At 45.0% G+C, this 71,786-nt stretch overlaps 4 protein-coding genes and 1 long non-coding RNA gene across 8 annotated transcripts; 1 reads left to right on the forward strand and 4 right to left on the reverse strand.

Moving 5' to 3' along the window:
- Positions 1-4,135: 4,135 nt before the first annotated feature.
- On the reverse strand, positions 4,136-7,533 carry LOC109746306 (MLO-like protein 1). Its single transcript, XM_020305428.4, has 13 exons — positions 7,308-7,533; positions 6,934-7,212; positions 6,650-6,766; positions 6,489-6,540; positions 6,288-6,379; positions 6,117-6,191; positions 5,904-5,992; positions 5,732-5,781; positions 5,539-5,579; positions 5,139-5,348; positions 4,910-4,977; positions 4,772-4,832; positions 4,136-4,562 (listed from the first exon to the last, which is right to left on the reverse strand). Exons 1-13 carry the CDS (start codon positions 7,431-7,433, stop codon positions 4,359-4,361), a joined length of 1,464 nt encoding a protein of 487 aa, XP_020161017.1. The 5' UTR covers positions 7,434-7,533; the 3' UTR covers positions 4,136-4,358.
- A 7,432-nt stretch (positions 7,534-14,965) lies between these two features.
- Positions 14,966-16,814, reverse strand: LOC109746310 (uncharacterized). Its single transcript, XM_073506821.1, has 3 exons — positions 16,310-16,814; positions 15,712-16,200; positions 14,966-15,000 (listed from the first exon to the last, which is right to left on the reverse strand). Exons 1-3 carry the CDS (start codon positions 16,812-16,814, stop codon positions 14,966-14,968), a joined length of 1,029 nt encoding a protein of 342 aa, XP_073362922.1.
- A 9,391-nt stretch (positions 16,815-26,205) lies between these two features.
- On the reverse strand, positions 26,206-26,883 carry LOC141040703 (uncharacterized). The gene has a single exon (XM_073506822.1). It carries the CDS (start codon positions 26,881-26,883, stop codon positions 26,206-26,208), a length of 678 nt encoding a protein of 225 aa, XP_073362923.1.
- An 11,351-nt stretch (positions 26,884-38,234) lies between these two features.
- LOC109746304 (uncharacterized) lies at positions 38,235-43,764 on the forward strand. Of its 4 annotated transcripts, XM_073507814.1 has the most exons (8): positions 38,354-38,902; positions 39,090-39,141; positions 39,427-39,532; positions 41,078-41,151; positions 42,328-42,386; positions 42,466-42,621; positions 42,708-43,159; positions 43,252-43,764. In XM_073507814.1, the coding sequence occupies exons 1-5, from the start codon at positions 38,686-38,688 to the stop codon at positions 42,329-42,331; spliced, it is 453 nt and encodes a 150-aa protein (XP_073363915.1). In that variant the 5' UTR covers positions 38,354-38,685; the 3' UTR covers positions 42,332-42,386; positions 42,466-42,621; positions 42,708-43,159; positions 43,252-43,764. The 4 variants fall into 4 exon arrangements, with proteins under 4 accessions (XP_073363914.1, XP_073363913.1, XP_073363915.1 ...); XM_073507813.1 differs by having other exon boundaries at positions 38,235-38,902; positions 41,078-42,386; XM_020305424.4 differs by having other exon boundaries at positions 42,708-43,764.
- Positions 43,765-54,362: 10,598 nt separating this feature from the next.
- On the reverse strand, positions 54,363-56,181 carry LOC120974910 (uncharacterized). Its single transcript, XR_005770425.3, has 3 exons — positions 56,046-56,181; positions 55,202-55,933; positions 54,363-54,568 (listed from the first exon to the last, which is right to left on the reverse strand). It is a non-coding gene; the product is annotated as an uncharacterized lncRNA (long non-coding RNA).
- Positions 56,182-71,786: the final 15,605 nt, after the last annotated feature.

The raw sequence follows: 71,786 nt of genomic DNA on the forward strand, positions 1-71,786 counted from the left end.
TCTAGCCGGCTACTATCGGAAGTTTGTCAAAAACTTTGGGATTATCTCCAAACCATTGACAGATCTTCTCAAGAAGAATACGCTGTTCGTGTGGACTCCAACCGCAGACGCAGCCTTTCAGGCACTCAAACAAGCGCTAGTTTAAGCCCCGGTGTTGGCTTTGCCAGATTTTACCAAACAGTTCGTGGTCGAGACTGACGCAAGCGGCACAGGCATTGGAGCAGTGTTAATGCAGAACTCCCACCCCATTGCGTATCTGAGCAAAGCGCTTTCTCCGCGCAATCTAGGGCTCTCAGCTTACGAGAAGGAGTGCCTGGCATTGCTCCTGGCAGTTGACAGATGGAGACCATACCTCCAACACGCAGAATTTGTGGTGAGGACAGACCAGAAAAGTTTGCTGCATCTAACATATCAGAGATTGCACACCCCGATTCAGCAGCGCGCGTTCACTAAACTAGTGGGGCTGCAGTACGTCATCCAATACAAAGCTGGGTTGGCAAACCGTGCCGCGGACGCGCTGTCTCGACGCGACCACGCTGATGAAAGCGAGCTGGTGGCACTGGCAGTGTGCAAACCAGCTTGGTTAGAAGCAGTCAAAAACAGCTACAAAGACGATCCCAACGCAACAAAGAAGCTAACCAGCTTAGCCCTGGACCCGGCCAGCGAACCAGAGTTCACAGTACAGGACGGGGTCCTTCGCTTCCGAGGCAGAATCTGGATTGAAGAAGACAAGCAGATACGGCAGCACCTGATCAACTCGCTGCACTCGAGCGCTGCTGGAGGCCACTCTGGGTTTTATGCAACTTACAATCGCATCAAACGGCTGTTTGCTTGGAAGGGACTAAAGCAGCAGGTCAAAGACACGGTCAGGAATTGTCTGGTGTGTCAGCAAGCAAAGACGGAGAGGACGTCCCCGGCAGGCCTTCTTCAACCATTGCCGATCCCGCAGAAACCATGGGCGATCGTGTCGCTCGATTTCATTGAAGGTTTGCCCAAGTCCTGCGGATATGACATGATCTTAGTGGTGGTCGACAAGTTCTCGAAGTACGCCCACTTCATACCCATGACACATTCATACACAGCTCTCCAAGTGGCCAAGCTGTTCATGAGAGAGATATTCCGTCTGCATGGGCTGCCACTGGCTATTATATCTGACAAGGACAGAGTGTTTACGAGCAATGTCTGGCAGGAGCTGTTCAAGCTGTGTCACACCGAGTTGCGCATGAGTTCTTCTTACCATCCGCAGACGGATGGGCAGACGGAGCGAGTGAACCAATGCCTAGAGACTTATCTGCGATGTGCGGTTCACGCATGCCTGGCCAACTGGGCGAAATGGTTAGCGCTCGCGGAATTCTGGTACAATACCTCCTTTCACTCATCACTGGGCAGAACCCCATTTGAAGTCATATATGGTCACCTGCCTCGCGAGTTCGGTGTGTCGCAAGTCGACAACTGCTCTGTTCCAGACTTAGCAGCGTGGCTGCGAGAGAGGGAGATTATGATGGAGCATTTGCAACAGCAGCTGAAAAAGGCGCAGGATCGCATGAAAGCACAGGCCGACCGACACCGAACTGAGCGCTCGTTCGAAGTCGGGGATTCAGTGTTGCTCAAACTACAGCCGTTCATTCAGACATCGATTGCTCAACGACCGTTTCAGAAGCTCGCCTTCAGGTATTACGGCCCGTACAAGATCATTGCAAAGGTGGGGGCTGTCGCCTACAAGCTGGATCTTCCATCCACAAGTAAAATCCACCCGGTGGTGCACGTCTCCCTACTGAAGAACGCAGAAGGCGCTGAGGTACAAGCAAACCCAGACTTACCCCCTACTAACGAGATCTTGCAGGCGGAGCATGTGCCAATAGCTGTTCTCGCCACCAAGCAAGTCAGAATGGCGAACAAGGAGAACACTCGCCTGTTGATCCATTGGGAAGGACTGCCGGCATCGTTGGCAACCTGGGAAGATCCCGCTCGTCTGCAACAACAGTTCCCTGCCACTCCGCCTTGGGGTCAAGGCGGCACTCAAGGAGGGGTGAATGTCACGACTGACATGGCGACCCCGCAGCCTCTACAGGGCGCTGACGAGATGGGGCCACAAGCCAGGGAGAACGTGGAGGAGAAGGAAAGCAGTGCGCTTACAGGTGGACCCGAGATGGCAGGGTAGTAGGTGTGGGTGGGTGGGCTGCGGCCGCGTTGTAGTTAAGCCTCACGGCTGTGTGAGTGCGGGATATGAATGAACTAGCATCAAAACAGATCGAGAAGCTGTTCTTCTCTTATCGGCCTCCTTTCTCCTTCTCCCAGATCCCCTTCCCTGCCAATCATCCTCTCCTACTCCCTCCCTAGATCGGGTCTGTTACAGTGGCCTGACTAGCTGAGTGCCGGTGGCCGGTGGGCCGTCCCGACATGGGAGGGGAGTGGGAAGCCGGCGGCTGATGTGCACTGCCGGAACCTAAACTCCTCGGCTGAGTGCTTTGTTCGAGGAATGACCGAACGAGTAGCTTCCGTGCTAGGCGTGCGAGAGCGAGGCTGCTGCGTTCCTTTCTGTTTTATTTTTATATCAGGCATTCAGGCTGCTGCGTTCCTATTCTGCAGATCGGTATATGTCATGTTAGGGTAGCGTTGTGTGCTAGGCTTTATAAAAAAAAAAGTAGCTTCAACCCTGGGCGGGCCACGGCCCATTGAGCCTTGCTGAAGCTCCGCCAGTGCCTGGAGCAATGCGACCAGCTTAAATAGTCGGGTCGTCCAAAAACGATAAACTTTGGTTATCATTGTCCAAGATATGGACTGTACTATGAATCTTCTCTTCTTATACGGATAGAAGATTCGTCTTGTGGGAAGATTCATAGTCACACTCTGTATCCCTTTGATGGCTGCTTGGCTCCTTTTTAAATCATTTCGTCAAGTTCCATCGGTCCATATTGTCATGTCTGGGTCGCTTTTTTTTACCGTTCACTGACCGTGCCGTCCGCCCGGTCGTTTGAGGCTCCTGGCTGTAGATGCTCTAAGAGGATGTGTGAAAACAAATGATAATTGTGAGTGTGAGAGAAGAAAGATAAGGAAGGATGAGACAGTCTATAAGATAGCATTCTAATTTTGTATAGATATAGTATATGCCTGTAAAGTTTATATAAAAAAGATAAAGATAAAGAAAATTAAAATAAAAACAAATTATGAGTTGAAAATTACACCTCAAAATCTGAACATATGATGGGGAGCATTAAAAATGAGACTCATAAAACAGAAAAAAAAATTGATAGCTTCATTAGTGTAAAAAAAAACTTGGACTTCATAAACTTTGTCTTGGGCAAACACACATGCATATGCTTGTAATTATTATAACCTAACTAATGAAGATATAGTTACATGCATAAGTAACCATGATTGACATGATGTGGCGTGTCAGAAACATGGAGATTCAGTGGGGTGGCCGGCTTGGAGGATGAAGCTAATTAAGAGGTAGGGTGTAGAAGTCGAGCAACTGAGAATGGGGAGGACCAATTGGATGATGAGAATGACAAAAGCTGAAGAAACACAGCCGGCGAAGGTCGCAGGCGGCAGATGGCGGCGGCCGGAGGAAACCTGGAGATGTTGGCGTCTACCGGGCTTGGAGGTGGTGACGGGCGACCGTGAGGGAGCAACGGTCGCAGAGCAGCTACAGGCGGTCAGGAACAACGAGTCGGTGGTTTCGGCAGGAAAAAAAGAGCGGCAACGGAATTTGACGATCTGGACAGCAAAACCAATTTGGGACTCGATCGGATCTGGAGAAATAAGATGAACACAGCAGGAGAAAGAGGAAAATCAGACCAAAAAAATCGATCATAAGACGAGTTGTGTCGCCAGGAGGAAGATCTAACCATAGCACTGATACCATGTTATGAATATGCGACTTAGTATTATCAGGATGCTAAAACCATCATATATACAAGTACATGTGGGAGACCAAAGGCCAAAATATAGAAAGCCAAAAGGCATCATAAATATAACTCTAACATTTATGATTTTGTGCTTGGCAAAACTTCTATAAGTTATTTCTACTACTTCGCCGCAATTGAATCATTTATGTAACACCTATTGTTTGTTCAAGTGCATCATTCATTCAATGAACTGAAAAAATCCTTCCATTTTACTATGCAACATTAGTTAATAGGGCGTGTATTTGAAATTTTGGACAAGTTACGTAGAGAAGGTTTGCTGATGGAGGGGTAGAGAAGGTGAGCAGTTTGTTAGGAAGAATTAATAATGTCTTGAACACATAAATAACTAGCATTATCAAAAGATATTTTTGGCCTCTAAAACATATATATTTACAATTGTCGAAATTGTTACTATAGGACCCTTTGTAAAGTAATCAATGTACACAATTATATCAGCCTAGCGGTCCCTTGCTCCACTGATGAGTTGGCCAGTGTATTTGTCATTTGAACTGCACCACCATTTGCCTCGTCAATTGGTTCTGTAGTAATTTTGTTTGGGCTTCTTGTACGTCTCCGAGCCTTTTCAGCCCAGTTTACAAGGCCTTCAGTCACATTGTCATCAAATATAGTCTTCTTGAAAGAAGTACCCATCTACACAAAACGATGAGACAAAATCAGAATAAAACGATCGATAAGAAATATTTTCTTACCATGTCAATAAAAACCTTTACAACAGTATCTATTTGTGAAAACAAGCTTTGTATTGCTCAAGAGTGGCTACTTATAAGTAAATTTCAAGACAAAAAAGCATTAAATCCCAACAAAACTACAATTTTATCAAGTTTATGAATTGGACTCACATGAGAGACGATAGCGTATAGTGGTAGGGTGCTGTAACCACAAAGGAGTTGGCAAATTACGCTGAAAGAAGGAAAAGTGATGAGTATGTTCTCAAGATTTCTCAACACAATATTGCTATTATTGTGATTTCTATGTACCTTATGACAATTCGAGTAATAACATATGCTGGTTTACCCATGATGCATGATTTAAATCCGTATGTCACCTGCAAGGTTGATAAATGCCAGAGTTAGTTCTACTTTTGTTCATTAGATTCCAATTTGGAACTAGCAAATCCTAAACTTATAATCTGTTTGAGTATTATGATACTCTCTAATAGTTCAAGTAAATTTGGTCGAGTACAACTAGATCACTTATTGTTCTTACCAAGAGCCAGAAGAAAAATGCAATTTCAAATGCATTTTGAAACAGGACGATGTGGATCAACAGAAGGACTAATTTAGGCCTATGGAACCAGAAGAAGTCATCTGAAGGGGCAACTACTAAATCTCCTCGAATAGCCGTATGCTTCTGGGCAACCTCATAAGCCAATTCCGTAATTATGTGCTCCATCTTACTTCCTACCACAAGTAGCATCTGCCAAACACAAATACATAAGTTAATGTCATGACCCTGCTCCTTTTTTTTCGATCATCCGTAGTTTGAAAGATCGTTGTGGAAGTTATATGAAGGCATATAATTATTATTTAGTCCTTAAAACAAGCATACATGCAGTGGAAGTTCCTTTTATGTATTTTTCTATAGATAGTAAATCATGTTTACTTACAATGAATGGAACCAAGGTTATCCAAATGTAGACATACCACCCTACAATGACGATAAACAATAGTGGAGTTATTTTTCGCATAAAAATATTGTCTAGCGAGCACAACCAAAATAAAGTTTTATAAAAAGTGACAATTTAACCAAATAAGAGTTATGTAAGTGGATCAAAACTTATGACCTCTAGTGATACATACCTTGAACATTCAATAGTAGGAATATCATCAGCATGGCCCAAAGGTACCAACTACATAAGCATAACATGGACATTAATTTGCTACTTTTCTCTATTGGTAATTGATATGGACACTGCAAATGATTTAGAAAGAGTAGGTCGCATATTTTGTAATAATAGCATTGAGCATTTACCTGATACCAACAACCTTCTTAAAATCAAACTCCAAAGCTCTGATCATGTAAATATAAAAGTTGAATTTTGGTGTCCCCTTACAATGTTTCTGTGAAAAGGAATGAAGCTTATATATAAGTTTCTTCCACTAACAGTGTATACGGGAAAACATACATTCCTAAAAAAAATACACAAGTGACTTCTATATATCGATGAAAATGTAAGTCTATTACCATGATGAAACCAAGTCTCATTGTTGTATAGTCCTCCTCGGTAACCGATCCATAGAATTGTTTGAAGAAGGAGCGCTAAAGAGAGATGATGAGTTGTCTTATACCCCAATCCCAAGGTAAAGAAGAAATGCAATATGCTTTGATCCTTAAGGCACAAGAAAAAAAACATACCATCCAACCAAATATCCTCGACCGTTTTCTATGACCTTTAAAGTGGTCTTGAATAAATTTGAATTCTCTAACATGCTTGATCATTTGAGGTGCTGCAAGTTAGGAACCAAGATTCGTAAGCAGGAAAAATAACACAACTTTATATTGAATAAAACTTGTGAAGTCATCGTTATCTAAACTAGGAAAGTATTTGCATCATACCACCACCATCATCTTCTTGGATCTTGGCCTCCCAATGTCGCCAATTCCTCGTCTGGCAACAATTAACATGGTAATTAGAAAACTCACAATAGACTAATTACTCGTCTGGACAACAATTAACAACAAACATCTAGCTAGTTGGATTTTTAGTTAGTACTTACCTGTGCAATTCCTAGAAGAACTGTAATAGCACTGAGAAGGAAATGAGTGACGGCCAACACGAAGATAAATATGTGTAACTGATGAATAGCTTCAGATGAAAGCAATGGAACTTTGCCCTGCATGGCGTCAAATGAATCACTAGATAAGTATAAGGTGGAACGGGTCAAATCAAAGAAGAAGAAAATAGCAATATACCAAAATTTTGGATCGACCAGATTTTTGGAAAAGTAGAGTATATATCACAGAAAAAAATCAATCACGTCCGATGCCAATTCAAGTGTACCTTCTTCAGACAGTATTGGTCGGAGGAGGCTCCTCCGGCGAGGAGCCGCCTCGCGCCACCCAGCACGCCGGTGAACACGGCGCCGCCGAGGTGGTCCGTCTTGTGCGGTGGCGGCTTGCAGGGCAGCAGGTGGTGCATGGTGCCCGGGCTGACGCACAGCTTCCCCATGGGGCCCTGGAACACGGTGAGCAGCAGCGAGATGAACCCCAGCAGCATCAGCTCCTCCTTCACCTTGAGGAGGGCCTCGTACAGCGGCTTCTTGCGGCTCCTCATCAGCCTCTGCATGGAAACGCGCGTGCCCAGAAGCTGTTCAGCTGATGGTCGATTGGACAACTTCCTGGTCTCGCTCATGGTGGACGCACGCACGCACGTACCTTGCCTAGGCGGTGGAGCAAGCGCTCGAAGAGCAAAGAGATGATGACTATGACGGAGCAGACCGACGCCACTATCCATGTCGGCGTGAACTCCAGCGGCTTGGCTTTCCCTCCTCCACCGGCCATGGCGTCCAGAACTTGGTCAAGAATCAAGGTCACACCGACACCTTGTCGTAAGAATGGAGTGGCAAGCAAGACCTGTTCTTGATCAATTTATAGATAGAGGCAGATTTACTTACATGGTCATATTTGACTTGGCACGATCAGAATAATCATATTCCGAGCTGCACACCAGAAAACAAGAAACAACCTGTTACCTTCCAAATACTACTACTATTATTCCACTGACATGTCCCATGTGACCAATTACAATTGTATATATAGAGTGCTCTTCTTTTTTGTTTCTTCATCAAATTACAATTTTCGGTCTACCACACTACTACTAACGAACTGGAAACTCGTTAAAAACTAGTCTAGTCTGGGTTGTTTTGTATGATGTTTTTTTAGAAAGGATGCGCTTGCCCGGCCTTAAACTGAGGCCCTTACAAATCCAACACTGCCGCCAAAGTGCAACAAGGTTTAGCGGTACAAAACGGAAAAGGGGATACATGCCAACAGGCCGGTTTCGTATGATGTTCCCAACTGTCTAAACAAATTTGATAGTCTTTGTTGTTGGTTAATTTGTTGCCGAAATTCAGTTTTTGTAGTGTGGCTTTTGGTAACTTTGCTGTCCACAATGAGCCTTTCCGTTGCCACTAAACAAGGAAGAGGTCATATATCCGAAATTTTCAAATTTGCAGTCGTAATTCTAGTTTTTCTTTCTTAAAAATAGTTTTAAAGAAACTCAAGACCTAGCTCAAGTGCTCCCTCTCACTTTCGTCACACAAGTACTCCCTCCGTCCCATAATGTAAGACGTTTTTTGACACTACACTAGTGTCAAAAAACATCTTACATTATGGGACGGAGGGAGTAGGTCGGAGGTCTTCGAAGTTTCAGCACTAAAAAATGGTGTTGATTATCTTCTTCTTTTGTTGACCGGGTAGGGTAGTGGTATTATTTTAGCTTGTCTGAAAGTAAAGGCACCACTGGAATATCTAGATTTTCTGGGGGGAAATTTGCATTTCACTCTGGGTTAAAAATTGCATTTCACAAAAGAAGAAACATTTCAATCTGCGACGCGGCGTCTACGAAATCAAAGTCGCCGCAGGAAGCGGCGGTCAACGTCGGGTGGAAGTCTGAAGCCTGCCTTTGGTTTTCAAATGCACATGCGTCCAGTCCAGTCCTGTGGGCCAGGTGCAGGTCCTGACCTAGCTAGTGCGGTCTATGACTCGGCTGTGATTTAGACAACAAAGCCCCACCAAGATATATTTTAGATGTATGAACACATATGTAAGCGTATAACATTGTGGTCATTATTTGCACGAATATACTACTAATTTGTTCAAGATTACACAAAGTGCAAAATAATTTTCATTAAATATCTATATTTGCTTCAGGGGAAATGTTTAATTTATTAGAACATCTACAGCCAGGCACCCTATATCCATCTCATATGCCCGGGCAGGCCGTCCGGTCACTAACCGGTCACAAAATACCAACCCAGTCAGAGCTCTCAAACGGGCCTCAAACGCCCGGGCTGACAGGCACCCCTCATATCCGTCCCAAATGTAGGACGGATATGAGGCGGCCCGGGCCTGCCCCGGCGCGTCCGCCACGTCAGCCCGGCCAACTGCTAGCCCACCTCGACCCCACAAAAACTCCCATCCGGCAGAAACCCTAGCTCACTCTGCTCCACTCCGCTCCCCTCCCCGACGCTCCCATTTCCCCAATCCGTCAAATCCCTAGCGCCGGCGAGCATGTCCAGCATCGACAGCCACTCCGATGGCAGCTCCAGAGATGAGGAGGAGCCGACGCTCTGTATCACGCTCGAGCGCTCGTGGGTCGATACGGGCGGCAGCACCGGGTACGGTGCGACGCCCCCTGTCGCCCGTCGCGACAGCGCCGATGCTGGCGCCAGCCCTTCCCGCCCCGCGCGCGGATCTGCGGAGCCCGCCCGATCTGTTCCTCCCGCCTGACGGCCTCCTCCACCTCCGGCCACTGCTCCGTACGGGCAGCGCTGGGTTCTAGTGACCGCTTAGCCGACGCCGCGGATGCGGACTCCGGAGTCGGAGGCACGAGCTGCCCGTCGCGAGAGGCATAGGGCAAGGGAGATGGCGGGCGGGTCCTACGGGTCTGTGCAGTCCGCCCGTCGCCGCCGGGTGCCCGACAAGGAGGACCGTCTCTTTGAGTGGGCGTGCCGCCAGGCACTGACTGAGGCGGAGACGAAGGCCCGACGGCTCCGGAGGCTCAACGTCAAGCAGCTCTGGCTCGGCATTATACCTGGCCAAACCTCGGGCCGGGCCGGGCCTAGCCAAGCCCGAGCCAAAAAACCTGGGCCCGAGCTCAGCCCGGCCATCGGGCCTAGTTTTTGGGCCCAAGCCCGGCCCGAACACGTAAAAGCCCACCGGGCCTCGGGCCTCGGGCCGGGCCCCTTCAGAAAACTGCAAAAACGACGGGCCCAGGCCCGGCCCGGTCAGGCCATCAGGCTCAAAATCTAGGCCTGAGCCCGGCCCGGGAGCAGCGTCGGGCCGGGCTGAGTCGGGCTTTTTCGGGCCGGGCCGGGCTGCCCATGGCCAGGACTACTCGGCATTGAGCAATCCTAGTGGGAGGCGGCGAAGGCAGTGAGGGAGGCGGCGAGAGTGGCCAAGCTCAAGCGCAAGCAAGACCGAGTCGTCCGGCGCTTGCAAGACTACATCGTCATCTCCGATCCCTCCTCCTCCGATGGGTCCAACGTCTCGTACGAGGACCCACCTCCTGCCACAGACTCCTACAGCCGTGCCGGCGGCCGGAGGGGCAAAGGGCCGGCAAGGAAGTGGTGAAGATCCGTCTTTATTTCAAGTTTTTTGTTGTAGTTTGAACTTGTCCGCCGTATTATGTGTATTATGTGAACTTTGACTATCTTTCAACGACCGGCTGTGATTTTTTAATGAACCGATTGTGTATTTGTATGTCCGCTTATGATCGTCGGCAATTATAGAACGGATGTGCAATTACCAACAAAATGTGTTATGATGTGTGGATATGGCCTATGAAGAAAATTCCAAAAGTTCTCACGCAAGATTTAGTTCCATGTTGCACAGGGAAGAAGGTGGACATCTATGGGCCTGTTTGGTTCCAATAAGTCACCTGACTTATAAGTCAGGTGACTTAAAACCAGTGACTTATAAGTCACGCCTGTTTGGTTGTCACCTGACTTATAAGTCATCTGACCACACCTTCCCACCTTGTTTTTTTATGTAAAGGTGGTGGGACCCACGCAAAAGGGGGTGACTTATAAGTTTTAAGTTGGGGTGGAGCAACTTATGACTTATAAGTTGGTGTGACTTATAAGTTGGGTCTGTTTAGCAAAATAAGTCACTTTTTTCACTTTTCGACTTATAAGTTGGTGACTTATTTAGAACCAAATAGGCTCTATATACAAAGAGAACCTCCAGCCATGCAATATAGGAGTATTTCTGTAGGCACATGACGTGACAGAGACTTTGCCTAAATAGCTGCAAAGACTTGTAATCTCTTGACGAGAGCAATTAATGTTGTCCAAGTCAGCTTTTGTTTTCTATCAGCTTAACAGACTTGACCAATAGTAGGCTGCTAATGTGTGAACACAAAGACCAGTAAGCATCCTTGTTCCACACACTGACACACCGAATCAAGTAGCTACTCCTACTTCACCCTTGGAGGGAATAAGATTTAGGGTAGCGCGGCAAGCTAACCTCTACAAGCGGGGAGGCAATAAAGTTTCTTCACTGTGATGAACATGGGTGCAACTTGCAACAAACCGGCAATGTGACTGTTCGATGACACCAATAAACCCTCGGTGAGTTCTTAGAGAGAACTACTAGTGCAATGTCCATAATGTTTCATAACATGATTCACCTGCTCTTCCTAATATTTGCATCATTAATGTACTATGGATGGTACTCCGTAATCGATAGATCTTGGGAGTGAAATATTGCCTCTATTTTCAATCGTAAAATAACTAGACTGGCCTGACTAACTTGGTCGTAGCTTCAACTAAGGAAGTGTTTATCTAACCAAACCGTGTGCTTTGAAAAATTGAGATGAATTGGTCGTACCATGCATGCACCTAGCTAGATTTCTATATGGGTGAGGGTGTCTTAGAACTAATTATGAGGAAGAAGAGTAGTTGGTCGTCGAATGCAATGAGATAACTGGTGAGGGTGCATCTGGTGCATGCAGCTACATATGATTATTAATCGCCCGTTTGTCCTAGTTGCACATGATGTATATGATTGGCTGACAGCAACGAATAAGACCATTTCGAAACTCGAAGGCAGCTACACAAATGATTGCAAGTGCCTTGAGTGCACATTCCGCAGATCGTTAACTGACAATTATATTATTGTTAGTGTGTATATTAGCCGTAAAAAGACGACTAGAGGGCAGCGAGTTAGTCAAGTCAATCGAATTATCTAACGCTTATTTGGACACGAGGATATGGCTTCGAGGAAGATGTCAACCAGCCAACCAACCGAAAGCGCATGAGGATATGGCAAATCCATCCCTCCGCTGGGTCAGACATGACGTGATGGTGATGATCGTAGTGCAAATCTGAGGCAGGACGGTGATTAATTGTGACACCGAGTCACGTACTCAGATGCTAGCGTACGACGACGTGCATCCTTCGATCGGAGATGCATATAGATCACGCACTCACACATCTCACATGTTTGTCCCATAATCAAAACATGTTTACGGAAATGTGCAGTGATTGACAAGGCATGTTAACAAAATCGCGGAAGCAACGAGATCGATTAGCACAAAATTGATTCAACCAAGAGAAAACCCGTTGCATGTGCAGCATTGCAAACCCGTACCTTGAGGCATGTTGACACCCGCCATAGCGAGTTTTCTCGCCTCTCTTCCTTCTTTACCTTTAGCGATCTCTTGATGACTAGAGAACACGGGAAACTCTCATGGGAGTTCTTATTTCTGTCACTTTTCCATACCATCGGGTGTAGCATGCTTTATCTGTTTTATTATACATGCATAAGCATGCACTAAGCGTTGTCGAATGAGACTTCAAATTCTTAAACGGCAGCGCTCACTCAAGGTAATTAAGCTGCACTAAGTGGATGCCATCTATGCATGAAACGTCCAATGTGCTTCTTCATGCCAATTAAGATCCATTCACTAGCTTATGGATGGTACAGTACGTGCGTTGTCATGTGGTAACTCCATACATACATCTAATAAATGCATTACTTTAATTATAAGTTTATAACACACAAATGTCTATACAAGGGAGAGGAGAGGGAATTCAAACCCACTATTCTTAATCCATTAGTCTAGCAACCATCACACTAAGACCCTTAAAATTAAGAAATGTTTCTGTAATTTACATGGGCCATATTATGTTAAAATAATTTAACAATCTCCCACTTGGCCCTTGTGAAGACTTGACATAAAATTTTAGGAGCACACTTCTCATCAAAAATTTGTCAAGTATCGTCATCTGAATTGAGCCAACAGAATCATGGCGGTCACAATTCATACAATAACAAGGTTCCTTCCATGTGTCACATCTGACACAAGACAGAACTTTTATGGAAAATAACACATTGTTATCTCACCAAAAAAATAATCGTATATGTGATAATGTGGATAACAAGCAAAACAACAATTTATTGAATTTGTAAGTACATAAAAGATGAGCAACACTCGGTGATGCATATATACACCCACTATGCTTATAAAGATTTATATAGTACCCATTCTCTCGATGTGGCCACAAAATGTCTTGGGTGGTAGTCCTTTATTTAGCGTCAAATTTGTATCAATACGCTCGACTGGTACCTTTTGATTTTGTACATTTTCTTTCACCGCTACGTACTTCAAATCCACTCCTTTCGAGTACTTGTCATTCTTTGAAAAGAAGACCACATCGGAAATATCACAATAAATCCTCAATGGCCTTTCAGTATTACCAATAATTTGAAGGCATGACACAAAATTCCGCAGCCACAATGATTGAATAGTGGTCTCAAATGATGCCACAAATTTAGCCTCCATCGTGGATGTAGAAATGACAGGTTGTTTTCCACTCTCCCATGAAATTGCTCCTCCAGCCAGCAAAAACAAATAGTCGAATGTAGACTTCCTTGGGTCGACACATCTGGAATAATCCGAATCTGTATCCAATCACCTCAAGATGGCCTGGTCACTTTTATGTGAGCATGTGATCCTTGATGCATTGCAAGTACCTAAGAAACTTTTTCTTGCGTGTTCACTCTGACGACACAAGGGGTGATGCCGTGCCATCGACAGGTTCACTCCGACGAAAATGAAGACAGTATGGCATTCCCCTTGAGCCCCATATCGTAGCCGTGAAGAAAAAAAAGCAAAGGATCAGAAGTACATGTTCACCAGTCTGAAACTGTAGTAATTTGTACCCAACGTGCAGCTTCTTCTCCAAATGGCATTTTCCAGCTCAAGGATCAGAAGTACATGTTCATGTTTTTTTTACCCGCAAATGGTTAGTAAGCCATTACAGGGAAACACTGGGACAAAGAACATGGCAGCAGTGTGAGTGTTGGCAGAATGCTTCACGCAGCAAACTTACAAGTTAGAAACTCAAATAGAAATACTTCACACACAACAGAACTTACAGTCGGAAATGAAAATAGAAACACGTCACAGAAGAGAACTCGGAAAGTATAGTCAGCACACAACTAGCTAGGTATCTTACGTAGTTGATTCGGTACGCAAACACGTGAACATGCAAACAACTGGCAAAACATGAATACATGCAACTGGGTTAAGGTTAGACTAAGGAAAACACTAACTAAGGCTTTTTTCAGGCAACATGTAAACACTGCTGACCACATTGATATGATGTGACAAACTCAATGAGCTGCAGCAGCCCTTCATTCACTTAAGAGAGAATTTTTTTTAGTAACATAATACAGTAACATGATACAGATAAATGCTGAACCTAATCGAACATAGTGTATAAACAAAATGAGTGTATAAACTCATGATCACTTCGGCAACATAAGGAAGAGCTATGTAATAGATATCATATTCCTGATTATATCTCAGAGAAATACCAGCAACACAAAATAAATCTTTGGAGCGTTCTGATACTCTAATCTGTTGGGGTGGGGGAGTCAATGTTGTAACTGACTATCTCTAATAACAAAATGGACTACTAACACAACCCTTCCAGCTTATCTATTCAGAACATAGCTATATCAATGAGAGCTTTAGGCATGGTTAGATAGGCACAAACTGGTAATATCAACACCACCATGATATTCAATATATGGATCATCTGGTTGTCATTTATGCACAACACACAACAGGAGAGGAATTTTGCCTTGTCATCACCATCATCGTTGGCATATGTGTTATTTCAACACTGGATAATAACAGCTGAATGGACAATAGTGCATTGGTGGCTTGGTGCATGCTATCCACATTGGCATCTAGATATTTTTCATATAAAAAGCTATATAGTCCAAACCTCCCAAATTATATTCAGATATGTTCTAACCTGCTGAGCCATTTAAGCACATTACCACATCAAACCAGATAGTCACCCATTGTATCGTGCACCAGCAATTCCAATGCCTAGAAACATAAAACATGCAATTAATAAAAGTTCCAAGGAAAAGACAAATGGATATGAGAAGGCAACACTGAATCTGTTGAATAGATGAATCGAGAAGAACTCACTTGTAGTTATGTTTTATAGCTCACTATTGATGCTGGCAACAGTAAACAAAACCACACAAGTTGCGTTTTGAAAGGAACATTCTTGAAAGCAGTATACATAGCTACCTTATAATTAAGAAGTTAGCTTTAAAAGAAGAAAATAAGACATGGTCTAGAATTTATATTATGTAAACTCATTCCTCATCATGTAAGAAGACAAAATAAAACATGCCAAAACGCATAAACACTACCAACAGAAGTGATCTTGGGTATTCAGATTTAAATAAATGAAGCCTGGTTAGAGAAAACAACTTCAGGGGAAAAGGTGTTAATCATTTGACATTTGCTTCTACACTAAAACCCACTTGATATTTGATTTGTTATCTCCCAAGGATGAAGACAACTACATCGAATGATGACACAAAAAGGCTATAAGCTTGTATATCTAACGAACGAACAGTGAAGAGTGATACACCTAACAGTACAGCTAGGAAAGAGGCAATCATTAACTTAGTTTTAAGTCAGTGAACACTTAAGAATTGTAACGAAGGTATTCGAGCAACCATGTACAAGACATAATCATATTAAGCTACTCCTATAATGCAAGGACTAAGGATGAACAATCACCTGGCGTGTAGAAACTGTTGAAAGAATGACAAAGGGTAATGTGATGGGTTTCCCAGAGTTTTCTTGATCGCATCGACTTAAGTTGAACCATATAGACAATGCCGTCCAGATATAAAAATATTTCATCAGCATCCTCGGCATATCCCCGTATCAATTCCATCCCCCTCCTTGCTGGAGGAGGGAGCCCATGAATGTCATGCATTTCAGTGGTCTTCAACAGCACCCATGTGCCAACACCATTGCAATTAACTTTCCTCTGCCACATTTGAATGTTATGGTAACGGTGAGACAATATGGCGAGACCAAGAGTACCATCCTCGGCCCGGACTATCTGCCAGCTGCGGGGAACATCCATCCTGGGAGGGGCCTCAATCACATCTAGGCTTTGTCTATCCAAATCAAACTGAAGTATGCCGCCTTCCGCATGACTTAACAGCCAGTAAAGAACATTACCAACAAGGATGCTCTGAGAACCACCACAAGTCGAACCTGGATATGGATCCCCTATTGTGATGGGATGGCCCCATGTGTTGGTCTCCGAGGAGTAGACACGCGCAAGGGCTTGATATTCGTGGATGCGCATGAACACCAAGATCACCTTGAAGGGGCTGGAGTGGCAGCCGCCGTGCACCCTGGCCGCGGTCAGCGCAGAGTACCGCCCCGTTGACGCCGGCCGTTCTGAACTCCGGCGGAACGGCCACGCGGCGCTCCTCGCCCGCGATGGGATCGCACACAAGGACCTCCGCACGCGGCCGGTCGAATACGAGGACGCGGCCGTGGCGGCAGCCGAGCAACTGTGGCCCCAGGTAGGGGTTGTCGTCGGGGATTCGCAGGTCGAAGCGCTCGGGAGGGACGCGGTCGGGAGGGGCCAGGACGGGGGCGAACACGATGCCGTCATCGCGGTGCTGGAAGACGCCGAGGAGGGGCGGCTTCCCGTGGTGGGCGCGGAAGCGGGCGGTGAATTTGGGGTCGACGGCGACACATCGCCACCGCTTGCAGACGGCGGAGGCGCGGGGAAGGGAAGAGGGCTGCGGCGGGAGGCGGAGCAGGATCTCACGGAGGAGATCGTCGTCTTCGAGCGGGGCCAGAGGCGCCGGCGGCATCGGGTCATTGGCGCCTGGCTCCAGCTCTCGTTCGTGGGGAGTTTTCTTTTTCTTTTTCTGGAACCGCTTCTTCCTTGCGTGCACAGGAAAAAAGCGATGTGATGTTGGGCCCAGCGAGTTGGTGTCTTGGGCTCTAGATAGAATAGTGCAGGACGGACTGCTTGGATACGACGGCCCACTTTGGGAATTCGCTGGGCTGGGCTGCTGTGTGCTTCACTCCCTCCAACGGATAATTCTCAAAAAAAAAAAAAACTCCCTCCAACGGATTACGACAAATATGAAACCCCTCAAAAACAAACGAGGAATCTGAATATCCCCTAAAAAACGAGAAATTTGAATATTTTCCACTTTGCAGAGTGTCATTGCAAAACTGCCACTTGCCTAATTATCTGAAGGTGGGAGACTTCCACACAGGCAAATTATTTGTACTAGTAAATCTGATGTGAGTATTGTTAAAAGTGAATTTCACTTCAAAATTTGACGACAAATAAACGATTCGTGTTGTAAAATGTACCTTCACATAAATCATACAATAAAGAAGATGTGCTCCAAATTAAACGGGCATTGAAGCATGAAGCACACCCCGAGTGATTAATACTTGCCTTGGTGGAATTGATGCGAGCACGCCGGAGGGGAAGGGGAATGGCAGATCCGCCGACAGAAGACGCCTCCTCTCTTCACCCTTTTTTCGCCTCGGAGCATGTATAGATGGTAGGGATCGAGAGAGTTGTACCACGATAGGAAAGGGATCAGCCACCTCCACTGATCAAAGGGACCCGCTAGACGCACGACCGAGTCAAAATTGGGAGGCTGGATCCAGAATTGACAAACTCAATTGGCTGAGAGGCCTTTATAACTAGGGAGCTTAGTGATATAGTAGATATGCCAACCCGACGGGCAGATTCAGACCTATCGGCTGCAACAGCGCCGTCCGCACCATCAGCAACACCGCTGGCTTGAGAAGCCCCATTGGCTCCAGGGGCATCTTGCCATCACCAGCACCGCCAACATCATCGTCGTCGCCGCCATTGCGGCAGTGGCTGAGCTAGTACTTAAATAAGGGCCTAATATATCTACATACTTAATTAAATAAATTACAAAAAAATGCAGAACAAAACTTTAATATGGACAGGGGGCGTATGCCACCCCTCATCGGCGCACTTCACCATGTTGTGTTTATTTAATAGTTATTTATAGTTGAGTATATTATAATCATTATTTGCATCATATTATCACATATAGGTGGTGTATTGAGACTCTATTTGCCAATTATGTTTTTATGTTAATGTCTTTTATTTTTATTTTCTTGATCTATATGATATATATTGTTGAAAGTATATAAATTACTGTGTTAATGTTCATTCTGCCACAATCGCACTAGGGCATCCATAATACTAGTGCCGGCCCCGCTCACTGGCAGTCGGTGCCATGAGGAGAGCCAGCAATAGCAGAGGTAGAAGACGATGCTCGAGCGCCATGGAGAGGTGGTTGGTTGCTTGCGGCTCTGGGGGGGGGGGGGGGGGTGCTTCTCTTTGCCTAAGTCTTTATAGTCCTACCACCGGCTTCATTAGGCTAATGGTTTACCCCATGTCGCCGCCAGCCGTTTTAACTTCAGGTGGGTGTTTTACTCCACAGTTGGCTGGTAAAAAAAGTATATATACAATAAATGTTCATAATATGTGCTCTTTTGCTGGAATTTATTAACTTCACTCCCCATTACATCATGGACTTGGATATCTCGGTTAAAATGTCAGCTCAGAATCATGTCCGAGAGTTCTCACCATACCGGTACTAGCTCTTTATTGACCAAGTAAACATTTGCTTAGGGGTACGTTCATAGAGTTTAGGAGTGGAATGATCAATTGGGAGGAACTGTAGTCAGGAAGACCATGATGATTTTTAGAAGTATGATAAGGTACAAATCATAGTTCTTTTTTGAAACCAAGTAACTTGTTTCTTTTGTTTCGAATCAGAACATTGAAAAAGCATGGAACTGATCCGGCTCATTTTTTTAGGTACATAATGTTCAACCTAAAATGGTGACAGTGCTTTGTGAAGTCTGGCCACTTGAACCTCACATTTTCTATTTGAGGGCAGATTAATTTTGATGTAAGTGTCTTAAACTCATAAGTATCTGCTAGAAATATTCACTTCGGTATTTACTACTGCGTCACTGTTTCAAGTATTCTCACAAGGCTGGGACAAAACCTACTGCTTGAGATATCTTGAGGAATTTCAAGAAATCCATTTATTTGGGTAACAGGATTTGGGGACCAAATGGAGGATGTACTTATTTTTGCACTTGCTTCTCTCCTCACATATTTGTTGTAGATTTGTACATTGTTGGGCAATGTTACAGTGTTAAGCAAGTGTTAAACTAAAAAGTTAGAAGATGCTAAACTTCTATTTAGGATTGACCTCTCTTTTATGTTATTAATTAAGTTAAATATGTTATAATACAAACACGTGCATCCGCCTTGAAAGAGTAAAATGCACTGTTGATCCTAAAAGTATTCGAGGTGTGTCACCTAGGTCCTAAAAGTTCTAAAATGCAAAGCTAAGTCCTAAAAACTAGTTAAGTTGTCCACTGCGGGTCCTAAATGGTGCTGACGAAGCCGCGTGGCAAATTGACCATGGCCACGTCGACTTGGATTGCCACGCGGAGGAATGACCCGTGACCTGTGCGAGAAGTTGACAAAAAGGACCCCAACTGGTTAGTTTTTCGTTTGGCCGTCCCTATTTCACTTTCCCCACCTCACGACCTCCAGCCTACGCTTTTGACGGTCGTTATCCGCCCACCCGGATAAAAATTTCCTATGAGACCAGGTCTCACAGGCGAGGACGTGAGACCCAATTGGATAACCGACACGTGGCGGCGGTGACAATCTCAAAGCAGCCTATTCCAACTCGCCGTCAATTCTCAATTCCAGTAGCTCGTTCCTGATTCCAAAACACACGTATTTCATCATGCTCTAAACTGGTACATCTGATTTAGGGTTCTCTTATTCCCGCTTGCGTGAATGGCGGTGACACCGAAGGACTCGACGGCGGCGGCCGAACAAGACAACACAGCGGCGACCTCTCGTCCATGGCCTTGCCGAGCCGGGCACACACACAAACACACCCCCTCCAACGATTACGAGAAATCTGAAACCCCTGAGGAAAAGAAACGAGAAATCTGAATATCCCCTAAAAAACGAGAAATTTGAATATTTTCCACTTTGCAGATTGTCATTGCAAAACTGCCGCTTGCCTAATTATCTGAAGATGGGAGACTTTCACACGTGCAAAATTGTTTGTACTAGTAAATCTGATGTGAGTATTGTTAAAAGTGGATTTCACTTCAAAATTTGACGACAAATAAATGATTCGTGCTTAAAATGTATCTCCGCATAATAGGCATAAATTAAACATACTGTACTATAAAAAAGATGTGGTCCAAATTAAACGGGCCTTGAAGCATGAAAGCACCCCCCCCCCCCCCCCCCCCCCCCCCCCGCCTGTATGTTTTCTGCAGATATTTTGTCAGTTACCAAGCAGCGTCGCTTTGATTTTCAGAATAAACTGTTGTGAGACAGAACAAGGTGTATCACACGACGCTGGAACTGATGAGTTCAATGGAACTGCTGGTGCCATGACATGATTGATGAGGTGAAGTGAGGGTGAGGCCGTTGTGAGACAGAACAAGGAGTGCAGTGAAGTCACCGAACCACCAAAAACGACGGTCTCTTGTGGGGAAGTTGAGCATGGCGTTCATCCTCGCCCACGATCGACCTACGTACGGGCCAGTGTCAAGATCCGGACAGACACAACTGGGACTTGGCCGCTTGTTGGCTCGACTGCTGCTGGTTGGACTTGTGTGTTGTGTATACACTGTGTGTGTGTTGGTGAGGGGAAGACGAAGGTGCGACCGTGTGAGAGAGAGAGACGCCATATAGAGAGGCTGAGTGGGAGGGGAATGCGATTCTGACGACATAGGATATATATTTTCTCGCACTACCGCCTCTTCCACAGGCTCCTTTCACAAATACGCATGGGCTCAGAGAGATAATTAAAGCGCTTAACCTAGTCACGCCCTCCTTGACGCCGGCCGCTAATCTCCACGATCTGGCTGCCTAGCCGTACGTTTGATTCCTACTAGCTAGAGCTAGGTGTCGATCGTATCCTGTGGATGAGGCGGGGGCGGAGGCGCCGGTGCTGGCGAGCTGCCGCGGCGACGTTGGGTCATTCCGGTACCTGGCCGGCTTCCTCTCTCGCTCGTGGGGAGGTCGAACGACAGGGTTTTTTTTTTTTTGGTGCGGGAGAGAGAGCGACGAGAGCGGACGAAGGACGCGCAGAACCAGTAAATACAAAGTCACAACCAATCCAGCCGGTGAATGCGTGTTTTCTGACATTTTTTTAAAAGTATGCTTGTATTCAAATCACCAACAAATACAAAGTCTTTAATCCGTACAAACATACTCTAACACACACATAATAAACCAGAAGAAAATTACAAAGCACCCTAACACAACCAGTAAAACACGAAGGCCTCTGGAGCTCTGTGCCATCATCCTCAAACCTTCTAGAAGACATCTGCAACACAAGAGTGGGCAACCAGATCAAAGCAGGCCAATATCTTTCGCCACGACATAATCACCACCGCACTGCGGCCCTATTTATTTGCTCCGGTGACGAAAAGACATGAACACACATATGTATCCAAGAGACCTGCACCAACCTTCGTCATCCATGGCTTTAAGTACCACAATATGTGTCCCTTCCAAATGGAAGAGAACTAAGATCCGGTTCCGGCGCTGCAGCCGGGCCAACTGCCATGAAAGAGGAAGAACAACAACAGAAAATCATACCGACATGGAGGGGGAAGATACTCTGTCTCCACAGAACCGCCAACCATCTGAGGTCCAACCCGGCCAGTGTCGGACGACCTCCTGACACCATAGCCCGCGACCTCGACGAGATCCGGGACCCCCCACCCCGCTGGCTCCTACACGAAGGTAAGAACCTCGCCGGGCCGTGAACGAAGCCCGCACCACGAGATAAAACCATGGCCGCTCGCGAAACGACCAACCAGCAGTCCATTTTCCTTCCCACTCGCGACCGCCCGCCCGAGCACCAGCCGCTGGAAATCGCCACCGGCACCGCCCAAATCGCCCTCGTCGTCGCCGCCACCGCCCCAAATCGCGGCCGCCAGCATCCGCCGCCCTAGGCCGTGTCGCCTCCCCCATCGGAGGGCGTCTCACAGCCGCCCTGGCGCCGCCGATTCGGGAAGCAGCCGCGGCGTGATTCGCCGACTCCGGCGGTTCGGCTGCCCGTATAGCTCCTCTGCGCCGGCCGCCGAGCTTCCTTCTCCTATGCGCCGCTGTCCGCAGCAGCAACCGACTACCAATCCAACCGCCGGCCATCTTCCTCCATCCCGCGCACAAGGTGTTCGACGGAAGTCCCCAAGGTAAAAAACAACGAAACTTGATGATTTAAATTGGGATTGGATAGTATGTTTGACGGTGGTTGTCTGCATTGTAGATGAGGTCGGTTGACTCCCCATTCGTGGACGATTCATCGTCGGGCGATGAATTTGATTTGCATGAAGAAGAGACATTGCTATGCTAGTGGCCATGCACAAGGGGAAGAAGCCGAAGCACGATTAGAACTTCTGTCACTTGATGGGCATTCTTGTTAACCCCATGTGAAAAGAACAGCGGATCAGAGGTTTCATGAAGGTGTACAGCGAGATTAGAGACACCGATGTGCATGATCAACTCCGGAAAGATTTGATGGAACGGCATTGGACATGGCATGGAGAAAGGGCAGCATAGATTCATTATTTGTTTGTGAAAACTATGTTGTATTGTGCAAAACTATTTGCATTTGGTCTCGTGGATTTGAAGAACTATGTAATAATTTGATATTGTGGACATGTATAATTTTTTATGTTGTTTTTATATGTTTTTTCAATATGTGCGGTTGTACAGTGGCTGAACAACAGTCGCGCGGCCGCCTGCCGGTTTTACATCTTTGTTTTGGAACATCTGTTGGAGTTGCTCTTTTCCATCTTCGTTTTGGACCATCTGTTGGTGTTGAGCCTTTTTCAGAGATGTAAAAAGCATATTTTTGTGCTCCAAATTTTTGCATCACTGGTTTAGAGCACCAAAATATACATCATCTATTGGAGATGCTCTTATCTGTAGTCTTCTTCTGATAGAAAACGAGCGTCAGACCAGTGGACAGCCGTCGATTCAATTGGAATTTTTTTTGGAAGCAACAATCTTGTTTAGGAAGCAATGGTCCTTGCTATTGGAAACAAATAAAATATCTTTAATTAATATCCATTCCAAGATTTGAGGAATAAGTTGTTTGGAAAGAAAATAATCGCAATTAAAGCAAAGTCATGTATGATGCCTAGCGGCTCCCTAAAAATATCTATTGAACCAAGCCGCGTGCGAAGCTTAAAAGGGCTGCAGATACCACGGCCCATTTTGCAGGCGCTGTTTCCTTGGGGAGTAACATTATGCTTAAATATTTTTGTGTTAAAAATATATATACAAATGTTGATTAGTACATAAAACATTTAAATATGAACCTATGTTTTATATAAAAAATGATAGTTAATACCGACGTTTGAAATGTTTATGAAAAAGGTATGTTTAATGTATCAAAAAATGTTTAGTTAATACAGATAAATTTTTTTACTCATGACTTATATTAAAAATATATTATATAATAAAATATTAGACATGATAGAATATCCCTATCAAAAGTATAAAATATAAATTATGAATACTGTTATGGTGATCCGTCATCTTTTCTTTCAGTGGCTGCTATGGTGGTGCCGAAGGCAGGTGATAAGCGTTGGTGTCAAGCTCAGAGACGTTCTGCTGTCTTTTCAGTTTCGTCATGTCGGTCTTTATGTGACTTGTACGTACTTTAATCTTTATGATATGGATGAGACACATATTACCATGCAAAAAAAAAGAATACTGTTAATTATACGAACATTGAACTATTAAAATGTGTGTATAATTGTTGAAATGTTTGTATAATTCAAATAATATATTTAATTATAATTTAATGAATATTGGAATTTTTTAATTTATACAAATATTTTTCGTCATAAATGTTTTAAAATTATGACCTGAACTGATTAAAAGTATCGTTAGTTACTATAATTATAACACATGAATATTTAAATTATTATTTTTATTACCGAGATCATAATTGACGTACTATCTACATTTTTTTAAACAATGGTGCAAAATGGGCTGCACTGACCATAGCCCATCTCAGCTGATGGGCCCTTGTGTCTTAAGAAAAGGATATAATATATAAAGATCCATTCCCTCAAAAAAGAAATATGAAGATCCAAATTAAGCATCCGATTTGAGTCAGTGTTGTGGTTCCATAGGTGAGCGCGAAAGCAGAGGGTCCTGGGTTCGAAACCCCATGCCTTTTTATACATAACTAGTAGAGCGACCGTGTGTTGCCACGGGCTTTAAAAATTACGACGCTACTCACAAAACTAAAATAACTGAAAAAATACACGTCTCAGCTAACACACATCTTACATCCTTGGTTATGATCTAACACGGTTCTTCAACCAAACTTGGAAGCCAAGTACTCAATGAATGAAAAATAACAGCACTGGATTGATAGATCATCATATAGGCACATGACGGTGTGTGACAAAGTACAGAGAGCCACAAATTCTGAAGTACTGTTAATGTTTGGTCATCCAAACTTCATACAAAAGTTGCTAACCTGCAGATTCTTTAGTAGCTTTGTCACCACATCAAGCAGCTTCTCGGTCTTTCTAGTCTGAATGTTGTAATAACACAGAGGTCAACTCACATGAAGAAAATCATGTCATAGGACACGTAAACATGTTCAAAGAAGCCATTGAAACAAGGTTGTGCAGAGCTCGTTACATGCCTTGCAAAGCTAGCTCAATACAAACATTTCTTTGGACTCAGACCTCTTTGCTGAGCTTAAATGAATCCTGTTAAAATTCACAAAATAAATGTCCTTGCATGATCCACAATTTCATATCCTTTGAGGATTCTCGCCAGGAAGAAGCAACTAAACTGTGGATTTAATCCAAATGTCATAAGTAATACACATTATCTTCCATTTATTGTAATATTGCACAGGAGTACAAAAAAATTAAACAACAGAGCTTAACACACATAGACCTTTTTCTTGAGAACCTTGGTGTCAATCAGATTCTAAAGAAACAATTTTGTTCTGAATATTTCAGAACTTTGCAATATCTAACTGAAATCTACACTACCGTCTAAGAAATTCACATGCGTTAGTTAGTTACATAATATTGCCGATAGTACCACAAATTAGACATTATGTCAGCTATAGTTTGTGTTCAATAATGAACTGAAACTTAGAAAGATCTAGTAAAACACAAGAATTACAAAGTCATCGCATAGGTCACAAAGGTCATGTTCAAAATGTACCACATCACACAGAAAGCTAATATGATTACCACTATCTTTTGATAAATTAAGGAAGTTAGACTCAGATAGGTTGCCACGGGGCAACAAATTTTTACATAGAGACCCTAATAAAAACATAATTGTAATTCACAACACGTATGTCATGTGCAGAATATGATTGTGTTGCCACAAATATCATCTATACATTTAGTAATAAAACAAAATTGATGTAACTCCCATTTTAACTTCCAAGTGAATATATCATGATTTAGTCTAAACAAATGTAGAAGAGGACCCGAAAAGCAAGATACATATAAATTTATGATAATTGAGTTACATACCACAATTTTGAGTTTCAATCGAAATTTCTTGGGCAATCGTAGGATGTGCCCACGCAATATTTCTAAAGAAATATGTATTGTGTTCCTCGACTCAATAATTACTTGGTTGACCTGTCTATACTAAACAAGACATCAAGAGATCTGATCAATCCCAATAAACATATGCTTGACAACGACTGGCAAAGCAACAACAATAAAAAAATTATGGTTTGTGGTATGGATAAACCTAGCCTGCTAGCAGGGCCGGCTCTATGATTTCGAAGGCCCCGGTGCGAACCCGACCAGTGGGCCCAATAGAGAGAAAAATCCAATTTGATACATGAAAATATAAAATTGCTATAAAATCATAAAACTAATATATTTTTACTAGAATCAAGCATATGTTATTTTCCCTGTCTTTGTTCCAAACCAAGTATCATGGAAGTTACAACGCAGAAAAAACATATTGAAATAGCATGCTAACCTCCAGTGATCATGTGAAACGAGACTTTCGTGCATTTTTTGACGCAAAATCATCAATGAGAGTGTCAAGATCAACACTATCCAGCATATTCTTCTCAATGCAGCACATGGCCAATCCATTCAATCTTTCTTGAGACATCGTTGACCTCAATAATTTTTCAATAGTTTCAATTTTGAGAAACTCCTTTCAGCTGATGCAACAGTCACAGGTACGGTCAAAAGGATACGATAAGCAATTGAGACATTTAGATAACAATCCGCATCTCTAACAAACTCAAATATCTGATCCGCTGACATGAATGTGTTTGGCAATGTCATCTGCAGTACTTTTAGTTCAGAAACGAAATCATCTAGATCGACATCTGCTGACTTACCATGAGTGAATTTGTTGACAAAATTAGTGCAACATCTTCTTAGATCATTATCACCCAAGGACTTCAACTCTTTCGAGTTGAACAAGAAACCAAATATGCTCCCAAATGTCTTCAGTTCCTCAAATCTAGTAGTTAGGGAAGCAATTGCAACATCAATCATCACCAAAAAGTATTTAACTCTAAATGATTCCACCTCACTTGCTTGCGTTTCTTCATTCTGGTTATTTTCGTCATTGCCACTAATTTCATCAAACTGTCTTTTTCTAGTAATACGTCTCTTGACAGGAAACAAAGGTTGTACACCCATGTCAATTGCAATAGATCTCGCAATATCCAGACTAGTTGCAAAGCCGTCATTTCTGTACTTCTTAAAATATGAGATGGCACCTTCAATCTGTTTAAGAGTAACATCAATGCACACAAACTTAGACTGCAACTTCTTACTCACCATGTTTACAGTGAACAAAATGTCATGCCAAATGACCATGCCAAGTAAAAATTCAAATTTCTCAAGTGCGCTAGCCAAAGATTTTGCGTCGCTCTTAGTCTTGGCGTCATCGGTAGAAGTTCTCTTCAATTCCAGTAATGCTTTTCTTAACTCGGGTGCTTGATATCTGATAGCCTGAACACTCTTTATTCGACTCCCCCATCGAGTGTTACACAAAGACTTAACTGTCATTTTTGGAACATGATCAAGCAATAGCTGCCATCTTTTAGTAGAGCTTGAAAACAATATATAAATTCTTTGCACAACACCAAAGAAGGTAACAGCTTTACCGCAAGATTTTGCCATATCACTAAGAGTAAGGTTTAGGCTATGACAAGCGCATGGCATGAATAATGCTCTTGGATTAGTTTCAAGTAGTCTGCTCTGTACCCCTTGGTGTTTTCCCTTCATGTTCGAACCATTGTCATACCCTTGTCCACGAACATCTTTAACATCCAAACCAATAGATTTAAGTGAATCTATTAACACATTATAAAGTCCAAGTCCGGATGTATCATCCACCTTCAAGAACTCTAGAAAAAACTCCTCTATTTTTGTAGTAGTACTTGACATGTTTACGCACCTCACAATTAGAGTCATTTGTTCTTGATGGCTCACGTCAGGTGTACAGTCCAAGATGACAGAGAAATACCTTGCATCCTTAATTATCCTCAACAAAGAATATTTAACAGTGCGACCAAGAAGGGAAATTAACTCATTCTGAATATTATGGCCAAGATAATGATGATGGATTTCACTATTCTTAATGCGCCGAAGATGCTCTTGCATTACAGGATCAAATTCTGCCATCATTTCAATTACTCCCAAAAAATTTCCGTTGTTATCTTGATATAATTTCTCATTCGATCCTCGAAAAGCCAGACTATGTTTAGCAAGAAATTTCACAGCAGCAACAATTCTAATTAAAACAAGTCTCCATCGCTCCTTCTCCCTTGCAATCTCTTGTTGCATGTCTTTATCAATTGTTTCCTTCTTACTTAGCCTCAGCCTTACCTCATTCCAAGTATTCATGTTAGTGATATGCTCAACACTATTCTCATGCAATTTGAGCTTCTCACTAAGATGTCTCCAATCCTTCAATCCCTCGGATGCTAGCAGACTTTTGCTTTTTCCAGATTTAAACAATTTGCAACAAAAGCAGTAGACTTTATTCACGTGTTTAGAGTACACTAACCACCTCCGATCACTGAACTCGCCATTCCTTAACTTTCTTGTGTAGTAATCATATGAAAAATGCCTGCCACTAATTTCATCTTCGGGAAACACAAGATTGTATTCCCTTATAGGTCCTTTTTCAATGAGAATATCTCTTGATTTATGTTGGGGAACGTAGCAGAAATTCAAAATTTTCTACGCATCACCAAGATCAATCTATGGAGTGATCTAGCAACGAGGGGAAGGGGAGTGCATCTACATACCCTTGTAGATCGCGAGCAGAAGCGTTCAAGAGAACGGGGTTGATGGAGTCGTACTCGTCGTGATCCAAATCACCGATGATCCTAGCGCCGAACGGACGGCACCTCCGCGTTCAACACACGTACGGAGCAGCGACGTCTCCTCCTTCTTGATCCAGCAAGGGGGGAGGAGAGGTTGATGGAGATCCAGCAGCACGACGGCGTGGTGGTGGAAGTAGCGGGGATCCCGGTAGGGCTTCGCCAAGCACTAACGGGAGGGAGAGGTGTCACGGGAGGGAGAGGGAGGCGCCAGGGGCTTGGATGTTGCTGCCCTCCCTTCCCCCCACTATATATAGGGCCAAGGGAGAGGGGGGGCGCAGCCTTGCCCCTTCCTCCAAGGAAGGGTGCGGCCAGGGAGGAGTCCTTCCCCCCCAAGGCACCTCGGAGGTGCCTTCCCCCTTTAGGACTCTCCCTTTTTCTTATCTCTTGGCGCATGGGCCTCTTGGGGCTGGTGCCCTTGGCCCATATAGACCAAGGCGCACCCCCTAAAGCCCATGTGGCCCCCCGGGGCTGGTGGACCCCCTTGGTGGACCCCCGGACCCCTTTCGGCACTCCCGGTACAATACCGATAAAGTGCGAAACTTTTCCGGCGACCAAAATAAGACTTCCCATATATAAATCTTTACCTCCGGACCATTTCGGAACTCCTCGTGACGTCCGGGATCTCATCCGGGACTCCGAACAACTTTCGGGTTACCGCATACTAATATCTCTATAACCCTAGCGTCACCGAACCTTAAGTGTGTAGACCCTATGGGTTCGGGAGACATGCAGACATGACCGAGACGACTCTCCGGTCAATAACCAACAGCGGGATCTGGATACCCATGTTGGTTCCCACATGCTCCTCGATGATCTCATCGGATGAACCACGATGTTGAGGATTCAATCAATCCCGTATACAATTCCCTTTGTCTATCGGTATGTTACTTGCCCGAGATTCGATCGTCGGTATCCCGATACCTTGTTCAATCTCGTTACCGGCAAGTCTCTTTACTCGTTCCGTAACACATCATCCCGTGATCAACTCCTTGGTCACATTGTGCACATTATGATGATGTCCTACCGAGTGGGCCCAGAGATACCTCTCCGTTTACACGGAGTGACAAATCCCAGTCTCGATTCGTGCCAACCCAACAGACACTTTCGGAGATACCTGTAGTGCACCTTTATGGCCACCCAGTTACGTTGTGACGTTTGGTACACCCAAAGCATTCCTACGGTATCCGGGAGTTGCACAATCTCATGGTCTAAGGAAATGATACTTGACATTAGAAAAGCTCTGAGCAAACGAACTACACGATCTTGTGCTAGGCTTAGGATTGGGTCTTGTCCATCACATCATTCTCCTAATGATGTGATCCCGTTATCAACGACATCCAATGTCCATGGTCAGGAAACCGTAACCATCTATTGATCAACAAGCTAGTCAACTAGAGGCTTACTAGGGACATGGTGTTGTCTATTTATCCACACATGTATCTGAGTTTCCTATCAATACAATTCTAGCATGGATAATAAACGATTATCATGAACAAGGAAATATAATAATAACCAATTTATTATTGCCTCTAGGGCATATTTCCAACAGTCTCCCACTTGCACTAGAGTCAATAATCTAGTCCACATAACCATGTGATTAACACTCATAGGTCACATCACCATGTGACCAACATCCAAAGAGTTTACTAGAGTCAACAATCTAGTTCACATCACTATGTGAATAACACTCAATGAGTTCTGGTTTGATCATGTTATGCTTGTGAGAGATGTTATTAGTCAACGGGTCTGAACCTTTCAGATCCGTGCGTGCTTTACGAATATTTATGTCATCTTGTGGATGCTACCACGCGCTACTTGGAGCCATTTCAAATAATTGCTCTACTATACGAATCCGGTTTACTACTCAGAGTCATCCGGATTAGTGTCAAAGTTCGCATCGACGTAACCCTTTACGACGAACTCCTTTTCACCTCCATAATCAAGAAAATTCCTTAGTCCACTAGGTACTAAGGATAAGTTCGACCGCTGTCATGTGATCCTTTCCCGGATCACTGTTGTACCCTCTTGACCAACTCATGGCAAGGCACACTTCATGTGCGGTACACAACATAGCATACTGTAGAGCCTACGTCTGAAGCATAGGGGACGACCTTCGTCCTTTCTCTCTCTTCTGCTGTGGTCAGGTCTTGAGTCTTACTCAATACTCACACCTTGTAACACAGCCAAGAACTCCTTCTTTGCTGATCTATTTTGAACTCTTTCAAAATCATGTCAAGGTGTGCGTTCTTTGAAAGTATCATCGGGCGTCTTGATCTATCTCTATAGATCTTGATGCCCAATATGTAAGCAGCTTTATCCAGGTCTTCCTTTGAAAAACTCCTTTCAAACAACCCTTTATGCTTTCCAGAAATTTTACATCATTTCGGATCAACAATATGTCATTCACATATACTTATCAGAAATGTTGTAGCGCTCCCACTCACTTTATTGTAAATACAAGTTTCTAACAAACTTTGTATAAACCCAAAAACTTTGATCACTCCATCAAAGCGTATATTCTGACTCCGAGATGCTTGCTCTAGTCCATGGAAGGATCGCTGGAGCTAGCATACCTTTTAGCATCCTTAGGATCGACAAAACCTTTCTGATTGTATCACATACAACCTTTCCTTACGAAAACTGGTAAGGAAACTTGTTTTGACATCCATCTGCCAGATTTCATAAATGCAGCTAATGCTAACATAAATCCGACGGACTTAAGCATCACTACGGATGAGAAAATCTCATCGTAGTCAACTCCTTGAACTTGTGAAAACACTCTTTGCCACAAGTCGAGCTTCATAGACGGTAACCTTACCGTCCACGTCCGTCTTCTTCTTAAAGATCCATTTATCTCAATGGCTTGCCGATCATCGGGCAAGTTCACCAAAGTCCATGCTTTGTTCTGATACATGGATCCTATCTCGGATTTCGTGGCTTCTAACCATTTGTCGGAATCCGGGCCCACCACCGCTTCTCCATAGCTCATAGGTTCATTGTTGTCTAGCAACATGACTTCCAAGACAGGATCACGCATTACTCTGAAGTAGTACGCATCCTCGTCGTCCTACGAGGTTTGGTAGCGACTTGATCCAAAGTTTCATGATCACTATCATAAGCTTCCACTTCAATTGGTGTAGGTGCCACAGGAACAACTTCATGTGCCCTGCTACACACTAGTTGAAGTTATGGTTCAATAACCTCATCAAGTCTCCACCATCCTCCCACTCAATTCTTTCGAGAGAAACTTTTCCTCGAGAAAGGAACCGTTTCTAGAAGCAATTACTTCTGCTTCCAGATCTGAAATAGGAGGTATACCCAACTATTTTGGGTATTCTATGAAGATGCATTTATCCGCTTTGGGTTCGAGCTTATCAGCCTGAAACTTTTTCACATAAGCATCGCAACCCCAAACTTTTAAGAAACGACAACTTAGGTTTCTCTAAACGGTGTCGTCTTCAACGGAATTGCGTGGTGCCCTATTTAAAGTGAATGCGGTTGTCTCTAATGCCCAACCCATAAACGATAGTGGTAATTCGATAAGAGACATCATGGTATGCACCATATCCAATAGGGTGCAGTTATGATGTTCGGACACACCATCACACTATGGTGTTCCAGGCGGTATTAATTGTGAAACACTTTCCACAATGTCTTAATTGTGTGCCAAACTCGTAACTCAGATACTCATCTCTATGATCATATCACAGACATTTTATCCTCTTGTCACGACGATCTTCAACTTCACTCTGAAATTACTTGAACCTTTCAATAATTCAGACTTGTGTTTCATCAAGTAAATACACTCAGCATCTACTCAAATCATCTGTGAAGTAAGAACATAACGATATCCACTGCATGCCTCAGCACTCATTGGACTGCATACATCAAAATGTATTACTTCCAATAAGTTGCTCTCTTGTTCCATCTTACTGAAAACGAGGCCTTTCAGTCATCTTGCCCATGTGGTATGATTTGCATGTCTCAAGTGATTCAAAATCAAGTGAGTCCAAACGATCCATCTGATGGAGTTTCTTCATGCATATATACCAACAGACATGGTTCGCATGTCTCAATCTTTTCAAAAACGACTGAGTCCAAAGATCCATCTACATGGAGCTTCTTCATGCGTTCTATACCAATATGACTCAAATGGCAGTGCCACAAGTATGCGGAACTATCATTACTATTTTATATCTTTTGGCATGAACATGTGTATCACTACGATCGAGATTCATTTTAGGTGCAAGACCATTGAAGGTATTATTCAAATAAACAGAGTAACCATTATTCTCCTTAAATGAATAACCGTATTGCGATAAACATAATCCAATCATGCTCAACGCAAACACCAAATCTCGATGGTAGAGGGAGCATGCGATGCTTGATCACATCAACCTTGGAAACACTTCCAACACACATCGTCATCTCACTTTTAGCCAGTCTCCATTTATTCCGCAGCTTTTATTTCGAGTTACTAACACTTAGCAACCGAACCGGTATCTAATACCCTAGTGCTACTAGGAGTACTAGTAAAGCACACATTCATACAATGTATATCCAATATACTTCTGTCGACCTTGCCTGCCTTCTCATCTACCAAGTATCTAGGGTAGTTCCACTTCAGTGACCGTTCCCCTCATTACAGAAGCACTTAGTCTCGGGTTTGGGTTCAACCTTGGGATTCTTCACTAGAGCAGCAAACGACTTGCTGTTTCATGAAGTATCCCTTTTGCCCTTGCCCTTCTAGAAACTAGTGGTTTTACTAACCATCAACAATTGATGCTCCTTCTTGATTTCTACTTTCGCGGTGTCAAACATCACGAGTTGCTCAAGGATCATCATAACTGTCCCTGATATGTTATAGTTCATCACGAAGCTCTACTAGCTTGGTGGCAGTGATTATGGAGAACCATCACTATCTCATCTGGGAGATTAACTCCCACTCGATTCAAGCGATTGTGGTACTCAGACAATCTGAGCACATGCTCAACGATTGAGCTTTTCTCCCTTAGTTTGCAGGCTTAAGAAACTTGTCAGAGGTCTCATACCTCTTGACGTGGGCACTAGTCTGAAATCCCAATTTCAGTCTTCGGAACATCTCATATGTTCTGCGACGTTTCAAAAACGTCTCTTGTGCCACAATTCTAAACCGTTAGCATTACGCACTGAACTATCACGTAGTCATCAAAACGTGTATGCCAGATGTTTCGCAACATCTACAGACGACGCTGAGGTTCAGCACACCGAGCGGTGCATTAAGGACATAAGCCTTCTGTGCAGCAATGAGGACAATCCTCAGTTTACGGACCCAGTCCGCATAATTGCTACTACCAACTTTCAACTAAATTTTCTCTAGGAACATATCTTAAACAGTAGAACTAAAGCGTATGACATAATTTGTAAAGACCTTTTGACTATGTTCATGATAATGAAGTTCATCTGATTATTGAATGAACTCCCACTCAGATAGACATCCCTCTAGTCATCTAAGTGATACATGATCCGAGTCAAACTAGGCCGTGTCCGATCATCACGTGAGACGGACTAGTCATCATCGGTGAACATCTCCATGTTGATCGTATCTACTATACGACTCATGTTCGACCTTTCGGTCTCTTGTGTTCCGAGGCCATGTCTGTACATGCTAGGCTCGTCAAGTCAACCTAAGTGTTTCGCATGTGTTCCGAGTCCATGTCTGTACATGCTAGGCTCGTCAACACCCGTTGTATTCGAACGTTAGAATCTATCACACCCGATCATCACGTGGTGCTTCGAAACAACGAACCTTCGCAACGGTGCACAGTTAGGGGGAACACGTCTCTTGAAATTTTAGTGAGGGATCATCTTATTTATGCTACCGTCGTTCTAAGTAAATAAGATGCATAACATGATAAACATCACATGCAATCAAATAGTGACATGATATGGCCAGTATCATTTTTGCTCCTTTGATCTCCATCTTCGGGGCACCATGATCATCTTTGTCACCGGCATGACACCATGATCACCATCATCATGATCTCCATCATTGTGTCTTCATGAAGTTGTCACGCCAACGATTACTTCTACTTCTATGGCTAACGCGCTTAGCAATAAAGTAAAGTAATTTACATGGCGTTATTCAATGACACGCAGGTCATACAAAAAAAATAAAGACAACTCCTATGGCTCCTGCCGGTTGTCATACTGATCGACATGCAAGTCGTGATTCCTATTAAAAGAACATGATCAATATCATACATCACATATATTATTCATCACATCCTTTTGGCCATATCACATCACATAGCACATGCTGCAAAAACAAGTTAGACGTCCTCTAATTGTTGTTGCAAGTTTTTTACGTGGCTTGTATAGGTTTCTAGCAAGAACGTTTCTTACCTACGTAAAACCACAACGTGATATGCCAATTTCTATTTACCCTTCATAAGGACCCTTTTCATCGAATCCGTTCCGACTAAAGTGGGAGAGACAGACACCCGCTAGCCACCTTATGCAACTAGTGCATGTCAGTCGGTGGAAACTGTCTCACGTAAGCGTACGTGTAAGGTCGGTCCGGGCCGCTTCATCCCACAATGCCGCCGAAACAAGATAAGACTAGTAGCGGCAAGAAGAATTGGCAACATCTACGCCCACAACTACTTTGTGTTCTACTCGTGCATAGAAACTACGCATAGACCTAGCTCATGATGCCACTGTTGGGGAGCGTAGCAGAAATTCAAAATTTTCTACGCATCACCAAGATCAATCTATGGATTGATCTAGCAACGAGGGGAAGGGGAGTGCATCTACATACCCTTGTAGATCGCGAGCGGAAGCGTTCAAGAGAACGGGGTTGATGGAGTCGTACTCGTCGTGATCCAAATCACCGATGATCCTAGCGCCGAACGGACGGCACCTCCGCGTTCAACACACGTACGGAGCAGCGACGTCTCCTCCTTCTTGATCCAGCAAGGGGGGAGGAGAGGTTGATGGAGATCCAGCAGCACGACGGCGTGGTGGTGGAAGTAGCGGGGATCCCGGTAGGGCTTCGCCAAGCACTAACGGGAGGGAGAGGTGTCACGGGAGGGAGAGGGAGGCGCCAGGGGCTTGGATGTTGCTGCCCTCCCTTCCCCCCACTATATATAGGGCCAAGGGAGAGGGGGGGCGCAGCCTTGCCCCTTCCTCCAAGGAAGGGTGCGGCCAGGGAGGAGTCCTTCCCCCCCAAGGCACCTTGGAGGTGCCTTCCCCCTTTAGGACTCTCCCTTTTTTCTTATCTCTTGGCGCATGGGCCTCTTGGGGCTGGTGCCCTTGGCCCATATAGGCCAAGGCGCACCCCCTACAGCCCATGTGGCCCCCCGGGGCTGGTGGACCCCCTTGGTGGACACCCGGACCCCTTTCGGCACTCCCGGTACAATACCGATAAAGTGCGAAACTTTTCCGGCGACCAAAATAAGACTTCCCATATATAAATCTTTACCTCCGGACCATTCCGGAACTCCTCGTGACGTCTGGGATCTCATCCGGGACTCCGAACAACTTTCGGCTTACCGCATACTAATATCTCTATAACCCTAGCGTCACCGAACCTTAAGTGTGTAGACCCTACGGGTTCGGGAGACATGCAGACATGACCGAGACGACTCTCCGGTCAATAACCAACAGCGGGATCTGGATACCCATGTTGGTTCCCACATGCTCCTCGATGATCTCATCGGATGAACCACGATGTTGAGGATTCAATCAATCCCGTATACAATTCCCTTTGTCTATCGGTATGTTACTTGCCCGAGATTCGATCGTCGGTATCCCGATACCTTGTTCAATCTCGTTACCGGCAAGTCTCTTTACTCGTTCCGTAACACATCATCCCGTGATCAACTCCTTGGTCACATTGTGCACATTATGATGATGTCCTACCGAGTGGGCCCAGAGATACCTCTCCGTTTACACGGAGTGACAAATCCCAGTCTCGATTCGTGCCAACCCAACAGACACTTTCGGAGATACCTGTAGTGCACCTTTATGGCCACCCAGTTACGTTGTGACGTTTGGTACACCCAAAGCATTCCTACGGTATCCGGGAGTTGCACAATCTCATGGTCTAAGGAAATGATACTTGACATTAGAAAAGCTCTGAGCAAACGAACTACACGATCTTGTGCTAGGCTTAGGATTGGGTCTTGTCCATCACATCATTCTCCTAATGATGTGATCCCGTTATCAACGACATCCAATGTCCATGGTCAGGAAACCGTAACCATCTATTGATCAACGAGCTAGTCAACTAGAGGCTTACTAGGGACATGGTGTTGTCTATTTATCCACACATGTATCTTAGTTTCCTATCAATACAATTCTAGCATGGATAATAAACGATTATCATGAACAAGGAAATATAATAATAACCAATTTATTATTGCCTCTAGGGCATATTTCCAACAATTTATTGTCAAGAATATTCCAAGTTCTAGGATCATATATATCAAAAGAAGAACCCTGCTCATCTGCATTTCCAAGATTCTCATGGTCACTAAAATTTTTCGTGTGCTGATCGACATCATTTTCCGCAGCATTATTTTTCTCGACATGATTTTCCTCAACGGCATTCTTAGTATCATCAGGTTTTTCTTCACCATTTGTGATATATAATTGCTCTGAATTTGTAGCAGCACCAGTCCTCAAGACAAACATATCCATAGTGCCTTCCTGAGATTTAATCAACTTGTCTACTCTTTTCTTGTTGTTTCTTTTCTCACAGCCAGATAGATGTTTTTTTAGGTAACATGATTATGCTGCAAGTGAGAAACACGAATACAGTATCAGAGATTGAAGATGTTATGTTTTTAGATGGGAAGTTTCAGAATTGAGACCACCGGAAAATATTCGCCTATAGATTAGGATTTATGAATAGATTGATCTGAGAATTATTACCTTCTGAATGATGATCTTGATCAGTTGATCTCTTCCCCGAATTCTTGCCGATTTGATCCCCAAACTCAGCTCCAGGTTCGGTGCGGTGCGCTGGTGTTGGCGTCAGGCGGCGTGCTGCTGTGTCGATGCGTCTCCGTGCTCCTGTGTCGGTGCGTCTCCCTGGATTCCAGGCGAACGACAGGGCAACGTGCGTTGCCTGGGCTTGGTTGGGCAGGCCCTAGTGGTGGTTGCGTGCTGCTTGCTGGGTGGGCTCAGAGCTACCTGGGCTGGACGTTAGTCATTCTTTTTTTCACTAATCCGTAATATATAATATATATACTGCATATATACTATGGGCCCCCTTTTAGTCTGGGCCCCGGGCCGTCGCACCTCTCGCACTGGTCCAAAGCCGGCCCTGCCTGCTAGCATTGGTACCTCACAAATTGGCTATATGGGCCGCACATGCTTACGCGGCCTCATCGACTAACAGAGTCGGCCTCTTCTACATTCCTTCTAGATCACCTCCCGGTGTGTGAGGCGCGGTCACCCCCTTCGGGTAGCTTGTGTACACATGCACGGCCACGCATCGCATGTATACGTGCTAGCTTCACTAGTCTTCATCCATCGGCCATCTGCAACAAAGAAGATAGTAACACAATGTAGATAGTGAGAGGGTGCAGATGCATGGCATACTCCTTGTCGGGCCGCCCGCGTGTCCACGGAGCCCGATACAAGCGTGCGAGGGCGCCGGTGCCACCGTGACACCACAGACGTGTTCGTCCGCGGCCTCCTCTGGATTCCTTCTCCTTAGGGCATGCACAGCCGTGGGACAGGGGTCGTCTCAGCCACCTCTGGGCATTTATAACTTATAAAGGACGCTAGGATAGCAGCCCCTCTCAGGCCATCCACGCGGCCAGCAATTGCAAATCGCGTCCAGTTTCACTTTGTTCCTTGCCGGCAAGCCTCTATCGCTGACGGGCGGGCCCTGGGTCGTGGGTCCGTCGATGGGGAGCCTATAGAGAGTCTCCTCTTTTCTTCCCCAATCTGCTGCCCCCTCTTCCCCCGACCCTCCCCCAATCCCCGCCTCCTCTCCTCCTTCCCGGTCCGTCGCCTCTCTGGCCGTCGTCCCGTCCCCAACTGGGCTGCCCATGTATGGCCACTGCTCAGCGCAGCACCACCCCGTCCTCCCTCGTCAGCCGCCGCCGATCTTCTCGCTGGGGTGGAGGAGTAGGGGATCCTGCCAGATCCGACCTGCAGGCAAAGGGCGACGGCGGGGGCGCTTGATTCGATCCTGCGCCACAGGTCCGTGCAGGAGAGAGAGGAGGGAGAAAGAGAGAGCAAAGAGGAGTGGCTGATGACGAGTGGAGGGAGAAAGAGAGAGGAAATAGGAGAGGGAGGCTCGGCAGCGGACGGGACAGGGTCGCCGGCCGGTGTCGGCCTGCGCCGGCGAGTTCGCTCGCCCAGCTGCCAAATAGGGAAAGGCGACGGGACCGGCATCCGGGGCGGCGGCGGCGGCGGGACTGCAGGAACTGGCCGAGGTGATCCTCGCCAAACAAGCGGGCGGCAGCAAGGTATAGAAGCGGGCACCGTGTGATTTGTTATCTGTTGATTTCTCCTTTTGTCTGGTCTAATTTCGTGGTCAAAACAATGGCAGATTTCTTCATTGGTTGATTTGATTTGGGGCTGATTTTCCCCTGGATTCCTTCCTCTTATAGTTCCTTTCCAACTTGTTGTTCATGGCTTGCTTCCCAACCACAGGTGCTCCCCACGGTGAGGAACGGACGCGCTCAACGCCTTCCTTCCCAACCAGGTGCTCCTCTATCTCTCTCTGTGTTATGTGATGAATGTGTGGTAGTGGGAGTGGGATAGGGAGAGGTAAAGAGAGCAGATTCCAAATGCAATGGAAGGGAACTTTCAATCCAAGTTTAATTTTCATTGGGCATTCAAATTCTTAATTTGATCTTCTCAAATTTTTGGCTAGGTGTATAAACATACCTACACATGTATATCTAATTGGATTGTTAGTTGAACATTTTCTCTAATGTACACCTCTGAAATTACTAATATGTGGGTTTCCTAAACATGATATTTGCAGATATGAGAAAGAAGAAATAGGACCAAGAAAATTAGTTGCTCATATATTCATGTGTCGTGCAGAGAAGAAACCGAATGGAGAACTTGGTATGCCGAGTAATGTGCAGGTAAAGAATTATCATCATAGCAAATAGAATCATCTGAATATTGTTTGGAGGATAACAATTCCTCAAACTGTCTCATTTAATTTAGACTGTACGCCCAGTTATTGTTGTCTTGGTTACTCCATTTGTTCAAACTACAAAATACATATTCTTTTCAGTCATGTATATTCGTACTGGCTTAACTAATTAATGAATTCATCAAATGCCCTTGCTTATGATAGTATCTCTTTGGCATTTTCCTCTGCATGCTTCTTTTCTAGGCTATATGTCTTTCCATACCCTGCTCTCCTTACTTATTTTATTATTAGTCGAATATAATATCAGATCACCTACCATCATTATTCTTTATTACAATCTCATAGGAAAGAAGTCTGATTAGTTGGGTATTCTTAGCTAGCATTCAAAATGGGATGCTGTGCTGCCATTAAATGAGCATAAATACAATGAGAAGGTGCACACAAAGTGGAGGCTTAGATTAATGCTTTAGAGTTTAGCCTTAATATAGCCAAGTAGTATTCTTACTAGGCTGCTGTTTAAGTACCTATGCAACAATATCAGAGGGATGCAGCACCTAAAATATGTAGGGTTTGTAAGCTTGGAGCAAGAGTGCAATGGAAAATGTTTACTGTGTTCCATTAAAACATGTAAGAAAGTAATTTAGTTTGGGTGGATTGATTAGTTATAAAAAGTAGATGGTCCTTTGCTTGGATCTTTAGGTTTAGTCATTGCTTTTCTACTTCAAACTGACGAATTTATCTTCAGCTAAAAAAAAGACAGCGGGCTTGGTTAGCTTCAAGAAGAAAAATATTTCAAAACCGTGTAGCTATAGAGAAATATTCCATGTCTATTTCCCTGATTTCCAGTCCACTTTATGAAAGCCTGCTGTAACTGTTTGCGTAAGTGGTTGTATGATATGTTGAATATGCTGTGTCGGGCTAGACGGATATGTTTGCTTGCCTTTGGAAATATTCACCTGTTGTGTTCTGCATTGACCTTCATTTATATTGGCAGCTCTGTTCTTATTTGTCTCTGTTCTGATAGTTTTAGGTGAGAACAGAGTATTTATAGTTGTGACATGCACTACAGGCTTTTCATAATTATTAATTCTTTAAATGTGACCGTGCCGCCGTGCTGACAGATATGTGTGCCTCAATTTAGTTGATGTGCCTACCGTGTTTCAGCCGTGTTGTAATCATAAATTGACAGGTGCTTGCTTCTATTAGTTAAAAACTTAAAATATCTTACATTAGGATGTACTGTGTTGTGCTTTCATGCAATTGTCTTGATTTAGACAGCAACTGAACCCAGTCACTGATTAGTAAAAGTAGTCATGAGATGAGGCACAGAAGAGTTGAGAGGGGCAGCCGTCGTATTTACGATGCATGAAAGTTGCTCATGATTCCATTCAAGTAATGGATATATAGTAGTTGCTAATTATATTTATACTGATTGCAAGCATAATTAGCCTATTGTCTATGTAGTTTGCTGATTATACACTCTTTCCATTCGTGTTTCACCCTCCTAAGGCATTTGTTTTGTCTGCCGCAGGTTGCTTTTGTCCTCTCATCTACTGTTTGGTCTTCGTCTATTGCTCTGCTGGCTCGTCATCACCTTGGTTGGAGGTTGTTCTTGGTCCTGCCATTTGTTCTTGTTAGAGCTAACTGAAAATATTTGTTCTCACCTATGCTAATGCCTTTCGGTTAAACTAGAAATTGTTTCATTGTTGGAAGCTTTCATCTGCATATATGCGTAAGGGGCTGTGTATTTATTTTGTTTCATTCATTTTTTGGTCTATTTATTTTGCACAGAAAACCATTTGTGGTATGCTTTGATGGGCCTTATTTAATACAGTACAGACAAAATTGGAAGTAGTAGCAAACCAGCCATAATTTTTTTGAGAGAACTATGCTAACCACAAGCAATGATGTACTCCTGTCATTTTGCCATGATATTGTAGCCCACTTCCAAGACTCTATGTACTAATGTTAGCTACTTGCTTCTTTAGCTGCTCTAATTAGGAACCAATTCTCTGTGTGGTTTATCCTCTTAAAATTGTTACTATTCACTTAGTGGGGGAGTGTAAGCAGTAGCTGATTTTAGAGAACACTACACACCAGAGCAGGAAGACGAAGTCAGGAAGGAGAATGCATGTACCCTTGAGGACTGAAGAATGATGTTTAATCTTGCTTTTGTCTACGCTGCTATTCTTGGTTCAGATCCTTACCTTCGGTTCAGTTCCATGTAGTCTTATGGATAGATGGACAAGTTGGTGAAAACTGAAAACTACCGGATGGGTTAATTAATCGTTGTTGCCCCTAATTTTGTTAAAGCTTCATCAACACCTTACATTTGCTTGGTAGAAATTTAAACTGAACACCAACTTCATTTATGCTATACTCGGGTGATGGATTCCTTCAGATATACAAATTCCTCGAGCAAAGTTTACAATGCTTTTGTGCCACTTATGATATGCTTCACAATTTTTTTGTCTTTCCTTGTGGATCGTCCATTTGAACTAATATATATCAATGTAAATAACCTTACATTTCCTTCTCTTTCAATCGATTTAAGGTTCTCATATATAATGATTACTAATGACCAGCTGCAGCCACCGCCTAATCTAACATTGTTGTACTCATGGCTTTTGGCAGCTGTGTATTCCATTTAGTTACCTTTGCCTAATGCGTCCTGATGCGAGGCATTCTTGTTGCCCTGTACACAGCTTTGCGTTGTATGATTGTTACTATTTCTCCCTGCGTTCTCTCCTTTGCATTGTCTGACTATTACATGATTAATAGATGAACACTCCTATATCGCAATGAAAGGCAAGGACAAGCTCCTGTGACTAAATACCTAGGTATTTCAATCATCCTTGTGCACTGCTATACCTTTCTTGCTTTGTCACTTTGGTAATATAATTTTATGTTTAAATGCAGCAAATCACCGTGCCTAGGAACTCTCGTCGCAAGCTCTTCACTTCGTCTTCCAAAACCAAGGGAACTACATCATCTGCGGCTGTGCCTAAAGATCCTACCCAAACTGCAGAAACTGCTTTTGCTGGAGATGTTGTTGACCCTGCATCCAAAACAAATGTTAGCATCCATGTTCAATTCCACTCTTACCGTTTCCCCTTTTACGCATTCCTCACCTGACGAGCATCATTACCATGTCATGATAGGAAACTAAGCAAGATGCTGCTGCTGCAGCTACTGACGATATGAAGAATGTGCAATCTGATCAGACTAATTGAACATATAAACCCTGCTGGGCTACCTGCCCAGCGAGGGCACTTCCGTGCGCTGCTGCTTCAGGCCGTTTGATATTTTTACCGTACTGTGTTTTTTGATGCTGGCACTCAGTCAACCGGTCATTCGTTTTGTACGTTTAGGCTGCCATCTCAAAGAAAAGAAATAACAGTTTGAGTAAGTCATTACAAGAAATATGTACCAGGCAACCTCCACACAACAACCACCTCGACCCAAAGCTTAATCTATCTCAGGAAAAGAAATTACATCCTAGGGAAAAGAACAAAATCACTAAGTACGACAGATGAATCCATGTAAAAATCCTGAAATAGAAAAAGAGAGTTGCTGATAGTCAGCTACCTTGGCGTTGTGCGGCCACACCCAGGTACTGTGTTTTTTGACGCTGGCACTCAGTCAACCGGTCGTTCGTTTTGTACGTTGCTGGATGATTTTCTAATCACTTCATTTTTTTTCCAGCTGAGATCTGCTTGCAGTTTACTAAATTGTTACCAGACTTCAAATGTACTACCTAGCAGACTAGCAAGTGTATATGATGACTCCTTTTATCGTTGATGAAGGAATTGGGATTTCTTTAAGGGAAATGATAACAATGGTGTATGAAATGGTAAGGCAAATGGTGTTTTTTTTCCATTGTCATGTTTAATGGTATATTGGCATGAAGTCAGAGCAGCACCTGAAGACTACACAAGATAGTTTCTGGTGACCTTCAGTCTATATGTCTTAACCAACAGTAGCCACCTTTTGTTTCGTATCAATCGATCCAGCAAGATATGTATAGCCTTTAGATTTCCATTCGTGCATGTGATACTGCATGTACACTTAGATCTCATTACTGTCTTTGTGGTCAAAACAAAGTTTGTGATCACTTGTTCTACATATGTAATCAACCGCCCTTCTACTAATATTTTCAGAAGACTATTTATATATGTTTACACTGGTTAGAGAAAATCATGACATTGCCGGCAACAATTTTTTATTTCCATATGTTCCAATTTGTCTCTAAATATTTTTATGTGTACTCTTTCAATACCTGGCTTGCTCTCGCCCTTTGCGCCATTGGCGCAACGGGTCATCTAGTGAGAAGAAACGTCCAGCTGACAAGGATGCAAACCAAGAAGGAGGTCTTAAGAGGCCACACTCACCACTTGGAGGTACCCTTCAAGCACATTTTTTTACATACGTGTTCTTTTATAGATGGGGCGTTTGGATAACGCTTCCGTATTTTCTTGTTTGTGGATAATGCACCTGGAAGGGATGATATTTCAGCGAACCTCGTCAAGCAGGCCAAAGAACTTCATATTATGGCTGAAAAGCATTTTGAGGCATTGGTATCCCATGGACCAACGCTCCCGCTTGATATGATCCCGTCGGTGACCGATGGCAAACTGGGCGAGAAGCACCGCTTCCACTTGCCGACCTCGGACCCCGTGTCTGAGAGGCACGTCAGGATCGTCCGCATGGACTTAGAAGCCATCCAGCGTCACCCCACACAGAAGCCTCTTTCCAGGGGCAATCTCCTCAAAGAGATAGAGATGACCACGACAGCGTGGGTGAAAATGTACGACGACATGTTCCTTGATGATCTGTTGCAGTTAGATGCACTTCTGAAGTCTTTGGCTCATCGCCTGGCGGGGACCGAAAATCCAGACGACTATGAAGAGATGGATGTGACTTTCGCGGATAAGGAGGTCCGTCCGTTTCTCAAAAAGCTAGTGGCTGCCCACGCCGACGCGTACGAGCAGCGCTTGTCAAAGGCGACCGCCGTAAGCTGGAGAGCCGGCGTGTTGAACTAGAGGCTTCAAGGGAGTGGCTTTAGAGGGAGGCCGAGGAGCATGAGAAGCTGGCGGCTCTCGCGAGGAAACGCGAGGCTACTGCTCGCTGCAGCGGGGAAGCCATCATCCACGCACTTGAAGCTTATATACATGCAGTGGCCCGCTCGACGGAAAGGGTCAATGCAATGGCCCGTTCATCCGTTGCCTGTCGAGGCGACGCAATAAGGCCTCCACCTCCTCACGCCGTTGTGCCATTGCATTGACCCTTTCCGTCGAACAGGCCACTGCATGGTTGTAAGCTTCAATTGTGTGGACGAGGGCTTCCCCGCTGCGGCAAGCAACAGCCTCGCGTTTCCTCGCAGGAGCCACCAGCTTCTCATGCTCCTCGGCCTCCCTCTGAAGCCACTCCATTGAAGCCACCAGCTCAGCATGCCGGCTCTGGTGTGGGCAGCCACCAGCTTTTTGAGGAATGGGCGCACCTCCTTATCCGCGAAAGTCACGTCCTTCTCTTCATAGTCGTCTGGATTTTTGGTTCCTGCTAGGCGATGAGCTAAAGACTTCAGAAGTGCATCTAACTGCAGCAGATCATCAGGGAACACGATGTCGTACATTTTCGCCAGCGCTGTTGTAGCCATCTCTATCTCTTTGAGGAGATTGCCCTTGGAAAGAGGCTATTGGGTGAGGTGAAGCTGGATGGCTTCTAAGTCCATGCGAACAATCCTGGCATGCCTCTCAGACACGGGGTTCGAGGTCGGCAGGTGGAAGCGGTACTTCTCCCCCAGTTTGCCCTCGGTCACCGGCGGGATCATATCAAGCGGGAGCGTTGGTCCATGGGACACCAATGCCTCAAAATGCTTTTCAGCCATAATATGAAGTTCTTTGGCATGCTTGACGAGGTTCGCTGAAATATCATCCCTTCCAGGTGCATTATCCACAAAAAAGAAAATACGGAAGCGTTATCCAAGTGCTCCATCTATATAAAAAACACGTATGTAAAAAAATGTGCTTGAAGGGTACCTCCAAGTGGTGAGCATGACCTCTGGGTTTGCATCCTTGTCAGCTGGACGTTTCTTCTCATGCCTAGAGATGGCTGAGACGACCCCAATACCGCGAGCTCGTCGGTGCGGATGATGAGCTCTTGGCTTTATCAAGGTCTATCCACGACCTGCGGTCCCAGTTCCTTATCCATCAGGTCTATCACCTCGTCCAGATTGTCCCAGAAAATGAATATAGGAAAAGATGTTGGAGGGGCTTCACGATTGCATAAAAAAAATTAATGCGAGTGTCAAAACATACCTTTGGGGTTTCAAAGGATGCGGCACCAACTTTGTGACACATGCCTCATCTTGCCGTTCGGCCCTATTGCCTGCAATGGAGGGACTTCGGTAACCTACGGGCGCCGGCCAACTTTAATCCGACTACGCGGTGATGGTGATGGTGACCGGTAGTACACCACCTTGTTGAACTTCTCAGCACCGGGCGCAAGCCATGACAGGGGTGATGAGTCCCTGGATGACCCGTCGCCGCGCCCGCTGTTGCGACCAGCCTGACGGCTACTCATGCTTCCCCGGACACCTGAGAGGACCCCAACACTGCTGGGATTTGGATCTCCAGCTTCGGGTTGGAGCTGGTCTTTTCCTGAGCGCCTAGCTTCTTGGGAGCCGTAGGGCTGCTGCACCGCATGTCAAGCTTTGACCTGAGTTTAAAAAAAAAGTGCATCAGTACGCAAGCACTTGAAGCCTGCTAAGGCAACTGATACTACCCCTCTCTCAGTTTAAAGGGCGTGCGCGTATTCCTAGGTCGTCAATTTGACCAACCTAATACAAGTCATATATTACAAAAAATATACCAACATAAACTATGAAGTTTCTACTTTTAAAAGGTATAATTTTTGTGTTATATAGTTTATATTAGGGTGATAAAATTGGCAACCTAGATATACGCGCAAGACTTGTAAATTAAAACGGAGGTAGTATGATATATGCTAAGAAATCTATGGTCTATGCCTAAAAAAAAGGAGGTCGGTATGCAGGCGGACGAGCGATGCTACTGAAACTGATCTGTGATTTATGCTGAAAAATATATGTACATCAGTATGCACACACATGAGGCCTGCTACGAATCCAATCTACGCTTAGAGAAAAGCAGTATGCATGCATGACCGTGCTACTGGAAGGTATCTATGATACGTTCTTATAAAAAGGGGACCAGCTTGCAGGCATGCACGCGATCGCTGCTTAAAAGGAAAATATACAGGAGTATGCATGCTCGTGATCCTGCTACAACTGAAGGCATGTGGAAAAAAAATCATAGAAGTACCCATGTGTCTAACCGTGCTACTAAACCGATCTACAACTTATATGTCTGCACGTGCAGTGCATACATCGTAGGTTGATTGCATCTAATTCGAGCAAAGAAGTTAACTGGGTTACAGGAGAAGGAGTTGTACCTTCTCTACGAGTTGAAGAAGCGGCTGCTCATCGAGCGTCGACCTGGAAGAAATTCCTCAAGACGGACCGCTTGAGTTGGGGAGGCGGCTGCTCTCGAATATGAGCGGCGATGTGGAAATGTCCCACGGGGCTGTGGGTTATATAGGCCCTTGGAAGATCTAAACCGGTTGCCAGATCATGTTTGTTCTGATTCTCCAGGGAGATAACAAACTGGTTCAAGAGCAGCCGTGACTTGAAGATGCATTCAAAACAACCCCTCAGCGGATATTGCAAAAAAAAAGAGAGTATATATTCACGTTGAAGTGACGTACGGTACTGGAATTCATCTTTGTACGGCTGCACGGTTATCCTCTTGTGCGCCCTTTGCCGAACCAGGAGCTTTCACCGATCCGAGTCCGGTTCGCTTCGCGCTTGAACTCGACTCGGCGAGGGAGCATTTGTTCGACGCAATTTTGTCGTCATTGTGTATTTGATAAGTATGAAATATGGCATTGATACGTCATACGTGCACACAAGTTATATATGCATGCATGACGGATGCGGGGGGGCGAGGTAGCGTGAAGCAGCTCATGTGGCCAGCCCAGCCCATATGCTGATTTTCTAGTGCAGTAGATTTTCTAGGCCCAGCCCAAAATAATGAGAAAAGCCCAACGTGGAATACAAAGGAGCCTAGGTCAGGGACTCACGCACACACGCACATCGTTTTTTGGCTGCTAAATCGATCATCGATGCCTCACGCGGTTACGCCTGATCGCCTGCCGCCTGATCCGTCGATGTGCAGTTTCCAATCTAAGAATTGCAGTGAGGGAGATCCAGCTTGCGGCCAACGTCAGGGGCGACGAGGCAAGAGAAATCGTTAGGTTAGTCACTTTTCTCATTTTTTTACTTGCTCCATCTGTCCGTGGTTTATGTTGGACAATTACATTAATTTGTGCCTTTAGCATCACAGTGTCCGTGATTGATGATGGAGTACGCCCCAAACCAAGCCGTAAGAGAAGCAACGGCCTAACAACCTCGGGGGCCGGGGGCGCTCGCACGGTGGGTAGCTATTCACTCCAACATTTCCGTGATCGCTCGTCTATAAAAGCTGAAGACGCGCACACACTGAGGAGGAGGAGGAGAGGACCAAGGGAGGAACAGCACACAGAGAGGCAGCGACTACACCGGCGGACGGAGGCCGCGAGCACCGCGCCAGCAGACCATGCGCTCGGTCTCGGTGCACTCCTATGCCGCAGATGATGCGCCGGCGTCCAGACCACGACGAACGTCCGTCGGCGAGCCCGACAAAGCCTTCTTCCATAAAAGCTTACACACGTTACATCAACATAATCATCCATCTTCCGCATAATCAGTCTCACTGTCTCTTGTCTTTTCTTTTATCTCTCATTCCAGGGGGAGCGTCGACGCATAGAGTGCGCCCCGGCAGAGAGAGACAACCTGTCATGTGGTGCAGCCTCGAGGAGATGGAGAGGACGCGCCCGCCCACGGGGGCGGCCAGCTAGCCGGGCAACACACGCGCATCTGCCCCTGTCCGACGGCGACGGAGGACGTGCCTGCCGCAGTGCCGACGGTCGACCCCGCGCGTCCAGAAGCAAAGCAAAGCACCACAGTGATGAGGAGCCATGTCCTCTCTCTCGATCTGTACGCCAGGCTCGATGGACAAACCGGCGGGGGATGCGATACTTCTGAATGCTTCCATCATCAATCTATGTTCATTTTGGCTTTAAGGCCTAATATGCAGATCGGCCGCGCGCGGATGGGTGAGATTGGTGAAGTACGTACGCATGCCTATATTATCATGCGTACACAAGCTATATGAAGAGACTAGAGCAGGCTATATACGACTCGCTCGTGCTAGCCGAGTGCACCGGCAACGTGTCACGTACCGCCCGTTCCTTTTATTCTTCACCGCGCCAAGCCGCAGAAGAGGCCCTGGCACTCGGTGCAGTTGCACCCCAAGGCAGCCGTGGACGACGCGCCGACCTTGCAGTTCCATGGACGTGCCACGACGAAGACGGACGTCCAATGGAGGGCTCGCCAAGCTGTGTCTTCTTCCAGGCATGCTTTCACGATGACGGCGGCGAGGCTACCGGCGAGTAGCACGGCGCCAACTATCCTCGGCGGTGAGCTCGGAGAGGCCGCCAGCATGCGGCCCGACACCATCTACACAACCACAATGGCAGCAAGGCTGCCGGCGAGTAGCACGGCGCCAACTACCTTGGCGGTGAGCTCGGAGAGGCCGCCAGCACAATGGCAGCGAGGCTGCTCGCTGGCGGTGAGTAGCACGCGCCAACTCCACCTTGGGGGTGACTCGGAGAGGCCGCTGACCTATAGCCCGGCGCTAACTACGACACCGCAACAATGACGGCGCGGCCGACCTGCGGCCCGGAGTCATCTCCACCGTGCCGGCGTCCGACCCGGCGCTATCTACGACACCGCGACAACGACGGCGCTGCCGACCTGCAGCCCGGAGTCATCTCCACCGTGCCGGCATCCGGCCCGGCGCCATCTACGACACCGCACAACGACGGAGCTGCCGACCTGCAGCCCGGCGCCATCTCCACCGTTCCGGCGTACGGCCCTACGCCGTCTACACCGCCACGACAACAACGAAGCTGCCGGCTTGGCGCCATCTCCATTTTGCCAACATCAACCTGCACCATAGTTGAGAGCGGTGACACTTCATGCCCAAGAGCTGGGTAGATGATATTCACATACACGTGAAGAAGAATCTTCGATGCCACACTCGGCGGCAGACACGTAGTACGCGCTACAACAAGGCCCAGGATGGCAGCGACCAGGCGCGCGCCCGTGAAGACCGTAGATGATCCGTCGAGACTAAGCATACCGGTGTCGGAGACAGACTTGTGCGTACGTGCATGCGTACTAAACCCGGAGCAACACATGCATCTTCCAGGAGAACAAGTGTGGCCACGTACAAGCATGGAGGAGGAGGGGGAATCAAAGGCCGCGCCATCGTCTACCTCAACAAGGGAAGATCAAAATGACGGCATGCATCTTCTTCAATGGCATGCCTACATCTACCATCTTCTCTTTATCTTTTTTTTATCCTTTTTATTTCCGGGCCGGATGATTAGAGCTCGCCCGGTGCCACTGAAGAAGATGGAGGAGGAGTTACCCATCATGCTCACATCTTCATCAACCTCGCCAGTCTTGTCATCACCAACATCAGGCTCGACGGTCATTCAACTACATCAACCATTCGTCTGTAGGACGACATCTGCATCAACACGCCGTGATATGCCTACACCGACTTCACACTCGGCGTGGATGCCCGTTACCACGGCACGGCGTCACAATCTTCATCAACTCTTCATTCGGCGAGGATGTCCTCTACCTTGATGCCACCGGACTTCAACATGATGATATTGCCATCTTCTTTGACTTATGGCCTGGCGAGGATGCCGACTGCACCGGCACGCCGTCATCCCATTACACCAACCGTCTACACCGAGCGGAGGCCGTCCTCGTACTTGCGATGGCTTGAGATCTACATCGACGAGCTCATATTAGCGTCATCTTCAAGCAACGCCACCACGCGGCGACACTCAAGTCTACTCCGACTTCTAGATCAACACCTTTCCCAACATCGTCCAAGCTCCGACGAGATGAAACCACTTCACCATCATGTCTTTCTTCTGATGAAGCTACCCATATCTTGCCGGGCACCGGCGAGGCGAAGGCAAGACACACACAGTCCGGCGCCGATGAGGCGGACACCACCATGCCGGGCACCGATGAGACGAAGGCCACCCATCTGTTTGAGCTGACGAGGCCAGACATCTTCATCACCGGACATCGACATGCCGGAGGGACATGGCCAAGCATCATCAGAGCGACGGGCGTACCACTCTACCCCTCTGTCCCACAATATCATCACCATCGTCTAAGCCAAGCACTTGGAGAAGACGAGACTTCAAGACGACAACCAATTCAGTAGCTTAATCGGAGGTGGTCCACGTCTTAGACTCGGGGACGTAATTAATCGGGAGCCTTCCGAGGCCCCGTGAACCAGAACTGCACAATCGCCCAAGTCATATCGGTCGAGCTAGCAGGCCATGGAGCGCTTATGTAAAGGGATCATGTAATTTGTTTCTCCGTTGAGAGATTAATAAAGTACAAGTTTTCCTATATTTTATTTGTGTACTTAGTACACAAGCACACCCACATGTTTATTTCCCCTGGTGCGTAGAGAGATAATAACACAATAACTCATCGTTATTTTTATTATTTCTCATGTCAAACAAAATAACGCCCGCAAGAGAGCTCTCCAGCTGTGTTTTCTTCCGATGAAGCTACCCATATCTTGCCAGGCACCGACGAGGCAAAGGCAAGACACACTGTCCAACACACCGACGAGGCGGATACCACCAGACTGGGCACCGACGAGGCGAAGGCCACCCATCTGTTTGAGCTGACGAGGCCAGACATCTTCATCATCGGACATCGACAGGCCGGAGGGACATGGCCAAGCATCGCCGGAGCGACGGGCGTACCGGTCCACACCTCTACTCCACAACATCATCACCATCGTCTACGCCAAGCACATGGAGAAGACGAGACTTCAAGACGACGACCATTGCAGCCGCTTAAATCAAAGGGCGTCCACGACTTAGACTCGTGGACATAATTGTTTATTGTTCCATGCTATTATATTATCTGTTTTGGATGTTTTATATGCATTAATATGCTATTTTATAAATTTTTTGGACTAACTTATTAACCTAGAGCCTAGTGCCAGATTCTGTTTTTTCCTTGTTTTTGAGTTTTGTAGAAAGGGAATACCAAACGGAATGAAACTTTACGATGATTTTTCTTGGACCAGAAGACACCCAGGGGACTTGGAGTCCAAGTCAGAGGAGCCTCGAGGTGGACACTAGGGTGGAGGGTGCGCCCAGGGGTAGGGCGCGCCCCCTGGCCTAATTCTTCGGCCTATATATTCACGTACATCCTAGAAACATTATTGGAAGCCACGAAACCACTTTTCCGCCGCCGTAGCCTTATGTACCCGTGAGATCCCATCTGGAGGCCTTTTCCGGTACTCTGCCGGAGGGGGATTCGATCACAGAGGGCTTCTACATCAACACCATTGCCCTTCCGATGAAGCATGAGTAATTTACCATAGACATACGAGTCCATAGCTAGTAGCTAGATGGCTTCTTCTCTCTCTTTGATTCTCAATACCATGTGTCTGCTCGATGTTCTCCTTCGGGCCGCGGTGGCGGAGTGGGCGATGGCCCTGGCTTTCGATGGTGGTGTGGCGGCCATGGCGACAAATGGTGGGGTGGCGGCAACAGAGGCCGACAACAGTTGCCTTCGGGCAGTGGCGGCGGAGCGTGTGGTGGGTGTTGCGCACACACCCAACAGGGATGCCACGCGCACTACACTACGTCAGGGACTGCGCCGCTGCCGCGGTGTAGCCTCCCAGCTGGAGTTGTCCTCTGATGATGGCGGAGTGGATGACCGACGACGATGGACCGGTGCAATTGGCGATTGTGGGAGAAGCAGACGAGATAAGCTACAAGGAGGGAGGGTAAAATGCAACGCTGGACTCGCCGTCCGTGAAGGTTTATATAGCAGATCGGTAAGCATTTGGATTTTGGGGGATTTTGCCGAGACAGGCGGGAAGCTTGCATGGCTATGCGCGGAAACCAGCACGATTGCGTGGGAACGGGCTAATCGACGATTCATTGGCGCCACTTCGAGCCATCGTTTGGCCAAAAGAACTCCCCTGTGCGTTGCTCAAGCTTGCGCTGCCCCAACACGTCCAGGAGGTCTGCGTACACTAATTAATGTGCTTGAGAAATAGACCTTTTGCTGTAACAAGTCATGGAAGCGTAAAGTAAATGAAGAAGTCTACGCCCCTGTTTTCCATGAAAAAATGTTTTGCGGCACCAATTCATGGTTTTTGGGCGACTTGGTTCGTCGGTGTCGGCGACCTAGGTCACGAGGGGAGGAGGGTAGGCGAGTTTGTGCCTCATGTTAGGCGATTCAGGTTGGGTGCTTCGGTGGTTTTTGGGCGACTTGGTTCATCGGGGTCGGCAACCTAGGTCATGAGGTGAAAGGGGGGTACCTGAATTTGTGCCTTGTGTTAGGCGATTCAGTTTGGGTGCTTCGGTGGTTTTGGGCTACATGGTTCGTCGGTGTCAGCGACTTAGGTCACGAGGGGAGAGGGGGTAGGCGAGTTTGTTCCTCGAGTTAGGCGATTCGGGATGGGTGCTTCGGTGATTTTCGGTGACTTGTTTCGTCTGGGTCGGCGACCTTGGTCACGAGAGGAGAGTGGGGTAGGTGAGTTTGTCCCCCGTGTTAGGCGATTCGGTTTGAGTGCTTTGTTGGTTTTGCGCGACTTGGTTCATCGGGGTCGGCAACCTAGGTCACCAGGGGAGAAGGGGTAGGCGAGTTTGTCCCTCGTGTTAGGTGATTTGGGTTGGGTGCTTTGGTGGTTTTGGGAGACTTGGTTCATCGGGGTCGGTGACCTAGGTCACGAGGGGAGAGGGGGTAGGCGAGTTTGTCCCCCGTGTTAGGTGATTTGGGTTGGGTGCTTTCGGTGGTTTTGGGAGACTTGGTTCATCGGGGTCGGTGACCTAGGTCACGAGGGGAGAGGGGGTAGGCGAGTTTGTCCCCCGTGTTAGGCCATTCAGGTTGGATGCTTCGTTGGTTTCGGGCGACTTGGATCGTCGGGGTCGGCAACCTTGGTCACCAGGGGAGAGGGGGTAGGCGAGTTTGTCCCTCGTGTTAGGCCATTCGGGTTGGGTGCGTCAGTGGTTTTGGGCAACTTGGTTCGTCGGGGTTGGCAACCTAGGTCACGAGGGGAGAGGGGGTAGGCGAGTTTGTCCCCCGTGTTAGGTGATTCGGGTTGGGTGCTTTGTTGGTTTTGGCGACTTGGTTCGTGTATTTTCCGCGTCCCGATAGGGGTCAAGCGCGGGTCGGCTTCCCACCCCGTGTATGTAAAGGTTGAGGGCGAAGATTTTCCGCGCCTCACAATTTTTTTTACAGGTCGCGGGCTGATACGGTGTCTGACCGGGACACTTTTTTGCCCGAAACATTAAATGGGTGGTTATTCCGTGGGTTCGCGCGTTTTAAGGGTCCGCTAGAGATGCTCTTACCCGCCCCCGCCCCCCTACCCTTAATTGTGTTCCCTACTAAAGAAAAGCAGATGCTAACTTAGGCAACTTTAGTGTAAGAGATTAGGTGACTCGAAGGATGGATGAGCTAACTTAGTATATGGGGTTTACTCCACGAGCTCTCACAACCACAACCCTAAAGGTCAGCCACACTATTACAAAACAAGCGATCGAACTTCAGAACCAAGAACATTGTCTACTTCAGCATGGTATAGTATGCAAGAAGAACTTTCAGAAACGAGTATTGCTTGCTGACCGATTATCGCTACATATTAGCTCAGAATCTTCCTCGGTATCACGCAACCACTACTCAGCACGACATGCTTCTATCAACATCGACAGGAGGGAATTGGCTGCAAAAAGTGCAAATAAAAACACCCAAGAATCACCTCCCTTGCTGGGTACACTGCAATGTAAAAAATAAAAATGAATTGTGCTTTTCATATATAACTCCGACAGAAAATGGAAGCAGCCACATTATGTAGCATTTAGCTATTAAATTGCCTAATGCAGCATTAGTTTCCCAGAGTTTTGGCACGATATGGTTTAGTGTTGTAGGCAATATTTGTCGTTAGAAGCAACAAAATGAGACATTATTTAGCCTCCCGTGCTCTACAAAACTTGGAGCGGGGGGGTTATAATTGCCTACCGGTGCTTGTGAAAATGTCATTCAAAATCAATAACATTTTCTATCCCCGTATGATGAATAATGTTGTCTGAACCAATTTCAGCTGTACGAGACCCAGCTGCTTGATGTCACAGAATTCAGTAAGGACGCTGCTTGATGTAGGCAATTCTGATTAACATAGACGGACATTTCTTAACAAAATCTGAGGCAAGTTAATGTTGAAAAAGAACCAGTGCCTATGGTGCTAGCTAGCAAGAAACACGGGAGATCTAAGCAAAATTTGACTTGAAAAAATGTGGCAAGTCTTCCATGTCTGCTAGCAACAGCAGACGGAATCAGATCAGGCGCGAGCTAAATTACAGAAGATCTTACTATGCTTCCTCCAAAATGAATTCATGCATTGAGCAGTACCTCGGCACTCTCACTCCCGCGAGATTTCGGCTCCAGCTCGCCGCGTCGGTCGAGCACCACCGTCCACTCCCGCTCACTACATCTTGCCGCGCCGGGCCGCCGGCGAGATGCTTTAGATTGACGCCTGCGCCATCATAGCCAGCGGTTGGAGTACACCGCGGCCGCTCCTGCTCTCTCGGCGTTGCCAACGCGCAAGCCGTCGGCGTCCCATTGGTGCGCATCACCGTCCCAGCCGCTTGCTACACTCCTAGAGCTCTTCGCCGTGGAGGAGGGTACCACCACTCTGTCTGGCTAGCTCCGTCTCGCTCGCTCTCTCTGTCTATCTCAAGGGATTGGGGAATGGATAAGAGCGGCAGGAATGGATTAGAGAAAGGAGAAGAACACACACACACGGACGAGAACAGAGAAAGGAGAAGACACGATCCGCGGTTGTACACACACGCGCACGACAAGGAAATCAAATTCGAGCCAGAAGAGTCCTTGGATTTTTATTATCTGACAGGGCAAGGTTTACAATTTTAAGAAGAGGAAGCCCATAAAATAAAATCTAACAACACACGCACGACCCGTATAACCCCATCTCGTTCAAGGAAACGTCTCCTCCGCTGTCTTCGCTGGCTGCGTCGTTATCGCAGATAGCCGTATTGTAGTTTAATTTGATGCAGGCCGTAATGCATTTATGTTGGTTGCATTCACCAATATCAATACGGGCGCAATCTTTCAGCTTAGCGCCTGAACCACACAATTTACAGATGCACCCGAAAAATCATGTTAGTAAGTGTTTCCATGATCCTAATTTACAATACGGAATTTCAGTACTACGATCCGAGCCAGCTTAACTTACCGGAGGAAATGAGGAGCAGGGCCAAGGAGAAGGCAGCAAGCAGTTGAGCGCTGTTGGACGCCATGACCAATTGCTCGACCAAATGAAATTGTTGGATGCGATGGGAGTGTGAGGAGAAGAACGTGATGATGGAGTGCTATTTAGACAAGTGATGGAAGTCTTAGCCTCTTGGCCCTGCATTGATGTCTCAGAAGGATATGTTAATCAAAATGTTGCATATTGGTCAGAATTAATTGTGTTCATTGATGTTGATTAATACTTGCCTAATCTCTAACCCCAGCTAGCTTGTGGCTTATTACAAAGGTCGCTAGTGTGCGTTCGTGAATAACCCGAATAAATGTTGTAGTAGTAAATACGTATACGGGTAATGAACGTTGATATTATGTAGAGAATTAATTGCATGTTGATATTAGGTAGAATTTAAATTAAACATTAATTGTGAGATAAGCACAAACATTAATTATTTGTTATCTAGGTCATTTGATTGACCTAATTTGATGGCCGAGATTAATTGAATGTGTTCCTTGGGTCTTTTTATATTGGTATAGATATAGGTGCAAATCAGTTATCATTGATCAATCTCTACTCTAAAAGAGAAGTTGGTAGCTCGATATCCTGGTTTATTTTTGCCTCACCTGTTTATTTTTGTCTAACCTCCCATCATCCCCCTTGCATTGGTTTATTTTCGCCTCATCTCTCAACACCCAATCCCATTGAATTTTTCTCCCGCACATTAAAAAACCAAATCCAATTAAAGGGGGAGTTCTTGTTTGATGCTTGCTCTGGTAGTTGCTGGTTCAATTCATTTACAAAAATAATAGTAAATAATAGGAAATTAAGAACTCAGAAATCCCACCATATATGTGAGATAATCTTTCTAAAAGACATACATAAGTTTTTTCCAAATATTCTTCCAAAACAAAATCAAACAATTCTCAATAGCGAATCGCTAATCGAGTGCATTATCCCATTTATTATTATCATTATCTCTACTATTAAATGACAATCAAAACTTTACTAATACAACAAAAACAACATATCTTTTTCGTATCTTATGAAATCACATATATTTTCTTATCTTACCAAATCACCTATATCTCTACTATTATAAGGAGTTGGTAGGCCGACACACATTGTTTACTTTTGCCTTCAACTCCCACCACCACCCCTCCATGAATGTGAACCTTTCATGCAAAACTACTCATAATCTCCTCTCTTAACAAATTAACTTGCAAAAATCTGAACGTATCAGAACATTCCTCACCTTGATAGGTATGTTTCATTGATGGACTTTCTTTTCATGCCTGTGCACATGATCCACTTTATGTTACAAATTATGGTTAGAACTCTCCTTAATAAATAGATTTCTTTGATCGCATTGCCTTTCCATAAAGTGGTACACATAATCTTCTTCATTTGAAGCAGTTTGACCCTAGGTTTTCTTACTTCTCGTATCTGCCTTGCCCATGGCTCTGCTGTCGACTATCGTCCATTTCGCAGCTCTGGCGCCAGCGCCAGCCTCGGCCATCTCCATATCGGTATCCCCTACCCAGGGAAACACAGGGTCGGGCCGTCTAAGACACCAACGGTGTCGACGTAGGATCACGTAACTACTGTCAAAATCAATATAGGTCAACTATAAATAGTGGCGGACAGGGCATGTCACCCGCCACTGCTACTTTTCCAAAAGAGTAGTGGCGGGTAACATGACATGCCCGTCACAGTTACGGGCATGTCTATGGCGGTCGCCGGCCACAACCGCCACAGCTAGGCCCTACCAAATATCCCCCCCCCCCCCCGGATGGAAAATGTAGTGGCGAGCGCCGACCAAGTACCGGCCACTGGTTGGTAGGGAAGCATTGGCGGACATTTCTAGGCGCCCGCCACAACTATATTTTGGCAAGCACGCCAACTAATTCAAATTTTGGAAAAGTTTGTTATGGCGGGTGCACGTGCTCTCCCTTCATTGCTCTCCTTAAGTGCCCGCCCAACAACCGTTGATAGCAACTTTCATTTCCACCGTTTCGTCTTTCTCTCTGCCATTTCCTCTCCCTCCTTCTCTTCCTCGCCGTCCTGCGACTGGACCGCTGCCGCAGTCCCTCCAACTAGCTGGCAACGCCTTCCACGCGTCTGATGCCGTGAGCGTCGTTCTCCACCTCGATTGCGCGTAGCCCCCATCCTCTGCCTCGACCGCTGCCGCCGTCCTCCACCTCGACCGCCGCCTCGACCGCCACGTTCGACCGCCGCCCTCGACCGCCATCACGTCAGCGGCTGGAAAAGCGGCCAACGGTATAATCAATCTCCGTGACTAAATTACGCTCTAGGGTATAGAATTTGCATCTTATGAATTTGTAGATTAACTAGTTGTATAACATATAATAATTTTCAGTACCAAATAATTGCTAAATATGACAAGTGGCAATGCTGTTTGAATTTTCTTACATATGAGAAGTGCATGGGCTTCATTTTGTTGACAAGGATTAGAAAAAGAGTGAAAAAGAGTTTGCGAAACGTTGATTCATTTCCGTTTTGTCAAATTTCTGTTGCTCCATGCGTCAACTTTGTAAGAAAAATTAATGTCGAATTTCAATTGCTATGACAATATTGTTTAGCTTTGTAAGCAAAGTTAATTCCGAATTTACATATGACAAGTGCATGTGTTTTCAAATTGAGTGCCAACGTTTTGATGAAACGTTGATTAACTTCTGTTTCATCAAATTTCTGGTACTCAAAATATGTTCAATAGTCAACAAACTTCATGCCGAATTTACATATGACAAGTGCATGGGTTTTGAAAATGAGTGCCAATGTTTTGATGAAACGTTGATTAACTTCTGTTTCATCAAACTTCTAGTACTCAAAATATGTTCAATATTTAGCAAAGTTCATGCCGAATTTACATATGACAAGTGCATGGGTTATGAAAATGAGTGCCAACGTCTTGATGAAGCGTTGATTAACTTCCGTTCCATCAAATTTGTGGTACTCAAAATATGTTCAATATTCAACAAAGGTCATGCCAAATTTTATCAAACCCTTCTTAGTCACTGCCTCCTCTCAGAATTACAATTAATAAGTGCTTCATAATTATTATTAGGTATCATTAGGCATCCCATCTACCATATCTGCAAATGTCCATGTATGGACAGTGTTGATACTGCAGTAGATTTCAGACTCTTCTTGACGAAGGGATTTCAAAAAAGTGGTAACATTCTTTAACCTCAACTAGTATTCTATTCAAACCATTTGTATAATTATTGTACTGACTTTATTGTTAATGATGACGTGCTGCATAGTGTATCCCATGCAACATAAGGGTTGACTTCAACAATTTATGCGGTAACGTTATTTACTTTGACGATGATATGGGGTGCACATTCGAACTAGATGTGCGTAAATGGAAGGACAGAACCATCATATATTCTGATGGATGGAAGCAGTACATTGCACAGAATAATTTCATCGAAGGAGAGTAGATATCCTTTTCCCTGAATGGAGAGGTGAACAGGTTTAGGACAATGTATTTTTGCAACGATGATGATGACCAGGATCGTGATGATAGCCATGACCACCAGGATGATGAAGACAGCCAAGATGACGAGGGCAGCCGTGAAGATGAGGACAAATCGAATGACGATGACAACCAAAATGACGAGGATGAGCAAGATGACGAGGGCAGCCATGAAGATGAGGACAAATCGAATGATGATGATAGACAGAATGACGAGAATGAGGAAGCTTACTCTGAATGAGACCCTGAATGTTACGGTGATGTTACCATCGAGTGTGGCCTTCGTTTGGAAGCCCTTTCTGCACCGTTTAACTAAAACCAATGTCATCAAAAAAGGCATGCTGGGATGTTTTGTATTCTTTCAACTTTTTTGTGCATAACCAAGCATGCTGAGATTTCTAACATTGTGCATCAAACTGAGCACCCGACCACGATAACTAGTGGAGGTTTCCAGGCACCGCACGCCACTGCACTGTCGTACACTTGTGGCGAGCACTAGAGACGTCCCGTCACTGCTGAATTAAGCAAGGAAGTCCCCCTGAGGATTTTCCTGTGGTGAGCACTTAACTCGGCCCGCCACAGCTACTTCTGTAACTGTGGCGGCTGGCTTTTGGTACCCGCCACTACTTCTTTTCAAAAATAGTTATGGCGGGTAACAAGTGGAACACGCCACTTATTAGAGTTCACCTACAAGCCCTTTCGCAGTAGTGGGGAGGGGGCCTTGATGACTGCCGTCGTAGCACGGGCTAGCAGGCACGCTCGACTCCGCCCACGACCACACCTTGACGGTTGTTGTGGACCCCGAAGAGCAGCATCCTGGTGCTCGTCGGCGACGAGGAGCGCCCGAGTGGAGGCCGCATCGACACACTGCCCCCGCCTGCGGTGGGGCCTGTAGATCAGGGCGGGGATGAACGGATTCGGAGGATGGATTGCCGAAGGCGGGCGTTCCCGGCGATGGAAGGCGGCGGCGACGTCATTCTGCACAACAAGGGAGAAGAGGGATGAGAGGGGGCGGTGAGCAGAACGATACAAAGAGGAGCGGCACGGGGCAGCTGTGAATGAACCTGGCGGCGTTCGGCGGTCGCCGAAGGCGCGGGAGATGTGGCGGGGTCGCATTGGATCGAGCCCCCTGCCCAGGCTCCTTGTGCTTGCTGGTGAGATGGGGAATGGGTGTGGTAGACTAGTGGTGCAGGGTGGGCGGAGAAGAGCGTTCGGGCGGCTTCTCCCTTGTCACGAACGAGCACTGGGATGACGTGGCCAGACAGGACTGTAAGATTGATCCAATGACAACTAGCACGTTCGGGGCAAGATGGCAAAACATGGAACGTTCGGGACTCATTGATTCCGAACTTAATTGGTCCAACAAAAGGAAAGGAAAATTAGATGTTTTGGAGCAACAAAGGAGTAGAAACTTTGCCTGGTGATGGTCAACCGTAGTCTAACAATTTGAGGACGTCACTGGAGTGTTTTTTCCTGGAACCGCTTCTTCTCGCGCGTATATTGGAATAATCCAAACATACCTACATGTGTTGATGCTGAAGTAGGAAATTTTATTGAGTCGGTTCAGTTTCCATGTAATAGATGTATCAGTTTTCTAGATGTATACGTGTGGGTTATGTACTAGATCGTGTCCGACTTGTAACTAGTTGTCTTTTGTATCATTTTTTATTTTCCTTTTTCTTTTGCTTTTTCAAGAAATGTTCAGGAATTTCAAATATTAGTTTAAAATTAAAGAAAATTGTGATTCCGATTTTTTTTGGAAAAAAAGTCAAGAAATGTTTGTGTTCTCCAAGAAAAGGTTCGCAAATTTATTAAAAGCTCTTGTTTCAAAAAATGTTCAAAATTTGAAAAAAAATATATGTTTTCAAAAAATGTTCATGTTTTTTAAAAATGTTTACACCTTCTGAAAATGTTTTCGCTCTTCATATGTATTGATTTGCTTAGCCTGTTCGAATTACTAAACTTTTTATTTGGAATCCAATTTTACTAATCAAATTCACCCTTTAATAGAACGGGTTACGCACAAATAAGTGGCCTTCAGGTGTGAAGTCAGATAGAAGGCAACACATGGTGATGTAATTTCGTTTCCACACACTCTTATTTAGTCTCCTATCTGATCAAATAGCAAATTAGCTTGATTGTGGACATTTTTGAGCAACTTGGATACTTTCTAGCATATTTGAATTTAACAGAATGGTAAGAAATTCCTTTGTGCACAAGTATTGGAAAACATATTTTACTTGAGTTTACTACTCACGGGTGAACTTATCATTCCGTCACAGGGGAGGGATTCTTTATGGGAGGTTGATCCTTGGGAGACGAGACAAATTCATATGAGATTCCAAGATCACTTTCAAAAAAAACTTCAAATCGACGTTGGTGTTGTCCATGCCCAGATATGCGAAATCGGATATGTTGCTGCTCAATAATATTGGAGTTGATTCTTATCTAGGTAAATAATCCAATAAGTTTACTAGCTATTAAAGTTGCAATACTTTTTATCGTGTGTTGTGAATAGTTCAAGCTTGTACTCGCGGCTCGAAGGGTTGAGACAGAAGAAGCAAAATTGACTGCATGGGTGAATACAAAAAGATGGAAAAGCACATGTAGCAATACAAAAGGATGTCGTATGCTTTTCTGAATTTCTTCTATCATTCTCTTTGTCCTACACCTATCTATTGATGCGCTATGTAATAAGGGTTGTTTATTAGTTAATCATTCTGCTGAATGAAGCTAAGGATGGCCAAAAATGATCCATGAGGTGTTAACCTGACTAAGAGGTTTCCAAAACCAGTCCAGATTAACAATTAGTTTGTGGATAGGTATAACTCTACGACATTGCTAATGAGCAGTTGCCACTAACATCTTTCTGCACAACCATGCCGTCATTCAAGTGCACATCCCTAATGCAACAACGAAACTGAACACAACATTTTGAATAAGAAATATTCACGTGCAGAACCGGGCTGTATTACCGGTTCGTAAGGGCCTTTAGTGCCGGTTCTGCAACCGGCACTAAAGGGTGGGGACTAAAGGTCTCCCCCTTTAGTACCGGTTCTGCACGAACCGCCGCTAAAGGGCCACCACGTGGCACGAGCCAGCGCCGGGGTCGGGGAGCCCTTTAGTACCGGTTGGTAACACCAACCGGCACTAAAATATTTGGGGTGTTTTGGTTTTATTTTTTATTTTTTCTTTAAATTTGTGTTTTTCATTTAATTCTTTTTTGTTTGCTGGTATTTTACGATACTATATATTGTACACGTTATGCATATATATAAATAGAATTTCTCGTAGAACCGATCATATATATATACGGTGGCACTAAACTAAGCGAGCACGCAGAACTGCTAATCGTACGCGCGAGTCGCTGGTTGCCCCGCTCTGCGCGCCGCTCGGCTCATTGGGACTTTGTGCAAATCATAGTAAAACACAGTAGGAAAAATAGTAAGGGAATTAATTTCTGTTACTACAGCCAGGCACCTCATCTTCGTCCCGCAGCACTTCCCACTAATGACAGTAAACAAACCAGTATACATGGTAACGATTTTACCAGACAACTTGCAGGGCACACTACGAACCACTAATGAACCATGGTAACAAATATTCACATATATGGTAAGGAAACTTGCACTATTCATCCAATCATGTGATCGTAAAATAAAGTGATGACATGGTAATGTACAGTTTAGTCACGGTAATGTACAGTTTAGTCAATTCTTGAAAATAATTAGCATACGTTAGGGCCCTGTAGTAATTGGTTTATAAGTTTTCATGAGTTGGGGTTTACCAAATATTCAAAATTTGATTACCATATACTAGTATCATGTTGGCGTCACAATTGTTGGTGTGATTTTTTTCTATTTCAATGGAAATTGTACTGCTGGTAACTGTGTTACTACTACCTATGTGCCAATTACTGCATTACGATCCATCTGGTATAAGCCATTACTGTTTTAGCATTTAAACTAAAAATCTAAATTGATTTTTTAAGTATGCAAATCAAAGTCACAAGATTATTTTGATTACTACATATGTTTTTCATTTAATATTTTTACATAATCCATTTTCTTAATAGACATGTGTTCATTACTATGTTTCTTAACCAATTACAATAGATTGATCGCTCCGGCCGGCGTAAGCATATAGTAACCATTACCATGTTTTAGTTGCGTGTCGCTCTATCCATCCCTCGACTTGCTAGTAAAAATTAACGCGAAAATAGTAATAGCATTAAATTGGTTACCATGGCATGTACTTGAGCCCCGCCTCACCTAATTCTCCATCCACTTGGTAGTAAAATAGCTGGTAAAAATAGTAACGAAATTAAAATGGTTACCATCATCGTGCACATATGGTCTGCCTCGCCTAATTCTACTAGTAAACATAGTAATAATATTAGAATGGTTACTGAGTGGATGAAGACTTCCATGGACCATCTAGTTCTGCTAGTAAACTTCTTATTAAACATAGTAACACGATTAAGATGGTTACTGGCTACTAGTGTTACTACTAGGTAATTTTGAATTCATACAACTACACCCTCTAATTACTAGATGCCTTTTCCAAATTACCATGTACTATGTACTAGTTGGGTTAGAGCAAGTGCAGGACTCTGTCGTAATTACGCATGAATCACACTAGTAAAATTCTGGGAAAAAATTATACGATCAAGAAATAAGGCACATAATAATTCCCACTCGTTGATTACCAGACGACCACTAGTTTACTATTTTTTGCATGTGATTTACGATCACTTCTATTAGCAGTAGTACATAGTAAAGAGCTTACTACAAAAGTGGAAGTATTACGATCAAAGTAAGTGGATGCGCGCGTGGGTTGGTTGGCTGGGCGGGATGCGTGGTTAGACCAGCGCGCAGGACAAGCATAATGCGCTCGGGAATAGTTTAGCAGTAATATATATTTATACATGAAAAAATTGCATATAAGTCCATAGTTTTTGTTATATTTATGAAATCCGTACATATTTGTACGTAAAAAAGAGCATACTCAAAATATGGTACATACTATCTAAAAATTAGTATGTATGGTACAATCAATGATGGTTTAATAAGAAGTTAGTATGGTACATACTCAAAATATGGTACATACTATCTAAAAATTAGTATGTATGGTACAATCAATGGTGGTTTAATTAAGAAGTTAGTATGGTACATACTCAAAATATGGTACATACTATCTAAAAATTAGTATGTATGGTACATACTATCGAAAAATTAGTATGCTCTTTTTTACGTACAATCAATGGATCGATCCAACGACGGGCCGACGGCAGGAGCGCGCACAGCACGAGCAGCGGCCGCCAGCCGGCCGGGACTGCTCCACCGCACGCACCTCACGCGATCGCAGATCTCGTGCCTCTATCACCCTTCCGCGCGCAGTTCAGACAACCTCCTTGCTGATAAATGCATGCTGCCTGCTGCACGGCTCCGCCTACCTCCATGTGACCTCGCCGTGGCGCCATCGTACCCCCCCCTCCAGGCTCCGGCCTCCGCACCGGCCAGTCCTGCCGTCCGGATCCTGCGGCAGTGCCGCCTAGAAGCCTTCGACTCCAGCCTCGGCTGACCTCTGCAATCAGGACTGCGGGGTGCTGCCGACGCTGAGTAGAGCTGGATGTTCACGTTCTGACCATCATGTCGCTGGGTAATTTCTAAATATATTCCGAGCAGTGGGTTTCTGTTATCCATTGATTCAACTGAGCATAATTAATGCATTTTCATTATCGATTTATATGTGGAAACAGAAGATAAAGATATAACTTTTCTTGGTGAATCAGCGGGTTGTCACTTGCTTGTTTACACATAAGATGAAAATTCAATGAAAACAAGTAGTCACTAATGCCTAAAAAAATTGTGCTCTTCATTAGCTTGGCCCGCCCAACTTTTTTTTTAAGCTCCGCCACTGAGCGGGTAATAGTATTCTCCTTTGGGATCTATGGCCTGGTCGAGCAAAAATCCCGCTATTTCTTCTTGAAGTGCTAGTATGCGCTCCGTTGGTAGGAGCTGCTCCCGCACATCTTTGAATTGTTAAGAAGGAGATCAATATGCATGTGTATTAGTTGTGTGACTAGATATCGATAATGCATGATGTAAAAATTGTGAATAGTGTTCTGGCAAACGTACACATTGCTGTCTATCAGATTTGCTCCTTTCGGACGCCATCGTGCGAATGTTCTCGCAAACATAGTATGCACACAGACCAGTCCCCGACGCCTGCTTCAGGGCCTTTACGAGAATGGAATTTAATCATATAATAATTAATCAAGCATGATAATTAATTAATGGTATTGAAACAAGAATTAAAGAGATGGTAGCTAGCTAGTACTACTTAATTACTTACCTTGGGTCGATACCAAAACAGCTTTTCTCGCCATTTGCCTGGAGTCACCTTGATGAACTTTGCCCAAGCCCTGCCCGCCGGCAAAGAAAATTAATAAAGGGGTTATTAAATAGTTGATATCAGGAAATGACGAACTAAATAGGCCGAGATACAGTTAATAATGATTGAAATTACCTGCCGACTATCCCCTTCAAGATGGTGTAGTCACTTTCTTTTTTAAGTAGTGAGTCCAGTACTTCAACTTTTCCTTCTTCAACTTTAATGTCTAACAAGATCCAGTGGTAACTGCATGCGCACACGTTTGCATGTCTTAATTAAGCGGGCATGTCATAACACTAATCAACTACCCTAAAGACAGTGTGACTCACAGGAAGTTGTAAGGAAGTAGTATATCTTCATTGGTATTGAGGCGCTTCAAGAACTCTAGCATTTTATTCTCTACATCTTGTTTATACCATTCCAATTTCCATGTGTATTCATTAATGGTATTTAGGTCAATGAACCCAATGCCATAGCGTCCAGCTTTTTCATTTCATACATCTTCATCCTGCATAATACCACAGAAAAGAATATAGTGAGGATTATTACAGGTAATGATCGATCAATGAGCACTAAAACTAGCTTGAGACTAAAATTACAGAAAGAAATCACTTACAGACAATAGCAACTGACGAGAGATTTGTCGAGTGCATCTTGAATGAATAACTGAAATAGTTCTGAATACTCAACGGACAGAGCTAGCTTACGGAAGTTATGCTCTTCCTTGACTTTCACCATGAGGGACTCTCGATTGGAACTGTTGGTAATGTTCATGTACCACTCATGCAATTCATACATTCTCGTTGGGAGGTTCTTGACCTCCTCGGGCTCGACCAAAGGTTGGCCGCGGACATATTTTCGTTTTATTTCCTCCTCTCTAAGCGGAGGCATGGGCTCGATCTCTCGAGGAGTAGTCCAACACTGATACCGAGCATTTTAGCCTGGCTTATATGCTCCTCGATTACTACCAGATTGTCCAGCTGGGGAACGGTTTGCCCACAATAATATAGGGCACGCGTACTCTCATGTGTTGTTGGCACAAAAAGCGGGGGGATCGATTGCGCTGCCTGTTCTCCCAGCTGGGGAACGGTTTTACCGCATTTTTTGCGAGCTGCTTGTTGGCTCGAGCTCGAGCTCGCTTCCTTCTGTAGTCGTGCTCGATGTGCCTTCCTGATTTGGCGCTCCTAGTCTGAGTCAACAGGCTTGGGAGCTGGTGGTCTAGCCATACGAATGAAGTGGTCAATCTTTTCCTCAGGCACTTTCTCCCTTGGCGGCGGTGCCGGTTTCGGTCCAAAATGGGCGTCCACTTGGGCCTGCACTATGGCTGCGTTTTGCTCCTCGGTCATGTCGTAAGGCCACTGAGGAAGAGAAGCGAGGCTTGGACCATGTTTATATCGCTTGCCTCCGCCTGTACCTCCTGTACTACCTCAACTCGTACCGCTACACACCATAGCTGCGGCGGCTCTCTTCTGCGATTGCTGAGGCGGCGGAGACGGCTGACGTGGCTGAGTTGGAGTAGGAGGAGTGGCCTGACGCTGTGCTGGACTTGGAGGAGGAGGAGTGGCCTGACGCGTTGGTGGACTTGGAGGAGCGGGAGTCTGCTGACGCGGTGGCGGACTTCGAGGAGGAGTCTGCTGACGTTGTGTCGGACTTGAAGCAGGAGGAGTGGCCTGACGCTTTGCCGGACTTGGAGGAGGAGGAGTGGCCTGACGCGTTCGTGGACTTGGAGGAGCGGGAGTCTGCTGACTCGGTGGCGGACTTCGAGGAGGAGTCGGCTGACGCGGTGTCGGTGGCCTTCGAAAGATGATGCAATTCTTTCTCCATAGGATGATACGATGTTTGGCCTCTCCCAGTGTGTGCTCCTCGTCACCTCCAGGAATGTCAAGCTCTAGCCTTGAATATTGGTCCACCACCTCATCAACCAAGACACGAGCATAGCCCGCTGGAATCGGGTTGCAATGGAAGGTTGCTTCGGGGGGATTTGTAAAAGCAACGGCGTCCGCCACCTTCATGGATATGTTCTTCATTTTGAAGTGTAGATCACAGTTAGTGTTCTCCATGATGTCATCCACAGGGTATCTATCCAGCAGTGCGTCGCCCGGGGCGGAACCAACGCTGCTTCTCGGCATGGATGGGACGGTGCTGTCCAATGCTGGATCATCCGCTAGCTGCTGCCGCTGCTGAGACCCCCTTTCCTAGCTAAGTGAGTCGATCTGCTGCTGCTGCCGCTGGAATTTGAGTGCCAAGTCCACGTGCGCTGATTCTAGGCCTTGAAGGCGTTCTGCTTCCTGCTTCCTCTGCTCCTCCTTGATACGTCCATTTTGCATCATGCTTTTATATCAATATTTATTGCATTATGGGCTGTTATTACACAGTATGTCACAATACTTATGCCTATTCTCTCTTATTTTACAAGGTTTACATAAGGATGGAGAATGCCGGCAGCTGGAATTCTGGGTTGGAAAAGGAGCAAATATTAGAGACCTATTCTGCACAACTCCAAAAGTCCTGAAACTCCACGGAAGTTGTTTTTGGAAATAATGAAAAATACTGAGCGGAAGTAATACCAGAGGGGGCCCACACCCTGGCCACGAGGGTGGGGGGCGCGCCCTACCCCCCTGGGCGCGCCCCCTGCCTCGTGGGCCCCCTGTTGGCCCTCCGGTGCCCATCTTCTGCTATATGAAGTATTTCGTCCGAAGAAAAATCATAAGCAAGCTTTCAGGACGAGACTCCGCCGCCACGAGGCAGAACCTTGGCGGAACCAATCTAGGGCTCCGGCGGAGCTTTTCTGCCGGGGACACTTCCCTCCGGGAGGGGGAAATCATCGCCATCGTCATCACCAACACTCCTCTCATCGGGAGGGGGCCAATCTCCATCAACATCTTCACCAGCACCATCTCCTCTCAAACCCTAGTTTATCTCTTGTATCCAATTCTTGTCTCTAAGTCTGGGATTGGTACCTGTAGGTTGCTAGTAGTGTTGATTACTCCTTGTAGTTGATGCTAGTTGGTTTATTTGGTGGAAGATCATATGTTCAGATCCTATATGCATATTAATACTCCTCTGATTATGAACATGAATATGCTTTGTGAGTAGTTACGTTTGTTCTTGAGGACATGGGAGAAGTCTTTCTATTAGTAGTCATGTGAATTTGGTATTCGTTTGATATTTTGATGAGATGTATGTTGTCTCTCCTCTAGTGGTGTTATGTGAACGTCGACTACATGACACTTCACCATTATTTGGGCCTAGAGGAAGGCATTGGGAAGTAATAAGTAGATGATGGGTTGCTAGAGTGACAGAAGTTTAAACCCTAGTTTATGCGTTGCTTCGTAAGGGGCTAATTTGGATCCATATGTTTCATGCTATGGTTAGGTTTACCTTAATACTTCTTTTGTAGTTGCGGATGCTTGCAATAGGAGTTAATCATAAGTGGGATGCTTGTCCAAGTAAGGACAACACCCAAGCACCGGTCCACCCACATATCAAATTATCAAAGTACCGAACGCGAATCATATGAACGTGATGAAAACTAGCTTGACGATAATTCCCATGTGTCCTCGGGAGCGCTTTTCTTTATATAAGAGTTTGTTCAGGCTTGTCCTTTGCTACAAAAAGTATTGGGCCACCTTGCTGCACTTTATTTACTTTTGTTACTTGCTGCTCGTTACAAATTATCTTATCACAAAACTATCTGTTACCTATAATTCCAGTGCTTGCAGAGAATACCTTGCTGAAAACCGCTTATCATTTCCTTCTGCTCCTCGTTGGGTTCGACACTCTTACTTATCGAAAGGACTACGATAGATCCCCTATACTTGTGGGTCATCAAGACTCTTTTCTGGCGCCGTTGCCGGGGAGTGAAGCGCCTTTGGTAGGTGGAATTTGGTAAGGAAAAATTTATATAGTGTGCTGAAATTTATTGTCACTTGTTACTATGGAAAGTAATCCTCTGAGGGGCTTGTTCGGGGTATCTTCACCCCGACCAGTAGAGCAAAGAGTTGCTCCTCAACCTACTGAACCTACTGAAAATGAAAATGTCTACTTTGAAATTCCTTCGGTTATGATAGAAAAACTGCTAGCTAATCTTTTGCAGGAGATGGAACATTACATCCTGATGAGCACCTAATATATGTGGATGAAGTTTGTGGATTATTTAAGCTTGCAGGTATGCCCGATGATGATATCAAGAAGAAGGTCTTCCCTTTATCTTTGAAGGGAGATGCATTGACATGGTATAGGCTATGTGATGATATGGGATCATGGAACTACAAACGATTGAAATTGGAATTTCATCAGAAGTTTTATCCTATGCATCTTGTTCATCGTGATCGTAATTATATATATAATTTTTGGCCTCGCGGAGGAGAAAGCATCTCTCAAGCTTGGGGGAGGCTTAAGTCAATGCTATATTAATGCCCCAATCATGAGCTCTCAAGAGAGATGATTATTCAAAAAATTTATGCTCGGCTTTCTGATAACAATCGCACCATGCTCGATACTTCTTGTGCTGGCTCTTTTATGATGAAGACTATTGAATTCAAATTGGATTTATTGGAAAGAATTAAACGCAACTCTGAAGATTGGGACCTCGACGAAGGTAAGGAGTCAGGTATGACACCTAAGTTTGATTGTGTTAAATCATTTATGGATACCGATGTTTTTCGTAAATTTAGCACTAAATATGGACTTGACTCTGAGATAGTAGCTTCTTTCTGTGAATCTTTTGCTGCTCAGATTGATCTCCCTAAGGAGAAGTGGTTTAAATATCATCCTCCCATAGAAGTAAAAGTAGTTGCACCTATTAAAGTTGAAGAAAATACTATCACTTATAATGATCCTATTGTTCCTACTTCTTATGTTGAGAAACCACCTTTCCCTGTTAGAATAAAGGATCATGCTAAAGCTTCAACTGTGGTTCATAAAAGCAATGTTAGAACTTATACACCTCCTGAGCAAGTTAAAGTTGAACCTAATATTGCTATTGTTAAAGATCTCTTGGCTGATAATATTGATGGGCATGTTATTTATTTCTGTGATGAAACTGCTAGAATTGCTAAACCTTGTGCTAAAGATAAACATAGACCTGTGGTAGGCATGCCTGTTATTTTTGTTAAAATAGGAGATCATTGTTATCATGGCTTATGTGATATGGGTGCTAGTGCAATACCTATTGACTTATACAAAGAAATTATGCATGATATTGCACCTACTGAGTTAGAAGATATTGATGTCACAATTAAACTTGCCAATAGAGATACTATTTCACCCATGGGAATTGTTAGAGATGTTGAAGTCTTGTGTGGGAAAACTAAATATCCTGCTGATTTTCTTATTCTTGGTTCCCCACAAGATAGCTTTTGTCCCATTATATTTGGTAGTCCCTTCTTAAACACTGTTAATGTTAAGATAGATTGCGAAAAGGATGTTGTTACTATTGGTCTAGGTGATATGACTCATGAGTTTAATTTTTCTAAATTTCGTAGACAACATCGTGAAGAGGAATTACCTAGTAAGGATGAAATTATTGGTCTTGCTTCTATTGCCGTACCTCCCAGTGATCCTTTAGAACAATATTTGCTAGACCATGAAAATGATATGTTTATGAATGAAAGAAGGGAAATAGATGAAGTGTTCTTTAAACAAGGACCTATTCTGAAACACAACTTGCCTGTTGAAATCCTAGGGGATCCTCCTCCACCTAAGGGTGATCCCGTGTTTGAGCTTAAACCATTGCCAGATACTCTTAAATATGCTTATCTTGATGAAAAGAAGATATATCCTGTTATTGTTAGTGCTAACCTTTCAGAGAAGGAGGAAGAAAGATTATTGAA

Source organism: Aegilops tauschii, chromosome 2 (genome assembly GCF_002575655.3).
Source record: "Aegilops tauschii subsp. strangulata cultivar AL8/78 chromosome 2, Aet v6.0, whole genome shotgun sequence".
Taxonomy (NCBI): Eukaryota; Viridiplantae; Streptophyta; class Magnoliopsida; order Poales; family Poaceae; genus Aegilops; species Aegilops tauschii.

Bases quoted from the DNA above. Each gene is read 5' to 3' on its own strand.
- LOC109746306 (XM_020305428.4), bottom strand. From the start codon at position 7,433: ATGGCCGGTGGAGGAGGGAAAGCCAAGCCGCTGGAGTTCACGCCGACA. The intron at 6,767-6,933 runs GTACACTTGAAT...GACGCCATGCAG, and splicing joins ACCAATACTGTCTGAAGAAG to GGCAAAGTTCCATTGCTTTC. The intron at 4,563-4,771 runs GTGAGTCCAATT...CGTTTTGTGTAG, and splicing joins TATACGCTATCGTCTCTCAT to ATGGGTACTTCTTTCAAGAA.
- LOC109746310 (XM_073506821.1), bottom strand. From the start codon at position 16,814: ATGCCGCCGGCGCCTCTGGCCCCGCTCGAAGACGACGATCTCCTCCGT. The intron at 16,201-16,309 runs GTGATCTTGGTG...ATCCATATCCAG, and splicing joins GCCACTCCAGCCCCTTCAAG to GTTCGACTTGTGGTGGTTCT. The intron at 15,001-15,711 runs GTGATTGTTCAT...TTATGTTTCTAG, and splicing joins CAACAGTTTCTACACGCCAG to GCATTGGAATTGCTGGTGCA.
- LOC141040703 (XM_073506822.1), bottom strand. From the start codon at position 26,883: ATGGTGAGTAAGAAGTTGCAGTCTAAGTTTGTGTGCATTGATGTTACT.
- LOC109746304 (XM_073507812.1), top strand. From the start codon at position 38,686: ATGACGAGTGGAGGGAGAAAGAGAGAGGAAATAGGAGAGGGAGGCTCG. The intron at 39,142-39,426 runs GTGCTCCTCTAT...TGATATTTGCAG, and splicing joins ACGCCTTCCTTCCCAACCAG to ATATGAGAAAGAAGAAATAG. The intron at 39,533-41,077 runs GTAAAGAATTAT...TGTCTGCCGCAG, and splicing joins GTATGCCGAGTAATGTGCAG to GTTGCTTTTGTCCTCTCATC.